The sequence below is a fragment of the Populus euphratica genome, unplaced genomic scaffold (assembly GCF_000495115.2).
Source record: "Populus euphratica unplaced genomic scaffold, PopEup_1.0 scaffold7.1, whole genome shotgun sequence".
Lineage (NCBI taxonomy): Eukaryota > Viridiplantae > Streptophyta > Magnoliopsida > Malpighiales > Salicaceae > Populus > Populus euphratica.
Genome location: NW_011499871.1, coordinates 351,299 through 420,689, shown reverse-complemented (window position 1 = coordinate 420,689; position 69,391 = coordinate 351,299). Strand labels below are relative to the sequence as shown.

Sequence of the window (69,391 nt, the reverse complement as noted above, 5' to 3'; positions counted from 1 at the left end):
AGTTTCCATACATGTGAATTAATAATAAGCCTTGCATACTACTTGTTCTAACATAACAATTTGACCATTTTTTAGAACTAAAAGAGAATTGATATGTTAGTTTAATTGGATTTTCAACAAGACAAAATATAATTGATCTCAAATTAAAACAGATAATCAAAAATAAATTTTAAATATATCACTGTATCTTTTTATCAATATCAACTACCATTATTAATTCCTCTCAATTTTATCAAAGATAACAACATAAATAAAACTTGTCTTCCTTAACCCATATTAAAAACATAAAATAATAAAGAAATAAAAATCATTACAAATATTAAATTAACAACAAAAGGTCTAAAAAATCAAGAGATATAAAAAAGAAATTAAAAAAAGTTTTTAAATAAACATACCTTTTAATTTCAGCTAATTAACATAATCGATGTTATCAATTAACTGAAGAATAATTGATTCTTTTTTTTTCTAAATTTGAGAGAAAGATGAGGCAAAATATAAAATTTTAAAATCTACAAGTTCGTTCCTCATGCATTTAAAAAAAATTCCTCTTGCATTTAAAGAAAAAGAAGAGTTATTAGCTAAAGGTTATAAAAATAGTTGTTAGCCAATATTTTTTTTTTTTTTACATAGAAATGTAGAAATGGCTAGCCAATGAACAAGTAGCCAAAATAATTATTTATTTGGGTGCTATGTCGGAGTGAAGAAATAAAAAAGTAAAAGCTAAAAATATATTTTTTAATATTTAGCTTTTCATTTGGCTCATGCGTTGATGATGCTTTTACAGGATATATATATTTTTTTTCCTTAACACCTTCGAGACAAAGGAGTTAAACCCAAATTTTAAATTAGAAAGAAAAAGGTGATAAAATTTTAAGGCTAAAGAAACTATGAGCGCTCAATTCCAGAACAAATCTTTGGTGTCTTTTCAACCTCTTAATTACTTGCAAGTTATGCTAGAAGAAATGCATCCTTGCTTTGGATTCTTTTCTTTTTCATTTAACTTCCACGTGGTCCTGTTTTGTCGGAGGATCTACAATAATGATATTTAACACATACTCGCTAAAAATAATTTTATCACCTTTACAAAATATTATTTATTAAAATAGTACATACATACATATATATATATATATATATATAATTCAATAAATCAATTTTTTATTAGCCTTTTTTTTCAATTTAATACTTCACTATTATGTTATTTTAAAAATTATATTTCATATTTTTTAAAAATATTTTTATTGAATTATATATTGGTCTCACGAATTTAATTTAATTTTTCTTTTGATTTTAATTTTTAATATTAAATTTATTAGAAGTGGAGATTTATAATTTTTTTTATAAATATATTTCTATCTCATAACTTATATAATAAGTTTAACAGGTTAACTTAAGTTGAATAAAGTTTTTTTTTTCTTATCATCTTTTTAATATTGATTTTTTCTTTAATTTCTTTTTTTTTATTTGCTTTCTAGATATTATCCAGATCTCATGATCTAGATTACAGATCTGATAGATTAACCCGGGTTGATTAAATTAATTTTTTTATCTCCTTTTCAATTAAATATTTTTTTGATTTCACCCTTCAACTACTCAATCTTCTTTTTCTTTTTATTTAGTTTTTTTTTAATTTAAAATATCATTATTTTAATATATATTTTATTTTATAAAAAATTAAATTAATGTTGTTTTTAAATTTTTAAAAAAAATCAAACTAAGCTTTTGTTGATCGATTCTTGATTACACCTGCCAGGTTGGCTGAGTAATACTAAATCAGCTCTTACATAATAAACAATTACTATATTAACATGTAAAGCTTGGCTAGATTTAGGTGGCTAGATTTAGGGGCATTTAAGAGTGATAATGATTGTTTTTTAAAGTGTTTTTTACTTTAAAATATATTAAAATATTTTTTTATTTTTTTAAAAATTATTTTTAACATCAACATATTAAAATGATTTGAAAACACTAAAAAAAAAATATTAATTTGAAACAAATAAAAAAATAATTTTTTTTAAATTTTTTTTCTAAAATACTTTTACAACACAAAAATTAACATGACATTTAAATCACTATTGAAATGTTTTTCATAGTGTTTTTAAATCCAGCCTGATGATCTATCCGACCCAAGACCTAGGTCACAGGTTTTGACCGAATTACTCGAGTTAACCTCAATTTTTTTATAAATCAAAACGATATTGTTTTGAAAAAAAATATAAAAAAGTTAATAAATTATAAATAAATTTTTTACCAAGTCTTGTTGGATTACCGAATCAACTCGTTAGGCCAATCACGTTTTTAACTGCTCTTATATTTTTACAAACTTAGGCTAGTTTTAGCCCTAAATTAATTAGATTCTAAGTTAACCAACAAGATGGAACTAGATTTTAAAACTATGGTATCGCTGTAACACGCAAGCAACTTGCTAGTTATATTATTAAAAGTTTTGTATACGGCAGCAATCTAGGTATAGCATGAATGCACAGGAAGACCATGTGTGATCACAAATTGGAATTACTGAGGGTTGGCAATACCCAAAATTGTGGTACAATGGTCAATGTGATCAAAATCTGAAACTTAGAGGACCATATGCATAGTTCGCCCAATTCAAGCAATTAGAATAAACGCATATACAAACGTAAATTTGTCATTGAGGTATCGAGAGGTGTGAACCTAGCTTACAAGGTAAATCTATGAATGAATTATAATTATTTTTTTAAAAGAAGAACAAAAAGAATACATTCTTCAGCCAACTTAAGAAAATAATGGACTGCTTGTCCATGATTTATAGAAAGGAGTGTTTGTCACAGACTTATAGATTGATATCCTCTTTAGGCTCAACCCTTCTTTGAATGACCGAATTCTTGCATCGACCCTTGCTGAAAATCCAACCTGAGTGCTACTCTGCGAGTTTCGTTGTTCTCTCAGCCACATCTGATTTTCTGTAACATCTTTCTTGCAGTGTTTCATTTCTTGGATTATGTGATCGTCCATCGGATAGAGCAGTCTTTGAAAGGCAATGTGTGTGAAGTATGGAAGCAATGCAACAACTATAACAAGAAATGTAGCAATCCAGTACATAGGTGTGGATCCCATCGATTCTGTGATGATGTTGAATCCTCGTCGAGAGTAGTCGGGAGGGAGTGCACCGTAGGCGACTGCAAAAATGTACCATAACAGGATGCTGCCCCAGATGAAAAGATGTTGGATCCAAGTGAAGTGAGTGATGATGAGAGCAATTTGGCAGTTGACAGTCCATATTATACATGTGTACAGAATGGCACCAAAATGTGTGATGTCTGCTACATTTCCTTCTTGTCTGAATGCAGCAGGAGAGAATATGAACATGTTTGCAAGGAATACGACTGAGGCAGCAGCTGTGCCATTCAGTATCCAACCAACAATACGGCTCCAAGAAAAAATTATGTTCCTCTGCCCTTGTCTGTAAAGGGATGGAAACTGTTTCATTTGATAGAAAATGTAAATGCATTAGAAGTCTTCCTTCTCTCTTGTTTATAGGGAAATGTAGGTTCTCTTGCTTGAGCATTACCTGGAGGCATACATCTGACGAAACGTCCTGCTCAAAGACTCCAAGTGATATAACTGGCAATGATGTCAAAAGGACATTGAACATTACCATATACCAATCATCATATAAGGAATCCCCAGAGAAATTTGTGAATATTTCGTAGTAGAATAGAGTGAGGCCGAAAGCAATGTTCTTGTATACAAAGTATAGAACCTAAAGCAGGAGGATGGATGTTTGAGTCCAAAGGAAGAGATGCAGCCTTAACATGTAGATAGTAAATTAACATATGGTAGAAATAGAAACTCACCATCTTAGAGATTCTCTTGTAACACCAATGCCCATGGACTATGAGTAATCTCTCCAGAAATCGGAACTGAGGCAATGAGAAGTCACTAGCCATGACTGCCTGCAAGCAATGACGGAGATATGAAACGTAATATTCGGCTTAAAATGACAAGAGGATGCGAGAAAAGTTTTCCTGCAATGAATTGCGAGGCTTACTTGCATCCCTTCCATTCCACTGATTCCAACTCCAATATCAGCTTCTTGAATCATACCAACATCATTTGCCCCATCCCCAATAGCCAAGGTTGTCTTACCAGCATACTCCTTCACCAATCGAGTAATCTGGATATGCCAATGTCTGTGAGCAACTAATATTTCGAGTAATCTGGATATGCCAATGTCTGTGAGCAACTAATATTTCGAGTAATCTGGATATGCCAATGTCTGTGAGCAACTAATATTTCGAGTAATCTGGATATGCCAATGTCTGTGAGCAACTAATATTTCGAAAATGCCAGTCATTGAAGTTAATCTAAAGATGTTTAAGAAATCCTAGGGATTTCTTACTCGAACCAGTTGGAGGAAAAATTAATAGAACTTGTCCAGTAAAAAGAAAAAAAACTAGAAACAAAGTGGACTTGAGTCAAATCTTGTTTGTAGTCCATCCAAATTGTGTCAATTCTACATATATCAGTGATCAGTGTATTCAAAAGATGCAAAACCTACCAAAGCTTTCTGTTTTGGAGATACTCGGCAGCATATAACAGAAGCACAATTAACAGCTAACTGTAAGAACTGGTCCCTCACATCAGATTTCAAAGCAATTTCAAGAGCTCTTCCATCCACTACCAAAGCAAAGGGTGAATAATTATTGCTATCTTGGCACATCGCTTGGTATGAGCTTTCAATCTGGTGCAAAATCTCCTCTTTCATAGCCTGAAAAAAATAGGAGAATGCAATCTATTACTAGCTAAGAAAATCTGTAATTACCAATCAAATTCACAGTAAGGAAACAACAGTCCATCATTAAGTGTATTTGGGGTTTGCGTAACCATTCTGTTATCTTTTCCACTAAATTATCAGTTTTCAAATGGTGCGCTAATGACGTCACTCTTTGAAATTGTCACCTTCAGTTGGTTTTTAGACTCGGTTTCTTTGCTCAAACATACATGGAACTGTTTCATGTCCTGCCGAAGCAAGCTGCAAGAAAATCTGCAGAACAGAAGAGAAGACATGAAGAAAAAAGAGCGCTTTAGTGAGGCAGTCCACATTTCTTGTCTTTTCCGACTGGACTTGTATCTTTCAAGTTCACAAATCACAAACCTTACCCAATGTTTATTGCAGTTTCCTTCTTGTCACCAGTGAGCAGCCATATTTTCATCCCTGCTTGAGCAAGTTTATCTATGCATTCTACAACCTGATACATAAGTCAAGAAAGATGCATCAGTTCCATAAAACAGACTCTCTACTTTCAATCCCACACATGCATGTACTCGCTCAGAAAGAGAAAATGCTAACCCCTTTCTGTAACTTGTCTTCAACAGCAGCAACTCCTAATAAAATTAGTTCTTTTTCTATCATTTCAGTTGCATGCTCCAGTAATTCTTCTCTTTCAGGACCTACTGTAGTCTTTGCCTGCATAAATATTGAGTTCCACCGTTCGTACGCAGCCAGCTCAAGTACTCGGTAAGCAAATGCTAGAGTCCGAAATCCATCTTCTGCATAATTTGAAAGGTGTGAGGTTGTTGCTTCTTGGTATGCCCCACCATTATCTGCAAGCCTATCGAAGATGATGCTGGAAAAAAAATGTTGAAAAATGAAAACAGAATGACTTAAGTGGAATTCATTCACTGTTGTACAGAACTGGATTCAAACAATGGAATGAGTGAGTGGGCGACTTACCTATCTGCCCCTTTGCAGAGAAGATAGATTTTACCATCTTCATCTCTTACTATTACAGACATTCTTTTACGAGAACTACTGAACTCCAACAAATTCAACAGCTTGTACTCCCTGAACATAAACCACGACATTAGCTTAACGCTTTTTGACATGGGGGGGTGTTCGGGGGCGGGCATACCTCTTCACCTGCTTCCCGGAGTAAGGATCAAGCTCTTTGAGGGTCATTAGGGATTGTGTCCGCTGGAAAAATTGGAATCCAAATTCTTGTGAAGCAATCAAAAAAGCAACTTCTTCTGGGGACTCTGCTTCATATTTAAGCTTATCAGTTTGGCCATCTTCAACGGGTATACCTGTGTGACATAGAGCCATGACTCTGAAGAACATTGTCATATCAAACAAGTCAGACCTGTAAATCCACTGGTTGTTCATTAACCTGTCATCCCTGAAGTTGAAACCCTTGATGACCTTGATAAATGATTCTTTCCTCACATCAGAGAGTCTTGAGTTTCTAGCATTCAAATTATCTGCATTTTCTTGACCCCTAAGAATAGCCTGTTGAGTGATAATATCAGCCACGGAAAACTCAGACATTTCAAGGCTCTGACTTGTTGTGTCAGATTGGTCGATACTAGATCGATATGCCTCAATGTCAGTATTCATTCGCTTTGAAGCTGCAATATCAACTTCATTTATGTTACCCCCATACGAAATTCCAGCAATCGAGCATTTCCTAAACTCCATCTGATTACAAGTCAAAGTTCCTGTTTTATCTGTCAGAATGATTTCTACTTGACCAAGTTCTTCATTCAAATTTGAAGTTCGAGCCTGGACAGACTTACAGGTTGCTTCATCATACATTTTTTTATCCTTGTTAATGAACTTAGCTTGTAGAACCTTGACAATTTCAATGGAGACATACAGAGAAATGGGAATCAAGTAACCATACAATATTAGAGCCCTTATGAACTGAAGAAAACCTGATCTTAAAGGATTTGATGGATCGAAGAGTGGATCAGAATCTTCCAAACTAAGGTACCACCATTGACTCATATCTGATTTTATGACCACAGCAGACCCGATGGAAGTCACTAGTGAGATCAGAAGAAGCATAGAGAAAAGAAGGTAGATGACTTTATCCATCTTTTTCTCAACCCTGCTTCTTTTAGATGGTGACATGGTGGAATTCCTTACTACTTTCGTATCATGCCCGCTAAAGATCACTGCTCCATAAACATAATCACTGTTTCGAAGCTTTGAATCTCTTAGAAGTAGCTGAGAAGGGCTCAAGGGGTATATTTTATTCTCAAACTCTAAATTCCCCACAAAGGTGTAAAGGCTTGGATTGGGATCCTCGCCACGGATGGTGGCTTTGAATTCACTGAATTTTGCATCCTCATTCAAATCAAGTGTGACCTCTAAACATCTCTTGATTTTCAGATTCGTTTCTCCATCAAGGTTCATAGTCTCCACATAACAAACACCATCTTCATAGCTGGACGATAGCAAGAGAAGATCGCTCGAAAAGTATTCATCCTTGTTAACCTTAACAACATCTCCTACAGAAATCTCTCTCCATAATTTATCCACAAATAAGCCATTTCCTGCATGAGCCTTTACTGTTCGAGCGTTCACATTCAAGTCCTGCACAGAATTAATGGTAACATAACCATAGCAAGAAAATCCATCTAAATTTCACTTTAAAGTAAAAATATAATCAAATTCTGAAATGTAAAGATGATGGAAAATAAAGTGAATAATTAATAATTAATGGGTGACAAAAGTTTTCAAATGATATGAGGAGAAAAATCAGAATTCATGCTATGTTTTGCAAGAAGTTACCTGCAAAAACCTATACCAATCCTCAACAGCCTCTTTGAGCATGCTGATCCCCACCACAAATACCAACGGAGCAATCAAACTTACAGGTTTAACAGGAGAGAAAGGAGTGACGGACAATGCTGCTGTCAAAAGAAAATACAAATTGGCAACTCTCCGGAACTGCTCGAAAAGTGCTTTGGGTAGAAAAGTGACAGCAGTGTACTTTTTTGTGGATACCGAGTTGTTTGTGTACTTGTAAGGTTTTCTCTTGTGCACTTGAGGTTCATTGCAGAAAACCACCCGAGAAAATCCTGGCTGACCGATGAGCTCCTGAACAGAATCAGGATCGGATGTGTGTGGTCGAAAGCACGAAAATGAATACAGTTTGCTCCATCTTACCTTCCCCTTTGTTCTCCTAGATGATCCTTGCATCGTTCTCACCACATAAATTTCTGTTAATTCAGTATGATATAGAAAAAGGAAGGAAAAAAAAAACCTTCAACGATAAGAAATCGTAACTTGCTCTATCATTTCACCAAAACCAGAATTTTCAAGACAAACCCTGATGATTTTAATAGCTGAGTGAGTGTAGTTTGTCTTCATCTACCTTGGATAGAACTCGACATGAAACAGTGGGTGCCAAAAACAGCCCACGTCATATTGGAAATGTCAACATTTTAAAATAATTCCTTTCTTTGTTTATTGAGATTCTTCATTTTCTCAATTCTCAACCTTTCACCATCACTAATCTTTTCTGAGAAAGACAATAACAATGCTATATTTTGTACTTTCTTGGAGCATGCAGACCTTTGACTGGGTGAAATTCGCACATGCTTCAGAACTCTCTCTCATCTGAACATAACAAATGTTTACTTCTTTATGCACACCTTAGAAATTTCCAAAATCGATCAACACAAGATGAAAAACCAAGAAAAACACATGGTTACTGCAAATTTAAGCTAGCCTCTTTATCAGAAATTATATGCAAGTTAATTTAATATCACCCTGCACTGCCTCTAGATCCGCGAGCCAAATCTTGTAAACTTTCCTTCAAATCTGAGATGCTGAATTAGCTGTACAAGCGTTCACATGTCTGTGTTCATCTTATCATCACCTACTAAAAAATTCATAAATCCCCACTTTTCTTGGTTGCTGCATTATTAAACAGAACTTAACATTGTAGTCAACGGTGCCGGAGGTAGAAGAATGGCAGTACATGCTATTTGTGTCCTTGAGTTAAAATATTGCTTTCTATCATTCCATTTCCATTCCTATAGAAATATCTACGAATTATTTTAATGCCACTATTGTTTGGGCTCTGATTACAATATGATACGTGAACATCAACCATAAGATGTAGAAGAATCTGATGCAGAATTAAGAAAATCAGTAGAACAGATGGGGTTTTTAATGCAATTAGAATATAATTTGATAGCCGGCTACACTTGCCGGCTACGAAATGGATTCCATTCGGACTAGGATTAGAGAATAGAAGACACTTGGTAACTTTGTGAAGGGAAATAAAAACAATTGAAAAAAGGACATTGAAACCAACGGCTACTTTTTTTTTTTTCCAGAAAAATATTGAACTACTAAGTACAAATCAAGCAATCCCTCGAATTCAAACACAAATCCAGAAGCAGCCAGCCAAAGTGCTTACTGCATTAAACACATCGCTTCTATGCTCCCTTTCCTGGATATACAATGTTCAACACGAGTATCTTGAACTGTCCCTTTTTTTGTCCTAATTTTTTTTTGTTTGACCTCAAGGAAACTCCATATGTTGCTTCAAGCATCATCCAACGTAATTACACAACAACCAGGTGCCTACCGCCAGAAACAATAGTTTTCTCTAGTGAACCGAGCATCATTCTATGTAGGAGCACAATGATCCAGCTACACACAAGAATTTCATCCCATCAAAAGTGCATGTTTTATTTTTTTCAGAAACGTCAGACCTACCAATACTGTGCTACTAACAGTATCTTTAATCTCAAATGATCTTCAACTGCTTTATGTCAGAAGTAGATACTAGTCGATAAGAACCAAAGTCTACGAACTTTATGCTTCTAATATGCTCATATGATCCTCAAGGGAAGCTCGTAACCAATTTCCTTCACAAAATGGCTGACCTCTAAATCAAAAGAATGGTTTTACTGCAGAGAACATTTCCATTCATAATGGATATTTATCAATTACATCAGAGCAAAGAAAAAATATAAGTAAATGTTCAAATTACCTAAACAAATATGCATTTTCATGTTTAATTTGACTTGCAATATCAAGTGCCTTATAATACATCACCAGCGAATTCATCCAATGCCCTGCATTGTTGTATAGGTACTATTTTAGCCGCCCAAGATTCGATCTGAGATTGAAGGAAGGTACTGAGTCCAGACATTGCCATCACTGTATTCCAAGGCAGTTCCACTGATGGATTCAATGCAACTAGTCTTGGGCCCATCGTAGTAGATAATCATGCTGTTGTTAACTTCAGATGATGTGATATCCTTGACAAACCAAGAAGAACCACTAGGCAAAATGATGAAATAATAACAAATCGATAAACATTCAATTTCCAACTGTTAAAACACACTGCTCCAAAAATCAAGCCCATAGAATTATATTCCGAGTCACTAGTCTTATAAACAGAAAATTGTCAACTGGTACCATGTCAGATTCCTAATAGAAGAAAAGAAAATCACAATTAGAGGAGAATATGAAACCTCTCTCTCAAATTCAGAGCTTTGCTCCACCATTAGACGGTCTCAACAATATCTTTGTCTAATTTCCTTGCATTAATCACGAGCACACTTAAGTCTGGCAAACAAGTATCCTTTGCATAACGTGTCTCAAACCCAAGGCTTTGAAACTGATCTCTGAATAGCATCCAACACATCAGAATTCACATTATTTTTTAACCTCTGAGAGCAGTCTTCGGCAGTTGCTATAGCATAATCATCCAAGTCAACTCCAATGAGTTCTTCAACTCTAGCCCGCAATACAAGTAAAGGAACTTGATGACACTGCTCTTTCAGGAGAAACATCGACTGGAGAAATGGTCTGTTGCCACATATAGATATCATGAATTACCCTATGACTGAGAAAAGTATATATTCTGATGCCACTTGCCTAAGATAGTATTACAATAAGTTCAGTGTTTTCTACAGCTTCATTTTTGCTCATTGCTAATTTCAAAAGAATTCCCCATTTCATCCAAAGATAACAAAACAGGAAAAAACTTCTATAAACACCAGCAATACAGAAAAAGAAAGGCAATTGTTAAACATACAGAATTAACCTTCATAATTACATTCACTGAAATGTATATGAATTTGCTCAAGAACTGGTGCACAGTTGATATGATAAACGGTACTATTTCCTCATAACTGGGTTTAGCATATTGTTCATCAGAAAAGGCAATCCTCACAATTTCTTCAACCTCTTCCTGCCTACCTTATTTCATAACAACATCAATACAAACAAACAGATTACGTGCTCCCCAAAAGTATTATTTAGCATGAAAACATAATAGTAATAGTGTTACCCGTGAAGTTCAAGGTTTGAATGTGGAAACAAGACCTTCAACTTATAGAAAGGCACTTTGTCTTCATCCCCTCCAGGGATAAAGAAATGAAATGAAACCAGTTCTGGATAGCTGATCATCAGCAACAAGAAATGAGAAATGAGAAAAAAGTTTAACAAAATAGAACAAGCCTTCTACAACAAATCCAAACTCCAACAACAAAGATTAACAAGCAATTGAATAAGCCAATGAAAAGACAAAACAATAACTCTAGTACACAATATCCAATTTAAATTACAGGTACAAACAATAAACATGCAGAAGGATCTATCATCTAATGCTGAAAATTTGAAACCAAGTAGCTAGCTTTGATCTCTTTTTCAACAAAATTATACAAGGATGAGTTCAAACAAACCTTGAGCTAGACAGAGTTGAATTTGCAAGTACTGCAAGAACTCCAAGGTCTAAACAATCCATCCATGATACAACATGCAACATTCCATCATCTCCAATTCCATCACCATTTCTTGTATCAAACTATCTTAACTATAACCATAAAAATAAATAAATAAATAAAAACAGAACTATTAGCCACGAGTGTATACAATGCAACATCAATCTTGACTACACAAACACCATAAAGTTTCGAGCTTGAACCAAAAAAGTGCATAGAATGAACTTAACTGGAGAAGAAAGATTAGAATGGAGAGGAACCCAATTTCTGGAAGGGTCAAATGGTTCTCGAAAATGAGTGGCAGGTAGTAACTGAAGCAAACCAAGGAGTATAGACAGTCCGAAAGCTAAAACTGAAATAAGGGTCTTGGATTTGGAGCCGGAGCTAGACCCGGATTAAGGGGTCCGGAAATTATTGGGTTGTCTGACGTTTGAGATGATCTTCTCTGAGTTGCAGGATATGCTGACGGCAAGTACGAGGAAGCCATTGACTCCTCTCTCTATCCTTTTTTTTTTTTTTTTTGTAGTTGTTCACTTGCAATATGCTGATGGCAAGTACGAGGAGGACATTGACTCTTTTCTTTCTTTCTTTTTTGTCGTTGTTTCCTTGTTCTTGTGTGATGCGAGCGAGTTGTCATGTAGTTATTTTCAAGGATGACGACTTGTCGTTTGAGGACTCTAGGAGCTGATCTTCCTTTTTACGGGAGTGATTCAGTGTTTGGCTATGCAATGTAGAGGGCTAACAATCATTTATCTGGTCCCTCTAGTTTTATATTTTCCAAATTAAGCCTCTACGTTAAATTGGATAAAATCAAGTCTTTCACTTCAAATTAGAGGTTATTCTATCCCCTTTGAATGGCCTGACGAATGCAATATGTTATTATATGTTTGGAAGAAGAATCTCCAATTACCGAATTTGTTGAAGATTTAGCTTGGGGACTCAATTGAAAGAAGTCATGCTAAATGGTTAAAAAAACCACAATTGAATCCTGTACTCTCCATCCACCTCTATTAAATTGTCCTTTGCATACAGTGCTTTTTAAAAAGCTATATATATAATGAAGTATAAAGCGTCTTTATTTCAGGAGGAAGGATCAAGCTCCGCAAGCTACAAGCTCTCCCTCATTTTTATTTTTTATTTTTAAAAGAAAACTAGGTCAGTGCTTGACTCGACCTTTCCAACTAGTTGGGTGTGGTCGTAAATTCTAGGTCCTTTACTTATCTGATCTTTAATGTGAATAGGGAGTATTTCATAGGCTCAAAGCCCATTTGCGAGACCTGAAAAAGATCCAGACACGGAGTTTAGACCCAGGCTCGAAGCCTGGGTTCAATGTTCAGTGCCGGCCACTTGACCTGGTACCTTTCGTTTATGTATATGGCGCCACACTAATGGCTTATAAGGTCGCCAGGCTCTGACGCTTTTATTAATTTATATGATTCCGGCATTTGGCCTTGAGTGATATTAGAATAAAAATATTAGGAGTATACTAATTTCATTAGCACTATTATTAAATCTAATTAAGCATATAAATTTTAAAATTTATTAATCTAGCTTCTTATCTAATTTGGATTTTCAATTAAATAACACAAGAGATGACCCAAAATGAATCAATCAAATTAATGAGTCTAAAGATAAATTGGATGAACTATAAAAATATAACATAAATTTTAAAAAATATTTAAATATAAATCTAAAAAAAAATATTAAGATGATACCAGATTAGATCGATCTTGGTTACCTTATGATCTCGGTCATGGACTTCAATAGGTTTGATATCTTTGTTGTTTTTGTAAATTTTTTTATTTAATTTTATAATAAAAATAAATGCTTCAAAAATCGACGATCAACTTTAAAAAATATGTTTATTTGAATCTTAATAACCCCATAAAAATATTATTAAATTTAATTAAGCAATTTAATCTTGAAATATATCATCTCAGCTTTTTGTCTAGCTTGAGTTATCAATTAGATCATACAAGAGTTGATGTAAAGTAAATCAATCAATTTAATGAGTTTAAAATCAACTTTGATGAATGGTAAAAACATGACATAACTTTAAAAATACCTTTAACATGATATGTTTTAAAAAAATTATTGAAATGATGCTAGATTAGATCGATCTTGGTTACTTCGCTACACCTGCAAGCTGAGACAATTAGGGTTACCTCATCAAACTTGCAAATAAGGTCATTAACACCATAAAGTTTAATAACTTAGTATTTTAAAAATTATTTTTTTATATAACTAAACTTTTTTAAAAATAGATTATACCATAAAGTTGAAATATTTTTCTGATATTGCAATAATCATATAAAAAATAAATTAAAATAAATTATCAATTCTAAACTCCAATAAACATATAATATAAGGACTAAATTAAAAGAAAATCAATAACTAGAGAAAAAATGGGTCAAAAAGAAATAAAAATAAAATTACAAAATACTACGGATTATTATTGTAATCCACATTGTTCATGAGTGTGGGGAATCAATATTTTCCTCACACCTTTTAGCTTTATACTTCATAGGTAATGTGATTGTGCTCCATCGCGAGTCATATATTTTTACTTTCTATTAAAAAAATATATATGCAAGTTTTTTTATGTATTTTTGTTGCTGGAATATTTTTTAAATGTAAATAAAAATATTTATGCATATATCTAATGAAATAAATTGAGAATTATGTATGCTAATAAATTAAAAAAATAATTAATGATAACAAAAAATAAAACTGAAAAAATCAAAACAAAAATATAAACCAAAATACTTAATTTCACCACACAAGATATTTACCATGTTATGTTTACTATATATATATATATTATTTGAATAAAATAAAAAGTAAAAAATATATTATGCAGAGCTAACATATTAAAAATATTATTTGAAAATAAACATACTTTAATTAACAAAATTTAGCAAACAGGGGTGTTCCATTATATTTGGAGTGGACTCCTGCCAATATTCTTATTCAAAGTTCAATCTCCAAGAGTGATGAAAAAAATGATTCAGCTGTGGGTGAACATGATGCCAAAGGGTGATACTGGAGCAAAGCTTGGAAGAAATATCCGAAATGGATATTGATCCTGATAGAATTGAGGTTAGACACATATCATTTCTCCTCTGCATTTGTTTCCTTATCTTCTTCTTCTTTCCTTTTTTTTGAAGTTATAGATATCTCCTTCAATTTTGGAACTATACTACTGCAAGGTTGTGAATTACATGATACCACAAAAGATTGTGAATTATAAGAGATTGATTTTATAGCTGTGGTTTCCCAATTTCATTCTTTATTTTTCATTTTTTGGTTTGTTGTCTGTTTTGCTACAGTCGCGATCTTTGTTTGTCAAGAACCCGAATTTCAAGATTGCTGATGAAATTTTGAAAAAGCACTTCGGTGAACACATGAAGGAAGGGAGAATCCAAAGTGTCAGGGTAATAATCTAGATCACTGTAACCTTAACTGTATTGTATATTCTGTATCACTCTTATGTTGGGTTTCATTTCATTCATTTCACATGCAGATAAAGAAGCACATGAAAAAACGGAAGAATGTTTCAATGGGTTTTGGCTTTATAGAGTTTGATTCTGTGGAAACAGCTACAAATGTATATCTGCAGAGATCTACAAGTAATTACAAATCCAGACATTGTGTATAGTTGTTGAAATCTGCTGCTGTTTTTGCTCACCTTCATTTTACCAGTCTTCTGTTCAGGGAACTGTTTTGGATGGCCATGCTCTTATTTTGCAACTTTGCCATGCCCAGAAGGATGAACATGCAGTGAAAAAGGCTGGGAAGGATAAGACTTCTACAAAACTGCTTGTGAGAAATGTAGCTTTTGAGGCAACAGAGAAAGATCTCAGACAGCTATTTAGCCCATTTGTCCAGGTGACTATTTTGTTCCAGAAAATTTCTAAACCATGCTTATTATCCAAACGTTTATAACCAATGCTCTATTTTTCAGGTTCTGGAGAGAGCAAAGGAAGGTGAGAGCTTGGAAGAATTACGGGCTCGCATGGCTGGCTGGACAATTTACCGAGGAGCAAAATGGTTTCCAGAATCCAGCCAAGTTATCCAAAAAGAGGAAGGCAGTCACTAACTTGGACGAAGAAAGCATGAAACTCTGGAGAATAACAGATTAGTGCTTTAAGCAAATATTTTCTTGTATTAAGGAGCAGAGAAGAACCGGGTTTGTCAACGGTTTTAGGTTATAGATTTTCCTTTATCCGAGCTGGCCCTAGTTTTGCTTTGTTTGGAGCTGATTTTTGTTTACTACTGTTCTGTCTAAGCAAATGAGTGACTGAATTTTCCTTCCTATCCCCTTATTTATTTTTATTTTGTAAAGTAACTTGATAGTGCCTGAGTCAGAAAGAAAATTTAATTTAATTTTCAAGCACGAGGACTCTCTTTATGCTTCTTCTTGCAGGCCAGCAGCCGCAGCCGCAGCCGCACATATATCAGGTCTCTTTGTAATTTGGCACATGGAAATTATAACATCCGTGTAATTTCCCCGAATCATCCTCCTTGCAAGTAGCGCTCGACTTCTAGGTTTTCGGCAAGTTTAACATTCCACTGCAATTGTGTTTTTTTTTTTTTAAAAAAAAAAATTTAGTTTTAAAATTATTTTTCATATATTTTTTTATTTTTTAGATATATTAATATTAAAATAGAATTAAAAAAATTATTTTAATATATTTTTAAACTAAAAACACTTTTAAAAATAATTTTTATCATACTATTAAACAAGTCTTTTATTAGTAGCAATTAATGATTTGCAAGTCTAAGGACGAGTGAAAGCAAGAAGATGAGGATCGTTGTTCTCCAACAATTTGGACATGATTTATCGGTTTGATTTCATTATAGATAATTAATCAATCATTGAATGATTTTTTCTAAATAAAAAAGTGTATATGTAACAAACTTATATGCATTGCTTTGCAAAAATAAAGATATTATCGATGTTATGAAGTTAGCCTTTGTATTAATTTCAATCAAATCATAATAAGGATCTACTTTGATTTCTTTATCGGTGGTATCATATCAATAACAAGCCTTTCGACCAAACCATTTAAATATAGCAAAAAAAAACTTTTAAAAATAATTTTTATCACGCTACTAAATAAGCCTTTCATTGGTAGCAATTAACGATTTACAACTAATGCTTCTTTAGTGAGGGACGAATGAAGGCAATAAGATAAGGATCATTGTTCCTGAACAATTTGGACAAGATCGCTAGGTTTGATTTCACTATGAATAACTAATCAACCAATGAATGATTCTTTCTAAATAAAAGAGTGTATATGTAATAAGCTTATGTGTATTGCTTAGCAAAAAAAAAAAGATATTATCGATGCTAAGAAGTTTAACCTTTGTATTAATTTCGACCAAACCATAATGAGAATTTACTTTGATTTCTCTATCGGTGGTATCATACCAATAAAATTTGAATAAAAAGACTTTATTAAGCTCGTTATAATATTGCAGTTTAATCATCTCTTCCAACTTTCCATAATAATCAACTTCAAACTCATTAGAAGTTGATCCCTCAACACAAACTCCATTATTGTCTGTATTCTACCTTGACTATATTTTTTAGTATGAAAGATATATTCATTGATAAAATATCTGTTATAGCACTTAACTTTTCTTTAAGAACCTAAACATAGTGCATTCAAACTATCACTAACAATCCCTTTCAATTGATAAACTTAGTACAAGATTACAATAATTAACAGTTAAAAAAAAGTTCAATGAAATTAAATATTATGAGAAATAAGAATTATTAAGTAATGCTTATATGTGTTCTAAACTACATAGAAAATTATTCATCTTATAATTGAAAAATTTAAGATTCAATTATATGTGAATTTTGAAAAAGCAAAAATTGATGATGTTGCGTATGAATTTTTTTTCAATTTATAAGTTTATAAAAGTACAAGAGAAAAAATATATAAAAATAACAACATGCTAACATTGTACTTCCTAAATAAAAGGTATTGATTCATCGTAGTTAAATAGCATATAATTATGTATATGTCTGGATTTGATTTTTATCAAGTATCTTTTCCTCACAGTATTTTTTAGTAAAGATCATATAGGATGAGAAAATATTAGCAAGTTCTCGCTCAAATGCACTTTTCCACTGTCATTGTGTCTTGGAATGTGATTGATTTTTGTTTTCAAGTGAAGTTCAAAATAATACAAGATAAATACTGAGATTTCCACAATAATATAAATCTCGAATATTGAAACCTCAACAAGCATCATGTTTTTAACCTTTATTTTTATTTTGAATAAGTATCTACATGAAATTAAATAAATATTTTAATTTTCAAAAAAGATAATATAATTGTAATTAGAATACATGTACAATCTATAACTTCTCGAATGGATACATCTATCTGCAGTAGACAAGGCCTTAAAATTTTATCTCAAATTATAAATGTATGGTTAAATGCTCCATTGAGTAAAAAAAATAGAGAGAATATCATCTTAAGTTTATAGATTGTTTAGATGATATTTATTTAAAAATTTTCCATGTATTAGATATATAATTTGTTAGAGTATATATTTCTAAAAAAATAATTGATCTCCACGAATGTATCTTATAACCCTTCAGCAATAAATATCGGTAAACAAATGGAATGAGTGTTTGCATAAATATATAGTAATCATGACTCTTCATTTTATATAATTTTTCATCCTTTAAATTCACCAATGTAGATATTTTCAAAGCATATTAATCAAGAAAATACAAACTTTTAAGTCATTGGTAGATAAGTAACTATGCATTATTATCTAAAGTGAAGTTGACTTTAGGCTTTGCGATCCGTGACCCATCTTAAACAAACTTTATATTTTTATAGTGACAAAACAAAAATATATCCATTTTAACTTTTATTTTGTCCTTTGTCTTTCTTTTTACATCCATCACCAATCTTATACCAATTATTTTAAACACCAAAACTTACCTAACTTTGAAGCTTAGTTTTTATGTTGCTATTTTTGTTGATTCCAATACCTCATATATTCCTAGCATGGAATTCTCTACTCTTGGGAAATTCGTGACTCTTGTCCCTCATGATTTCTTGAGTAGGATTGGATAAGTCTTCTATGAAGTGATTTATGTAGCTGTTGCTGGATATAACCAAATGCTTAGATGATCTAGTTGCATAATTATCCTAGCATAAGTTATTGTTGATGGAGCTTACTCCTTGTCCTGGTGCTCGATCATTTCGTTGTAATTCGTGCTTCAGACACTTAGATTATATAAAACTTTTGAAATCTTTTTAATTGTTAGGGTTCCTTCAAGTTGTAAATATTCCTTTCAACATTAATCACTTTCGAGTTTCACAGCTCATGAAAATTAATAATATATATAAATTTAATTTATAAATATTTATAATATGCACATAAAATTAGTCCAATTTATATATTTAACATGTTTGAATCGAAAATAATTTGAATGAATCAAAAATTAAATTTATAAAATATCAAAAATTAAATAAAATAAAATTATTAATGAAAATCCAATTCAACCGGGGTGCATGTCCTGGTTAAAAAAGTAGCAAAGAGGGGGTGGCGGGGAAAACGTCAGTGAAATTACACGTGTAGAATAGTTGCATAAAACAAGAAGCCTCATACATTGACAGCCTCTTGTGAGTAACTATTTGTTATTTGGATTCCAGGCTACCCCATTCCCATCACGTTTAGACGGTGTACTTTTCTTTACTAGAGAAAAAGATACCGGCAACATCATCTGCCCTCCATTTATCTAATACAATATATCTCTGAAGGATCAAGAGCAAACTCAACCATTGGTCTAAGCTCATCCCAGTTCTCATCTCCAAAAAGTTGGTCTCCATTAATTTGATTCAAAAAGCTTAGATATGATGTTGTAAATGGAACTTGACTCGTTAAGCTCATCTGGGCTGCAAACGACTGGTTATTATTTCCATAGAAATGATCATTGGTAGCTTGGCTTTCAATCACCTTATTATTGGCTGACACTTCGAAGCTTTCATCGTTATGCCTACGATTGTCTGATTCACAAGGGCTAGCACTTGAATCAGTACTAACACACTGTTGTTTTGAAGAGAGGTATTTTTTGTTAAAGGGAGCTTCTCTCTGGAATATTCGACAAAGTGTCCAAACTTCCTGTAACATTTAGAAACAGAAATAAAAACTATCAAAAACCGAATGGACTAAGCATCCCAGTTTTCAGTAAAAAAAATATATATATATACAAGAATGGACGAATCTTACAGCTTCGTGAATATCACAGTCTTCAGGATTGTTGAGGCTAGCAGTATTTTTACAAGCAGGAAGGCGAAATTCGTGCATCATCCAGTCTGTTTTCGTGCCTTTTCCAGCACTTCCTCGGTAATAAACTAAAGATTTTTTCAGGCCAATGCAGTAATGGATTTTCCCAACAGAATATATTGGCTTGTCAATGCCTGTAGCTTTCCAAAATCCAGATCTTGTGACCCTATTAGGTCTTATGCTGTTCTTATACTTTCTTCCTCTTCTACAGAAGAAGTACCACTCCCTTTCTCCAGCACTACAACTTGCTTCTTCTGTACAGAAAAATAAAAAGAGGCAATAAATAAAATTGATGAAGGAAATTTTCTTGCAGTTTAGTGACATGAATTTCTTGTCTTCTGCAACACTTGTACAGAATGGTATGGTAAACCTGATAGGATTAAGAACAACTTAATTAAAGAATTTTTTTTCCCTCATAATTCGTCCTAGTTTTATATAGTAGATTTTATATAAATCTCTGTGATAAAAAAAAGCAAATTATAGTTCTACTAATTACTTTGAAGGTGTTTAGAAAACATTTTTGTATTTCATGCACATAGTTATAATTAACTACATATATTAACATTATAACATATTTGAATCGATGAACAAAGGAGCAAAAGTGCAAGAGCATGCATACTTGGAAGATCCCATGGCTCATATTGGTAGACATCAACGTGTTTGATGAGGTCAATCCTGATAGGCTTCTTCTCTACTTTCTTTTTAAGATAAAATCCTACAAGTTCTTCGTCGGTTGGATGGAATCGAAACCCTGGGAGCAGGATGTCATCATCTTCTTCAACGTCTTTTGAACTCGCACTCAACCTATCCAACTCCATTTCCCTTCCTCTCAATGTTTACTTCATTATTTGATGATGCTTGCTATATAACCTTCTTATACACTTTGAGGAGAGGTTTTGGTCAAGGTCCTTGGCTTCGACAGCTAAAGAATGCAATTATTTATTTATGATTTTGAATTTTTCAACATAATTTAATTCTTTTGTCTCCATATGGAGATTTTTAAATTAGAGAAAGGACGGCGAACATATCTTGATGTGATCGTTTTGAAAAATCTGTGCAAACGAGAAGGGGTTGTTTGACAAAATGGGCTTCTATAAATGGTTTTCCACATCAGTCTGTTTGTAGATAACGGAATGGTAACGAGTGTAACAAGTAAAGTTCATCGCTTAAACATCAACTCTCTTGTATTAAATTAATCAAGTTTCTTTCCATTCGGTTTTTAGACACCAATACATTTAATTATGAGATTAACCCTACATGTTTAATGATATAGAAAATAAACAATGAGTCAATCCTTTTAATATAAGGATTTCGTTAACTAGTATTTAATTTTAAGATACCCATTAAGAGATTACTTATTGGCCCATTGTTAGTTTTTGATGGTTAATTAATATTTAAATGTGATAACGATCAGTTAATTTTGAGTTTTAAACTTTTTATTAAATCACAATATCACAAAACAATCGTGATTACATTAAAAAATTTAAATTCAAAATCCGTCAATTAATTATTACAGCATTTAAACAGTACTAATACCACTCGACTAGCCCTTAATTAATGTGATAATTAAGTGCATCTGTTAACTTTTCTCTGAAAATAACTTCTAAAAATATTACGTACATCGGAGATCATTTATGAGATTACAAGGTTTATCTCAAGAAATAATTATATAAACTTTGTTTGTTTGTGTGTATCTATTATATAATATGGAATGAAATATTTATAGCGATATATTGTTGAGTGTACCCACATGGCTAATAGGATTCCAAATTAATCTTTGATTCAAGAGAAGAAGACATCGTTGTCATTATGAATGTTATCGTAAAATTTTATAATTGAAGAATAAAAAAAATATATATCTGCATTTAATAAAATAATATTGAAATGCATATAAATTTTGATAAATCATAAAATAAGTAGTGAATGCTAATTAAAAATTACAATGAAAGATTGATCTTTTTTATAAAGAAGAAGAAGATAGATGCACATAAATATATTTTATCATGACTATCTTTTTTTTTGTTTTATACTCTTTCTTTTATTTATCTTTGAAGTTAATTTTAATTGTTGAGTGCATTATTCCATTTGGGATCTTTAAAAAACTCAAATATCAACTTATTCCCAAACTCAAATGTTAATGGAAGGTGAGGAGTGAACAATTTTAAATCCTATCAATTTATTGTATAATATTATAGAGTGCTCTCATTCCACAACTCAATGTAAATGATAGGATTTTCTACCAATTTCCTTCTATACTAAAACAACTGAAAATTTTTATACAAGAAGTCCCATCAAAATATTTCAAAACTTGTTACTTAGACTAAGTTTAATACAAATTCCCCGGAAAAAAATACTAGTTAAATCTATATATTAATCCACAAGCACGTGGTTCATTATAAAATTTTCAAGTCTAAGATTTCAAAAGTAACCTAATATATTTTTCTATCATATTCCATTCAAAAACATAGGGCTCGTCGGCAGCCAATAATCAGAACTTCTTACAAAGTAAACATTAAAATATGCTAGTAGCATATGTTTAGCTTGATTCTTTCACGTTGTTGGCGGCTTGAAGCACAACTTGATCAGGCATGTTTCCATTTTCATCCTTTTTAATTTGTTTGGTTACACATTTAATATTTTCCCTGTGATGTGCATTCACTAAAGGACAAGAAACTGGAAGCTGGGCATGGCAAATGATAGGTTGGGGATTTTTCTTTACTCACGGAATCTTGTGTGTGTGTGTGTGTTGATGCACAAAAAAAAAAACAACAACTTTAGCAATTCCTTGATGGCTTCTAAATTAAATGCTTTTATAGTTTTGTTTTAAAAAACAAAACTTAACCAGTTCGAAAAATAAACAAGAAGCCGTCTTCTACTAATATGCCTTTTGGCCCGACTAATTAAAATATGGTTTCTGCGTATGGCCAGAGAAAAAAAAATTATTTAATATGGTTGATGTAATTCAATAGGATTGCAATATTATTTGATTGAACTTTTTCAACAAATTTTTAGTGTTATACGTATGCATGCCTGTATTGTAACATTTATTTCAAAGTGCTGTGCAATATTTTTAATATTCATCGGCAACGATTTTCTACAAATATTCGTTGTATGTGTGTATCTGTGGTTATGCCCAGGACGAAGAAATGAAGGTAAGGAAAAAATGGATGGAATACTGAGCGACGGCCGGATAACTGGAGTTTCTCCTCCCAAGGAGGGAGGAAGAGGTTGTACAGTCTGACGAGTTAGGACGGCCAGAGTGGAAAAGAAAAAAGGAAGAGAGAAAACGAGTTAAACAGAGCCAGCACCATTCCTTTCAACAGTATGAAACTACGCATCACATGTCCACGATTCATATTGAATTTCATGACCTCCAAGGGGCTTGTTCGATTTTGTACGACAGTATTTTAATTGGCTGGGAAAGACAGTTAATTTTGACTTTTGAGTAAGAACATTGATGGGTCTTTCTTGTGGGACCAAACATATATATGCATGGTGAGAGATCTAATTAAGCAACCATTTAGTTCAGGTAAGACATTTAGCTTACGAGAAGAATCATGGAAAGGTGTGTGGAAAGAGATCTTGAAATTGAAGCAGGTCTCAGCACAAGAAGGGTTCGTGCAATTCTCCTGAAAATGAGAGAGATGTGTGAATTGAATGAGCATGAGTTCCTCCAATTGAGGGCCCAAGTAATTTGATTGATTAATTAACATATACTAAGAGAAACTAAAATTATATATATATTTGACTTAAAGCATCCAGCATCTACAGGCACGGATATTATTGCCTATCTTAAGAGAAGTACCTTGGAAAGATATACAATATTGTTCAAAGGGTACTGCAAGACTAATATTGGCCTTAATTTGGGGAAATCTGGGCAAAAATCCACTCATTACAGGTTCGCAAAATCCATGGATATCACCTGCGTTTCAACTGGAAAAGAATTCATTATTGCAGGCATGCATGTGAAACTTCCTAATTAACAAGAGCAATGAGGAAAAGGTCAAGAATTTTTTTTTATATATATAACAAAGTCAAAGCCATGGGATTTCAGAACTATAATTATAAAATCGCTTTCCATTAAATTCTTGGTCGTCCTATACCATCACTGATGATGTCTTCTTATAGGAAGTTTTGCAGAAGAATATCAGGATGAATAAAATAACAAGGAAAATATACAGAGGATAAACAAAGTTTCTTTGAAATATTTGGCAATAGGGTCGCAACAAGATTCCACAATGAACCGTGCTCACACTCTAGTTACAGAGAGATTGAAGAATGGAAAATATATTTTTTCCATTACAAAACAATCCATTTTAGTTAAAGCCAGTTAATGTAATCTTTGACCAGATAAAATAAAAAGATACACCCTCACTTAATTTAATTGAGATGGTTAACCTCGTGTTTACTTTGTCTATTCTTGGGTTATTAATCGGTTAGTTCAATCATTGATTTATTTAGGTTGCGTTTAAAACTTGATCAATTTGGTGCTAACATAATTTATAGGATAAAACATTTTTTTCCCCTTGTTAGATATCTGTTCCGTGTAAAATATTTTCTGGTACTTATTTCTATAAAATATTTTATAAAACAAATTTAGTTAATATAAAATGTTTTATGATTAATCTTAAAATTTAATTTATTTATTAAAATATATTATCAAATCATAAAATTTTATAAAATATTTTACAAACAATAACCTAATTATATTATTATCAAACTATTTTAATCACCATCTTCATTTCATAACCATAATTATTTTATTATAATTTTTTTTTTATCATTATCACCATCATCTCACCACCACAACTATAATAATCTCGCAACCACAACTATAATAATCATCTTACCACGTTTCATAACCATAATTATTTTATTATAACTTTTTTTTTTTATCACTATCACCATCATCTCACAACCACAACTATAATAATCTCACAACCACAACTATAATAATCATCTTACCATACTATGTCATTATTTTTTTTTTCTTCACCACCATAACAACCATCTTTTTAGAAACAAATATCACCTCACCATCACCATTTCCTTCTCCACCGCTGCCTCACAACCATCACCTTTTCACATTGTTATGAATATAATTACTACTATATCATCATCATCATCATACCATTATCCCATCACCTCCACCATTGAAAATTATTTACATATAAAATCAAATCAAACATTTGACATCATTTCCTATGAATTGCATTCCCATCTTAGTTTATTTATGGACGGACTACACTCACCGCCCCTTTAATTTATGGCTGGATTCTACGTACAGGGTCATTGACAAACACTACTGATGGAGGTAAATTTTCCATGGCAGCAATTATTTGGTTTGACATTCAACAATGGTGTCGAAGCCCTGTCAACATTACTGGAACAGCATTGTTCATTCTGCCAAACTCAAGGCCTCTAGATCCCGTCTTTGGACTGTAGTGGCCGTCGATCTCCATGACAGAAAAAGGGCAACATTTCCGGTTTCATGGTATTGTGACGGTTCAGTTTAGATCTCAAAGAAAAATGGACTGTTTAAGATTGTAAGGGAGGAGTCATTTATGTCGAAGATGGGTTGCTATTAGCCCTGTCGAAAACATGCCCATACCTCAAGTACATGTATATATTGACGATTGTCAACTACAGGCCTCCAGCTGTCTCTTCTTCTTTGAAGAGAGAATGTGTATCCTAGTCCAACTAGCCCCCCGATTAACCCATATCTGACAAATACAATTATTATTATTATTATTATAACATATACCATAGAACATTTACTTTGGTTTTTTTTTTTTGTCTTCAATTCTTTTTATTGCGTACTTCTATACCTAAATCGAGATATAATTTATTCTTGGACTAATTATCACTTTTTTTTATTCTTATCTTTTTTTTTTCATTCCCTGTTTTGTATTTGTTTTCTTTTCTTTTTCTTTTTGTTTTATATTTAGTTAATTTATTACTTTACACTTAATTTATTTAACATATTTTTGTAATTATTATCTTCATTCACACATTTTTTAAATGATAATATTGTAATTTATTTTATTTTTTATTTGACATATTTATTACTTTACACTTAATATATTTATCATCATTCCTTTTATTCTTATCTCCATTCATTCCTTCATTGTTTTGTATTTTTTTTTTAAATTTTTTTTCATGAAAATACAACCTTTATATGAATCAAATTCAAGTGACTTTAATCTAATTTTTTTAAAAAAAAATTTTCATGAAAATACAACCTTTTTATGAATCAAATTCAAGTGACTTTAATCTGAGTAGTTTTTCTTTTGAAAGGAAAAACTTTATTTATTTCTCACTCATATGATAGAGTCTGTAGCATCATAACTCAACTTGATTTTTAGTTTTAGAGCCTGTTTGACTACGCGGTAGCTTTTACGTTTCTTGAAAATGCACTAATATAGCATTTAGTCACCAATTGCTAAAAAAGTAAAAAATATAGGTCCCACCATTTATATGCACTAGAACCTTGATTATCAAAAAGTAGTAAAATACTGTTTTTTACAAGTTCAACCTATGGTTAAACTTTCTAGAGATAGAAATTTACCAAAGCATCCTATTCTTTTTGCTTTTATCATTTATGTTCTTCATTCGTATTCATTTCTTTTCCCATCAGCCCTAACTGCACATAACAACTCCACAATAAACCATTACTACTGCACAACCCACAACAACAAGTGATGGTTGCATCTCTTTCTGCACTTTCAGTTGTCATTTATTTTTCCTTAATAATACGAAATGAAGAACAACAACAACCCTTTCTACTCCAATCAGCAACCCCAAAACATATATGTAGATTGAGCTGAATTCAAGCATTAGAGCTGAAAATTTCAATAGGTTAGTTCACTAGTCTGGTCTTATAGTATTTGTAAGTTAATTGTTATGTATTGTAGTGAAGATCTGTTTATTCAATTTCACTTACAAGGGAGTTAAAGGACTGGATTGCAAATAAATATAGCCTTGTAAAAATTACAAGGAGAGCAAAATTGCATTAAACGTGGAGAAATGGAACAATATAGTATTTCGGTCTACATAATCCATTTGTGTTTTTTTTTAACAAGTCTTAAATTTTTTAATTATTCATAAAAAATTATATGTCATGATAAATATGGATTTGCACTGGTTTTTAACACTTTTTGATAGAGTTATGATAATGTAATGAATAATATTTTCGATTACATTAATTATATAATTTTTTTGTTAACGATGTAGATTCTAGTGGTAATTACAGTTCTAATAATGACAACATCGATGACGATGATTCAGATGAAGAAGGTGAGTTATTTTGGAAAAGAGAGTTTGATCATCAGAAATTGGTTCCATATATGGTAAGTGCCCTAACTTTATATTATAATACTTATATAATACTGGAATGCAATGGTTAACTTATGAAAATGGATCTCTGTCACTAATAATTGACTTTGGCATGCCTTGAAGTTTGATAATTCCTTCCAAAAAGTTTTCAGCAACCATTTTTGTATTATAAAGGTGTGACAAAGCCAAAAAATAAGCTGATTTACTTAAGCGGTTTACTACCATAAAAATAGTGCTTTTGTTGTTAGATGGTGGTAACCCATCAATAAATTTCATAGTGATGTCATCCCATGCTTGACAAGGAACGGTAATGGTTGAAGAAGACCGGCTGGAGATAAAGTGTCAACTTTATTCTTTTAGCAAATAGTGTAAGAGGCTACATATTATTGAATCATCTTATGCATTGATGGTCAATATAATTGTTGTATCAATCGCTTGTATGTTCTTAATACCCTAAAATGGCCTCCATATGGTAAATCATGGAATTCCTGTAACAGTTGTTGGATAAGAAAGGAATGACTATACTGTTGTTGTAACATACCAAACCATTCAGCCATTTATAGGGAGCTCCCGGATTTTCAATTGCAAGCTTGCCAATTCGAACCATTTATGGATTCACATTGGCTTCATTCTTGAGTGCCTACTATAGAGATATTTAAGGAACAACAATAGTATTAAGGCTAGGGATGCCTATTACCCTTGATAAAGCATTAGCAGTAAAATTCCCCCTCTTGATTTATAGGTTATCTCATAGTCATACCCCAATAATTTGGACACCCACTTCTATTGTTCTAGTGTCACTATACACTGCTCTATCTAATACTTAAGGCTATATTGGTTAGTATGGTTATAAAATTTTCTATCTAACAAATAAGGACGCTAAGTGCGAATAACTTGAATAATGGCAAACATTTTTTTAGTATAGATAGACTATGATTGCTTAGTGACACTCAATGCTCGACTCATAAATGCTATAGGTCTCCCTTACTAAGTTAACACTACCTCAATGCCAGCATCTAAAGCATTAGATTCAATGACAAATGGTTTGTTAAAATTAGGGATATCAAGTGTAAGAGTAGAAGTCATTGCTTATTTTAAAGCATTGAATGCAGCATCTGCTTCATCTATCCATCTAAAGAGCCCTTTTTTTAAAAGGTTGGTGAGTGGTCGAGCTATGACTTTATAATTATGGACAAACTTTCTATAATAACCTATAAAGCCTAAGAATTCGTGCAAGTCAAAAACATTAGTGGGTCTAGGCCAATTAAGCATAGTCTGAATTTTTTTATAGTTAGCCTTGACACCTTGTTGAGTTACAATGTGACCCAAATATTCAACTTCTTATTGGCCAAATACACAATTGCTAAGCTTGATGAAGAATTTATGATGCCGTAATATTTCAAAAGCTTTTGTAACATGTTCAAGATGCATAATCCAATTAGGGTTATAGATTATAATATCATAAAAAAAACTAACAGGAATTTTTAAAATATAGAATTCATAACAACCTAAAACATTGAAGGGACATTACATAAGCCAAAGAGCATAATCAAATATTTATAATGACTATTATATGTACAAAAGGCAGTTTTATGAATGTTTAATAGATTTACCTGTACCTAGTGATAACGAATCTTAAATCAAGCTTAGTAAGGAAAGCTGCTCCATATAGTTCATTAAGCATATCATCCACGGTAGGAATAAGAAATCTAATCATTGATGGTTACAACATTAAGGGCTCTATAGTTAGTATAGAATCGTCAAGTTTCATCTTTTTTTTTTTAACTAACAAAATAAGAGAAGAGAATGGACTTGTGTTAGACCTTATTAGCCCCAATTTTAACATGTCATGAACTTGTTTTTTTATTTCAGCTTTTTAAAAATAGACATATATATATGGCCGAACATTAATTAGCTCAGTCCCCTCTTTAAGATTGATGTGGTGATCTATCTCTCTTTGTAGTGGAAGCTATTTTGGTTCCTGATAGATATCTTTAAATTCTTGTATCAATTGTTGCATGTCTGGTTGAGTTCTTTAAGACATATTTTCTTTGGCTGCTTGTAGACAGATAATAAATATTGAATTGCCATGTTTCATATTTTTTTAAATTGCTTTAAATTTTCTCAGCTGAATTGGTTGGTTGTCAATTCCTTTCAATTGATGATGTTGGTTCTTCCGCAAAAACTCCATTGTCATTCTTTTCCAATCACAAACCACCATACCTAATTGTTCAAGCTAATGAACACCTAACACTATATCTAACTCAATCAGTGGTAATAAGTAAAGAGTTAAGGTAAATGAGATACCTTGCAACAATACTTGAACATTTTCAAATCTCTTTTGGAGCTTTAGAGAACCACCATTAGCCACTTTCATATTAAAGGGTTCAGTTGGCACCCCTGACAATTGTATTACTTCAGTTATCTTATCATTGATGAAATTATAGGTTGACCCACTATCAATAAGAATAATCAGTTCATGAAGTTCTACTTTGGTTGAGATATACATGGTTCTGGATGTTGACAACCCTGTGAGAGCATAGAGTGAAATTTTAAGTTCTCCTCAAAGGATGTTGTGAGCTCCCTCGTTAAATGTATCTTCTTTTTCATAACTTCCTTCTAGCAACAATAACTACAGTTTTTTGTATTTATGCCCTAATACAAACCTCTCATCATAATTTAAGCAAAGGCCTTGTACATGTCTACTTTGCATCTCAAACCAAGTTAGTCTTTTCATTGGTGATGTAGACTTTATTTTTTATGACGAAGAGATGTTAGTAGTTTTATTGAGTGGACGATTAGTCTTCTTTTTACAGTTCAAGTGCTCATCTCTCATCCTCGCTAAACTGATGGCTTCCTTGAAGGATTTTAGCTTAAACATCCGAATTCCATCTGCAATTTCAGGTTTAAGACCTCTCATGAAGTTGCCCACTAATGCCTTTAGAGTCCACCCTTGCATTCTATTTTCTAACCTTTAAAATTCCTTTTGGTACTTATGTAAAGATCCTGTTTATCTTATTTTTTATAAAGACTCATCAAAATCTTCGCAACCTATTGGACCAAAACAAGACCATAATTCTTCTACAAAAATATCCCACGACACCTCCTTTCTTTCTCATGACAAGCCTTGCATAACCACTGCCACCATTGATTTGCTTCTCCTTCCAAATGAAAGGAAGCCAAAAACACTTTTTGTGTTTCCAAAGTGCCCTAATATTAAAATAATTAGTCAACACGTGTGAACCATTTAGTTGGGTTATTACCAAAATACTTGGGAAATTCAAGCTTAGTCAATTTAGAAGAAAACATTACACTGAAGGATTGTCCACTGTGTTCGTTGACATTGCTAGAGGATGGTTCTTGCCTTGTAAGCAAAACTTCGGATATCTTGTTAATAGCGGTCTCTAGCTGTTGTCGTTTATTGGTAACACCTATCTCTATTCTACTGAAATTAGCTTGAAGTCCCCCAAGAGTCGGTCTCTAGCTGTTGTAGTTTATTGGTAACACCTATCTCTATTCTGCTGAAATTAGCTTGAAGTCCCCCAAGAGTCGCTTCTAGATTCTCGATTCTTTCTTTATTGGTAATCATAAAGTAATGGCCCTAATACTAATGATAGATCCCAATAAAAGCTATTTAAAGTAAAGTGTAAAATATACTCTACTTGAGGTGAGAATAAACCCTGTAATTTTTTTATTGCTTGCTCGTTGGAAACTAGAGTTTAAGTACAAATATAGGACTCAACTTCTTCTCTAATTAAAAAGGAGTAGAACGACTAATTAACTGTAAAATAACCATTATTAATGAAATTATTTTTTCAAACTTATTGACCATTTCATAAGCAAAATAACAAAAATAACAACTACTATAAATCTTAAGTTATAATCTTCAGGTCACACGCTGATATCCCATACAAACTAATACTTGATTAACCTCTGTATCTTGAATTTTTGATAGTCACTCTATTTAATTTTCTTAGTTTATCAGAATATCCATCACACAACACATGAATAACTTTAACACCATTATAATTGAATTGTCCTCTATTAAAATTGAGTTTAATGATGATACATGAGCATTTAAGTTTCTATCAAATCTTCTGCCTTTTGTCTCAAGGTTTAAGGCATCACCAAAAGTTGAGATTTTACATGCATCCTTATTTGTAACTTCTTCAGCCACGATCAATTCTTAGATGCCGTCATATTTCAACTTGAATTTTCCAATGAAGTGCTTACAACCATTCTCATAACTTTTCAACTATTTTTATGTCTTATTTTTTTAACTTTTGTTGTCTTCATCTCTTCTGTTTCTGAACAGCAACCAAAAGCTACCTTCGTAATAGAATCTAGGCAGAGTGACTCCAGTACACTTCCATAAGTAACAAGAACATCTTGGTTCAAAAGGATAATTGAAAATTATTAATAACTGAAACCACAAAAGGATAATGAAGATGTCCCAACTTGGGACATGCCAATCCTCCACGCTGACTTTTTCACTAATTAATGCCTGTGCTCCTTGGCATAGTGACTGCAAGGCAACCCCAGGAAGTCTGTGTAGTTCATCTTCAGTCGGTCCTTGGAGCAATGGTTTCTGTGTTTCTCGCCAAGGTTTCCTTGTTTCTCGTCCTTCACAACAAAATGGTTATAATGGAATTGAAAGAAACAATTATTATCTCTTGTAAATTTATTGACAGATAGTGATTGTATTTGCATAGGAGGGACGTGAATATGATTAAGTTTGAACTTCTGAGAATTGGAATATAAGCTACCTTGTCCAACATGTTTAATTGATGAGCCATTTCCATTACCAACTAGAATTTTGTCTTTGCCTTTGTACTCTTCAGAAATTTTCAGGGTAGCCAAGTCTGGAGCCATGCGGTTTGATGTAGCAGTGTCTGGGAACCAGTCTGAAAGGCTTGCTGGACTGTTTGACAGTCATATTTGTAGTTGGTGTGCCAGTGTTCTTCTCATAAAGATTTCGACACTACTTTGCAGAGTGGTTTCGCAAACGACATTTTTGACATGGTGTTTTAAAGAACCTCCTGTTTCCTCTGTCCTTGCTGCTGATTAGAGGAGTTGTTGTTCCTCTTATTGTTACCATTATTGATATAATGAAAGGTTTAGCGACTTGTCATGTTGACAGTAGCAGTGATCAAGCGTCTGGAACTCTGAAGTAATATTTCATGCGCAATTAATTTCCCTGACAGCTCATGGAAAGAGAGGTGATCGTTTCTTGCAGAGACATCAGCGATAATGGGATGATATTCAGTGGGAAGTAATCTGAATATATTTGCATTAAATTCAGCCATACCAAGAGGAGTTCCATCTGCTGCTAATTCATTAGAGATCAATTTAGCTTCCTTGAGAAACTGAGCCATAGTTTTGTCTGCAAAGGTGAGCTTTTGCAGAGCTAGGTGGATTAGCACTGGAACCCGAACAAAAAGCATGAAGAAGAGCTTGCCATACATCATAAGAATTATCCAAGCCTACTACGTAAGGAATGAATTCCTCTGAGAGTGAGGAGAGGATCCAGCCAAGGAGCAGTTGATCTCTCTGAAACCATTTGTTGTATTCTGGATTTTCATCAAAGGGAATTGATTTCAGAATTGAAAATATGCTTTGGTGGTACTGGAATGGTGCCGTTAGTGTGCCCATTCAATCTATAGCAATTACGAACGGGAGTGAATTGAGTCTTCCAGATCAGAAAATTTCCAAGGGTCATTTTGATAGGGAGAATCTTGAGCATGAGTTAGGGTAGAAGGAAGGGCATTTGGAAATACTGGAATTGGAGTAAGGCTAGAGGCTTGAGGGCGAGGCCATTTCAGATGCTCCAATACCAAATTAGAAAAGAAAAAAAAGGTTGGAGAGAATTGCTTATCCATTCTGTAATGCATGTGTTAAAACATATACAAGGAGTTCTAAAACTAGTCTCCTAAAACCTTGCTCGTATATGATACAGATATTGTATTGAAATTGCTAGCTAATTAATCTCCCAAAACTTGGCTAACATGGTCTCCTTAAACTCCGATAAATAAGTTGAATTCTTGTGATATACAGCTGGTGTCATACAACTGGTATACAAAAAATAAGCTTGAGGTTTTTTTTTCATCGTATCAAAAAATTATAAGAACAAGAATCGTGAAATTAAAAAATAAGATCAACCTCACCATACATGAAAAATAAATAAATAAACAAGATTACAAACATTTACCAATCAAACTTGCACCGCCCAGAACATAGTAGCCACAAAACCAAGAAACACCATCACAATACAATCCCTTCCCCCATAGACAGACCCCGCTGAAGTTGGAATAACAGAGGCAGGATTGTTGCTCTTAGAAGAAGGTTGTGTAAGAGTACCCCCTGCTGGCTGTGCTTGTGGCGCCCCAATCGGTGGATTTGCTTGGTTGTCTTCTACATTTACATGAAGCTTCATTCCTCCTAGACAATGTAACTGGTTACCACAAACGAAGTATCTCGTCCCAGGTTCTGTCAAAGGCACGGTTGTGTTCCCATTCGTAAATGTTCTTGCAACATTAGTAGTGTTGCAGCTGTCGAAATCTTCCTTCTTCACCTCCTCAAGACTGTGGGATGATGAGTATTGAAACACTACAACGATTGACAGAAAGAAAGAGAGAGAGAGAGAGTCCAGTTGCCATTCAATTTTATTTTATTTTTCTAGTGATTGAAACATTAAATTATGACCATAACGTAAAAGTACTTACATAGAAGATCCCCAACGACAAATTTCTTGCTCTGTGCCCATGTATCAAGGTCAGTACTTATGTCCCAACCAGAGTTATCACCTACCATGTAAGTTGCTGCATTGCATGTTAATGCTATGCCAACAACAACCAGAGAAGAGACCAAAACCAGCTTAGCCATTGATATGTGAATGATGATGGCAAACACGAGAAGAAGATGATTAGGCACAGCTTGTATATATATATATATATATATATATGTATGTATGTATGTATATATATATGTATGTATGTATGTATGTATGTATGTATGTGAAGGTTGATTAAGATTAGATGACCTAACTTCAAATTTGCGATGCCTGTGTTTGTTTCGTGTTTTTTTTTTTTTTTTGTTATTGAGTTTATTTTATAGAGCATGGTTTGTTTGAACAATCGAGAAGGAATAAAACTTCACTACCCACCCTTAAATCAATATTATGTTTTCAATATATATATCTACTACAAATTTAAGGGATTCAAGACTAAAAAAAATTGTCAGAAGACATTCTTGTTTCGAACGTCAATTCATCATGAAAGGAGCCTTTTCCTTCATCTAAATCATAGTAAAGCATCGGTCCAAAGTGAATATTGGGATTGCGGTGCTCAAGCTTGATTGAAATTGTGGTGCGGTCTCCACCTATCAAAAACAGGGTAAATATCGGTCCAATGTTTTTTTATTTTGGCCATCTTAATCCCCTCAATAAAGTTTTAGGCACACTAACCCTTATACTTTCAATTCATTGTTGTTTCAGTCCTTCATACAAATTATGGTCATTATATGGATGTCATTTGTTTCCACAGATATACTTGTAAGTGAAAATGAGGACATGAAAAAACAAAAATGGGAAGTATATATAAGGGTTGCTGAGCTGAAAGTCGTAGTGGAGGGGTTAGAATGACTGAAATGTAAGAATTGAGGGACTACATGGTGTAGTTTAACCTCCATAACATCCAGTAATTTAACATTTTTGTCACGTGGTGGATGGACTGGAGCAAGATGTGGTCAGTAAGTATAGTTTATCAGTCGACGTGGGTGGTCGAACCATCTTCCTTTAGTGTGTCGGAAGTTCTATCCATTTTCTTTGTAGTTGGTGAGGTGGGTGAGAAGAAAAGGTTTGCCTGCATTGAGGAAGTTGAACCCCCTTCCAACTCCAAATTAATTCTTAGTTTTTGACTTGAGCAATTTCACTTATTTCCATGTCCACTAGCAAATCAAATAACACAATGGAATGATTGCTTGAAGAACAGGAGATGGGAGCTACTATGCAACAAACCATTCCCACATGATAATATATTAGCGTATTGACATGCGATTTGCAATGAGTGAATGTTAATTTTTTTAAAAATATATAAAAAATTATATTTTAAAAAATATATATTTTTAAAAAAGCTTAGATTTAGCACTTATATCAAATCCAAAATAATTAAGTTTCACTTTCATTTTCAAACCCAAATTTTTTAAATCTAGAGGCACCACAGATCTAAGTTATTTAAGTTTTACCTTCTTATAATAATAATAATAATAATAATAATAATAATGATATTTTTAAATATGTTTTACTCAAGTTTTTATAATTTATAATTTTATTTTTAAAATTAAATTTATGGTTCCCTTTAATATATAATAATAATAATAATAATAATAAGTGATGTCAAATCAAAATATGCTATGCTGATCCAACACCAATTACATTATTATACTACTTTAATCCACAATATAAATATGTCCCGATAAACATTGATAAACAGTAAAAACCCAATGCCATTAGGCTTGTTTTATAATCTAAAAATCGCTGGACCGACGATACAAAGCCGAAGGAAATTACATGAAAGTTCAAGGCGGCAGCTTTTCAACACATCCGAATGGTTTATTTGCATGCGAATATGAACAGTACTGCACGTCTGCACGCATACCGGTCTAACCCTTATTTTCAAGAATATGGAGGAAATAATCAAAAAAAAAAAAAAGAATATGGAGGAAATAATCAAAACGAAATATATAAATCCGTCTGAAGCCAGCATGCACTGGGTCAATTCTGGACATCAGTCATACACACACATGCTGATAGAATTTTCCAGTCTCTAGGAATAGTGCACGAATTGTTCACGGAATGCGATTAATGCTTTTTAAGTACTATAGTCTTTTTCATGATCATGATGTGGGCAAAAATGGATGGTGTCTTTCAAAATTTGTTGGCTCAAAACAAACTTTTCCTGGGTATCCAGATAAATAATAAAATCTCATGGCTATACTCAATTTCTGGTTATAATATTCATGACGCAGCCATAGAGCTGGGGCCCGGCTGCTTGCAAGAAAGATATATTAAACAGGCCTTTGCATGTGTGTGCTTGAATCAAGCTGGTCATAATTAGGATGCTCTATCCTCATCTGGAAAACAACGGGCCTCAATACCAGCAGTTTTGGGAGGCGACAATGCAAGTGGGCTTGTGGCTTAACACATGTTCAACAGAAGAGACCCACTTCAGCCTACTTGGTTTTAAAGGTGCGTTAATTGCATGCCAACTTCCATTCAATCAACTGGCTGCATAAATCCACAATAAATCCACAACTTCCCAAGTTCAATTCAATCAACTGGCTACATAAATCCACAACTTCCCACGACTTTCCTGCGAAAAGTTCATTTTTGTTTTCTAGCTTTTATCAATTGCTGGATGGGATAGAGAACAGATGATTTTGCCCAGTTTTGACATGTCTACATCAGAATAGCAGGAAAATGTTGCAGCTTTTACTCTTGAAACTGGTCTGCGTGTCCAAAGCACTAGCAAACTTACTTTTGACACTCAAAACTCTCCTATATAAACCCCACTCTTGGATACTCTACCAAACCGTCAAATTTTTATTTTACCTGCTTATCCTTCTACTCATATTTTGGTACTATTTTGAGCCTTTTTTGAGGCATTTTTTGGTTGAGGTTTTGGGATGGAAAAAAAGGATAGCTCAAGTTCATTTACGATTGGCAATAGAACGCAAGACAGAAGCTGGTCATGCGTGCCAGATTGTTATGTAATTCCATCTTCAAATCGTCCGAGTTTGGCTCCAGAGACTGCCAATGTGCCTGTTATTGATTTTTCTAGGTTGAGGCAGGATGCTACACAAAGGGCTAATGCCATTAAAGAAATTGGAAATGCTTGTCACCAAGTGGGATTCTTTCAAGTAAGTATCGCAATATTTTACACAAGCTTTTTCATGTTATATATAATGGCTGTTCAACATGTACAAGTAATGGGATATCGATCTCTATTGCTTGGACTAGCGTAACAAGCGGACAGAATAGATTTATGGAACTCGACAGCATTCATTTTTTATTTTATTTTCTGCTTATATATTGATCACACAGATTGTCAATCATGGAATTTGCCAATCAATATTGGATGGAGCACTTTCTGTGGCGTCGGATTTTTTCAAATTACCTACCGAAGAGAAGGTGAAGTTCGTGTCCAATGATGTAAGGAAGCCAGTAAGGTATGGGACGAGCCTCAAAGATGGAGATGACAAATTCCAGTTTTGGAGGGTTTTCCTCAAGCATTATGCACATCCTTTATCTGACTGCATTCATCTATGGCCAAAAAATCCACCTCATTACAGGTAATTATTTTTATCTTAAGTTGTTTTTTTCTTCTCATTCTTAAGGCCATAAAGGCAAAAGTTGATATTTAATATGCAAGCAACAAACACTTTTTTACTTGAGTACGTAGATCAAATTAATCACGCACGGTCACTAATAATATTGGGATTTAGCATACCAGATCATATGCCTTGTATGAATCCAATCAATCCGTATAATAATAATAACAATACTTTTCTATTTACAATTTGCATTACCCTGCGTTTAAATGATCATAAACCTACTTGTTTTTGTGTTTTAAAAATATTAATTTTTTTTTATTTTCAGATTGTTTTAATATATTAACATTAATGATAATTTAAAAAAAATATTATTTTAATATAGTTTTAAATAAAAAATATTTTAGAAAAATAGCTATTACTGCACTTCTATCCCCTCGACATATTTCAATCCCAAGTTGCCATTTTAATTTACTATATGCCTATTATATTAATTGTCTCAGCAAAACAATGCAAATGGAAAGCAGCTTATAATTTATGAATCTCATTACTTCGGGGTACAATTGCATGAATCTCTGTTTGTCTTTTCTTAACAAATTCCTAGATTTTCTCATATCTAGGAATTTTTGCACTTTAGGGAAAACATGGGAAAATATTGCAAAGAAGTTAGGAAACTAGCCTTGGAGGTAATGGGAGCCATCAATGAGAGCCTTGGGCTGGGTCCAAGTTACTTGAGCAACCAGATGGAGGATGGAATGCAAGTCATGGCAGTTAATTGCTACCCTCCATGCCCAAACCCTGAACTCGCGCTAGGATTGCCGCCGCATTCGGACTACACTTGCTTAAGCATTGTCCTCCAGAACTCGGCCGGCCTTGAAGTCATCGATAAAAGAGATGGCAAGTGGAAGCTAATCCCGGACGTTCATGGTGCTCTTCAGGTCCACATAGGGGACCATCTTGAGGTACTAAGCAATGGCTTGTACGAAAGTGTTGTGCATAGGGCCATACTGAATTCTGAAAGGATTAGAATCTCAATCGCTAGCCTACATAGTATGGGTATGGATGAGAAAATGGGGACTGCAGAGGAGCTTGTGGATGATCAACATCCTAAGAAATATAAAGACAGCAGCTTCAGAGATTTCCTGGATTTTCTATGCAAGAATGACATCGCAGAAGGAAAGAACTTCATCGATACACTAAAGATCAAGGCCTAGATGCAACTTCTCTCTCTACAATGTGTTCTTTTTTTTTCACCTATACAGGGTTGAAACAAGGTAGCAGATGAAATAGCTATACTTGACTTGTTGTCAGGATTATGTATTAGGTCTTGGTGATCATAGTTTATTTTAGCAGTTTGGTTCTTTTGGTTTAGAGCCAACCGTGCTGGTTTGGTCTTCTGCCCTTTCTCCATGTTTCTCTGCTATTACCCACCCAGGTCTAGTGGGTTTATAGAGTTGGGGCTTTGGCCATCTCTACTCTTAATTTTCATTAGATGCTAGATTAAGATGAGATGTGAAGACAAGTTTGGATAGTTTTCTTAAAAATAAATGATGACATAATTTGATGATTTTCTCAAAAAAGAAGTACGTCGGTGAACACATTTCCTTGTATTTAATGACTAGGTTGTAATAATAACTAACAAAGACTAATTCACCTAACAAACCCTCTTACATAGAAAAAGAGGACAGCCAAAAAAACAGATTCTCCCTAATCCAAGCCATTTTCCTTGAATTCATTAACGAACCATCATAAAAAAATACACTTCCATTTTTGTCCGTATATATATATAGAGAGAGAGAGAGAGAATCCTTTCTCCTTCTTCTTCATTCCGTTCTTTTCTTTTTTTTTTCCTTGTCATTGTTCTTGCCAAACAACACAAAAAATGCATAGATCAGCAAGCTGGAACCGGGTTGCCGACGACGATTACTTCAAGCACAGGATGGCTGATCAGTACTATATGCACTCATCGCCCAATGAGGGAACTCAAGGGATGAGAATGTCATCGTCCATGGAATTGAATCAGCTGCCAGCCTATGATCCAATGGTGGAATTGGCGATGAAGGAGAAGTCACGTGCGAAGTTTGCAGAAAATGCTGTCCATATTATTCCATTCGTGCTGCTTCTTTGTGGCCTTGTTTTATGGTTCTTTTCCAATCCAGGTAGTAAAATGGTTTAGAGCATGACAGACATGATCCAAATGATTGAATATTAAATTGTATGGCCAATGAGTTTATAGTTTGATTGACATCAGTTCCTTCGTATTGATATCATTGGATGAATCCTGCTAGCTCGTAGAATTCGTCTCTCGTGAATTTTTAATTCCTTTTTACATTTTTGGCAGACGTAAATGTGGGAGTTAGAAATATGGATTCCATAGCTGCAAGGATTGAAGGATTGACAATAGAAGGAGACATTGATACTGATAGTGACGGTACGCAAACAGGGTTTCTACCACTCGATCAGGGAGATTCGGACATGCCAAAACAAACGAAACATCACAAAAGTCCCAGAAAAATGATCAAAACTGATCTTCATTTTCTTTAGCAGTGCAATTCTTAGAATATATAGGATGTTGTTTTATTTCTTGAAGTTCCTTCCATCTTGAGTTTCTATTTATTTTTCAATGTTTGTTATGACACTAAATTGATGAACTCGGTACGCATGCATAATAATGTTCTAATGAAAAATTATTTTCGATGCATGCATACATTTTTATATTGAGATTACCTGGCTACTTGTTTTGAAGATTTTGATATTCCAGACATGGAAATAATTCCTGCCGGTTTTTTCTTTCCTTTTTAATTTGCATGTGGGAACATGATCGAGGGCCTTTGCAAGTATGCAAATCTCTTGTGATGTTGATTAAAGTTTCGTGCTTTCTTTATTGAGATTGAAAGAAGATGCCCGGTTCTCAATGCTATTGCAGTTTATCCGCATGTTCCTCCTATTTTGTGCAGTTGAATAGATTCCAAATTTGGAGTTTCACCAAATTTGTTAAATCTAAAAATTGTGATCAGCCTACCAAAATTGGGATCTCCGAATTCCCTCCACCGTTTGATCGGTGCCCAATGGTAGAAGGAATTCGGAATCCCAATTAATTTCAATGGATGCATCATTGTCTTAAACCTCATATTAATAGCTCTATCTTCATTATTATTTGGTTTTACTGTTAAAAATATCCTCAGATCAAACTTTCTATGCCAAGAGTACAGCCCATACATTTAGTGAATAAACTGGATCAAAAACTATTTCTAAGTAAATCTATATAAGTGTTTTAAACCTTTAAAAAAAAAACTAAGAAAATTTTCATTTTATGAATTGAAAAATTAACATCTGTGTTTTATTAAATTAATTGATAACTAAAAATAAATATTGTCAATACACCATTGTTTCACTCTTTTTTGTAAAATACATATTTAGACAATTATGTTTTATGTTTTGAGTTAAGTAAACTAAAATTAACTTATAAAACTCGTAATTCAGGTAAAGGTTTAATTTGGTTAGGTTGAATTTTTTATTTGATTATATATTACTAAAAATAAATATCCGCAAGAAAGTGATTTAATAAAAATTAAAAAAAAAACCACTATAGTTTAAATTAAAAGAAACAACTTCTAATATTATAAAAGAATGTTATAATTTTATTTGAAGAAAAAACAATTTAATGGTATTCAACAAAAAATATCCCAAACATAATATTAATTAATTTACTTTAATGACTTTTAATTTAAATTGGAGAAAAAGAATTAACAACAAGAAAAAAAGAGGTCAAGAGTGCGGGCTTATACAAGATTAAGCTGCGTTGCTAACTCTTTTTTTTTTTCTTGGTTTAAGGGGTAAATAACATATCATGTATCTTTTTTTATTAAAAAATAAATAAATAACATATCATTTCCTTAACTAGATTACAACCATGTAGATTGAAAATAGAGTTAGGGTTGTTTTAAATTAAAAAAAAAATCAATATGTGTTCATCAAATAACATATAATAAATACTTTTAGGATTTCAATAAACTAATTCTTCAATATAAAACATTTTAAATTGATCTAAAAATTAAAAAATAATCATAAAAAAATCTTTCTTAACCTTTCTTTTTTTGTCAAATTTGAGTGAATAAACTGGATCAAAAATTATTTCTAAGTAAATATAAGTAAATATATATAAGTGTTTTAAACCTTTTAAAAAAAACTAAGAAAATTTTCATTTTATGAATTGAAAAATTAAAATCTGTGTTTTATTAAATTAATTGATAACTAAAAATAAATATTGTCAATACACCATTGTTTCACCCTTTTTTTTTAACATATATTTAAACAATCATGTTTTATGTTTTGAGTTGAGTAAACTAAAATTAATTTATAAAATTCGCAATTCAGGTTAAGGTTTAATTTGGTTAGGTTGAATTTTTTATTTGATTATATATTACTAAAAATAAATATCCGCAAGAAAGTGATTTAATAAAAATTAAAAAAAAAACCACTATAGTTTAAATTAAAAGAAACAACTTCTAATATTATAAAAGAATGTTATAATTTTATTTGAAGAAAAAACAATTTAATGGTATTCAACAAAAAATATCCCAAACATAATATTAATTAATTTACTTTAATGACTTTTAATTTAAATTGGAGAAAAAGAATTAACAACAAGAAAAAAAGAGGTCAAGAGTGCGGGCTTATACAAGATTAAGCTGCGTTGCTAACTCTTTTTTTTTTTCTTGGTTTAAGGGGTAAATAACATATTATGTATTTTTTTTTATTAAAAAAGATAAATAACGTATCATTTCCTTAACTGGATTACAACCATGGATTACAACCATGTAGATTGAAAATAGAGTTAGGGTTGTTTTAAATTAAAAAAAAAATCAATATGTGTTCATCAAATAACATATAATAAATACTTTTAGGATTTCAATAAACTAATTCTTCAATATAAAACATTTTAAATTGATCTAAAAATTAAAAAATAATCATAAAAAAATCTTTCTTAACCTTTCTTTTTTTGTCAAATTGAAGGGTAAAAACAACTTAATGAAAATCTTGTTATCAAATAAAACTCATCAACATCAATAATTAAGGTTGAACATTTTCAATTTAGTCAATTTTAGATAAAAACAACCAAACTAATAATAATTTTTTTGAAGTTTTTAAACCAAACTAATCAAAAATTAGTTTAAACCAATAATTTTAATTTGATTGGTCCGTTAATTTTTCCTTCAAACCAGTCTAAACCAAAATAATTCTAATTTTTGGCTTTTTATTGCTTCTCGATCTCAACTGTAGGTTCCGCTGCTGGATGAGAAAAATCTCTTAACTTTCCAATCAAATGAAAGGGGATGAGATCCATGCAAGAAAAGGTTTAACTTAAAAGCGCAAAAACTGAAATTTTGCATTTCAGCTGTCTAATTGATTATAGATTATAGAGTAAGGAGAGCGAGAGGAACTGGTCCCCATAGCCCATAAAAAGATGTTCGATTACTTTGACTCGAATGCCACACCAGGTATGTCCCCTCCATGGGAAAAACTAACACTGTGTTGAACATTTAGGGTTGGACTGGAATGGGAGCACATGTCCAGCTCAAGCCCAAATCCTGGTTTTGAGTTTTGACACTATAGTTTATTTTAATAGAGCTTGGACACAATATTATGAACATTTAGGGTTGGACTAGAATGGGAGCACATGTCCAGCTCAAGCCCAAATCCTGGTTTTGAGTTTTGACACTATAGTTTATTTTAATAGAGTTTGGACACAATATTATGAACATTTAGGGTTGGACTAGAATGGGAGCACATGTCCAGCTCAAGCCCAAATCCTGGTTTTGAGTTTTGACACTGTAGTTTATTTTAATAGAGCTTGGACACAATATTATGAGCTGAAAATTATTACTTTATATTTAATTTATTTAACAAAATCATTTAGTGAGTTAAATGATAACAAATCAAATTAATCATTCGTGGTTGATTTTAAAAAGAAATGATTGCTACCAATAAATAAAAAGTAGAATCTTATGGAATATAATCAAAATAGGAAAAAAATGAAGAGCATGCAGCTATCTAGCCAGTCGAATTCAATTTTGTTCGGACATACTTTTGTTTCAAAAAAAAAAAATATTCAAGGCAAAAAAAATTGTGACCGGAGACATTCCAGGTTTTGCACTCTGCCAACATGAAACTGAGCCAAAAACCATAGCAAGCCATGACTTGGAGACTCTGTATATATTTCAAAATTTGTCTATAGTTTCTTCCTTTTAACATCCCCTCAAGCAGCTGCATTCAAGATGTTGAAAGCAATGTCACTCTGCCAACATGAAGCTGAGCCAAAAATCATAGGAAGCCATGACTCGGAGACTCATGTAAAGTTCAAAATTTGTCTGAGGTTTCTTCCTTTCGGCATCCCCTCAAGCTGCATTCAAGATGTTTAAAGCAATGCTACTCTGCCAACAAGCCATGACTTGGAGACTCATGTAAAGCTCAAAATTTTTCTGAAGTTTCTTTCTTTTGACATCCCCTCAACTAGCATTCAATATGTTTGCAGCCTTCAATATGTTTAAAGCAATGTCACTCTGCCAACATGAAGCTGAGCTAAAAATCATAGGAAGCCATGACTCGGAGACTCATATAAAACTTAAAATTTGTTTAAGGTTTCTTTCTTTTGACGTTCCCTCAAGCAGCTGCATTCCAGATGTTGAAAGCAATGCCACACTATGTGACCAAGGTCATCACACAAGTGTGCTTATTGTCTCTTGGGCTTTGTAAGTTTCGGGTTGTTCCTTTCTAGTATTGAAGTTGAACGGTCCATAAATTACTAATCAGTCTGCCACCTCGGGCTGGTCCTATGTTTTATCAACTATTTAAAGCCCACAAGCTGCCGGTCCCATATATATTTATATACATATAAAATAAACTTCTTGGTTTTCCATTTTTATCGTCGCTCATAAGTCTCTTTCTCTTAGTTTTTACTTTGCCTGCCAGATTTCAGATTCGTTACTCTCCAGACCGGTTCAATTCCCGGTCGAATTTACTAACAGCCATGACACCTGAATAGTAAGTTACAAAGATCTCGACTTTGTTTTTTGAAACTTTTCGTATAAAGCTTTGGATTTTGTCGGGATATGCGAAAATGTTGTAGGGGGTTAATTGGATCTGTAGTAATAAGGGTGATTCATTGGTTTTGGTTTCTGGGATTTGTGTGTGCTTCAGTTTTATGGTATGGGTTGTAATTAAATTGAATAATTTTGTTTTGGTGGCAGTGATTATTTGTTTAAGCTTTTGCTAATCGGGGATTCTGGTGTTGGCAAATCATGTCTGCTTTTGAGATTTGCTGTAAGATTAAATTTTTTTGGAATCCTGTCTTCTCTTTTTGCTGATTGCAGTCATTGCAAGCTCATTAGATTGTGAAGGTTTGATGCGTTGAACTTGCTTCTTTTTTTTTTAATCTTTTCAATGCAGGATGATTCCTATCTGGAAAGTTACATCAGCACAATTGGAGTTGACTTCGTAAGCATCTAGAGAGTTGTTGACTTGCGCAAATGTTGGTTTGATTTGAGAATGCGACTGATAAATTTGATTTTCTGTTCTGCAGAAAATTCGCACCGTGGAGCAAGATGGAAAAACCATTAAACTTCAAATTGTAAGATGCTCTTTTCATATTCTGAGATATTGTTTGTTTAGTATTCAGGGGAAACTTATTACGGTGAACACCTCAAGTTTTAATAGGGTAGCTCCAATAACATCATTTTGAGAATTGTTCGAGACTTATTTTTATGTTTGTCTCCTGTTTCGATTATACTAACTTTTTTGTGTCTTCCACTCGTCGTGCGTCTGGTATAATGATTAGTTTTGCGATCCTCTGATTTTCAAATTTTAGTTGTATTTGTGACTTGATTGCTTTGATCTTACTACCCGATATCATGTGGGTATTAAAACCCTTTTAAAAAAATTATGGCAAACCAAACACCCTTTGACCCATTTTTTTTTTTAATACGACATGATTGTGTTGATTTGAATTTTTTTATCAAATCATTAGAACGAACAAAAAATTCTGGTTTGATCCGAAAACAACCTAAAAACAAAACTAAAGCCAAAAAACAGATTAAACACCCAAAAAATACAGAAACTAAAATTTTTTTGAACAAAACAAATCACATACAAAAAAAAGATGAACACCAAGAACATCGAACATGAACCCTATAACATAGGTTCTAAAAAGACCAAAATTGGTCAAAATAAAGGTTGGAAATGGAATTTTTGGCCTCTAAAGCATACTTTTTTATCCCAACAAGTCACAATATCATTCAAAAATATGTTTGAACCAAGAAATTAACAATATATATATCAAAGCATCAAAATCAAACATGAGATACCAAATTAAAAAAAACTATCAACTTAAAACAACATATATGTTCATGCAACATGGATTCAAAATTAGTTTTATGAACCCATTTTGTGCATAAACAAGCCTAACAAACCCAAGGTAAACACTCTTACTTTAAATGCTTAGCTTAAGTTCAACAAAAACTAAAACAATATTGTATATCAAAAACAAACTTGAACATAAACTTTAATGTATCAAAAATATCGAAATAACTTCATTAAATAAATATCACAGCAACAAAGAGGTGAATGTAACATCATTTGTTAAACATTCCAAACATTAATATAAAACAAAACAAATAAAAAAACACCTTAAGTAGGCTAAAAAAGCGTGCTTTTGGATCAGATGATATACCTAGAATAGCTACTCTCACTCCTTTTTTTTATTTGGAAAGTTTTGTCTTTCACAAACTTGCTAAGATTAAGAAACTTCAAAAAATTGTGTTAGCCTCTCAAACCTTCACACTTAGCTTCCTTGTCAATATTTATTTTTCTTTTTCCTCTACTTTTTTTCTGCCCTTTTTCTTGATCTTGAAGGGGGTATTTATAGGGTTTTGCTAGAGTTTTAGGAGGTTTTGAATCCATTTCTAACCTCTTGGTCTTGAGAGAATTGTTGTAAACCCTTGATAAGAGTCCATTGAGGAGCCTTTATGTGTGAATACAAGAAAACCAAATCGGTTTTTACATGATAGTTGCATTGTTAGTGCTAACTGAGTTGTCCACTTTCGAGACCTTGTCGGGGCAATTATGACATTATCATCACTTGAGACCACCTAGAATTAATAGAAGGGGTGCACACCTTTAATTTAGATCCAACCTCACTCATTTTAGATGTCTGTAACTCCACATTCATGCATTTAAAGTTTCCAACTCGATCGGCCAAAATTAGCAAGACAAAGGTTCAAGCTGTCAAACAACGTGTTATTCATCTTCTCTTCATTAAGCCTAAACGATATGTCATTTAGGGTTTTTAATTTGAGATTTGATAAGTTTCAATTGAGTCTCTGTTCTTTCAATTGCTTTTAATTGTACTCGTAATTGCCTTTAGATTTTTAATTTTATGCAATTTCACCCTTGCGAAAATCAATTGTAAACCCTAAAGCTGATTGCTATTTTCATTTTAGTTCTTGGTTTTGAATTTGTGTATTCTGATTCTTAATTGACCTACAAACTTTTAATTTATTCAATTTGGCCCCAAATTTAATCAATTTCAACCCTTACATTTGCGTGCCTTTTTCAATTTGATCCTTAGTTTTGGATCTCTTCAATCTTGTCCCTATTTGCCCATCAAACTTAAATATTTATGCAATTAAGGCTCTAATTTGACTAAATTAACTCTTGAAAATTGCAATTCAACCCCATACTCTAATTTCTTCAAATTAATGCTTAAATTGACTTCAAAAAATTAATTTTTCTTGCAATTATTTTTTCAATAAATTCAATTAGACCTTAAAATATTCCAATTAAGTCCTTGAATATCCAATTTTAAATTTCCTTCCTTAAATTGAATTTTTATTTGCTAATAGAGCCTTAATCCCATAAAAATATACTGTCTAATTTTCTAATCTTGTATAAGTCTTAATCAGTTTTTAGCAATTTCCTGGGTGTTTTGGTATATTCTTTTCATTGATATATTTTTATTTTCTTCCAACATTTTTTCAATCGTTTTTGTATTTTGTATTTTTTTCTGATTTTTTTTTGTTTATGTGGGTGGCCGAAAATGGAAAAAAACAATGTTCTTGTCAAATTTTATAATGTTTGCCGGTGATGTCTGCCTTCTGTCCTTTTCCAGTGGGACACTGCAGGGCAAGAGCGGTTCAGGACAATCACTAGCAGCTACTACCGTGGGGCACATGGCATTATAGTGAGTTTGGCATGCATTTATATTTTTGGCATTTTACCTCTTGTATCCCTAAATTTGTTTTTGTTAACGCTGCATCATGTCGCAGATAGTTTATGACGTGACAGACCAAGAGAGTTTCAACAATGTTAAGCAATGGTTAAATGAAATTGATCGATATGCAAGTGAAAATGTTAACAAGCTTCTGGTTGGGAACAAGTCCGACCTCACTGCCAACAAAGTTGTTTCATATGAAACAGCCAAGGTAAAACTGATCTCCCATCCTATCATCTATCACCATTTTTGCTTCTAAACTACTGATTACTAAAGCATGCTTGTTTTCCTACTGTTTATCTGGCTTTCAAAAGGCATTTGCAGATGAAATTGGTATTCCCTTCATGGAAACGAGTGCAAAAAATGCCATCAATGTGGAGCAAGCCTTTATGGCCATGGCTGCTGACATCAAGAACAGGTACCTTTTTAAATGAATTGGTGATATATATATATATATATATACACTAGAACATAGATTTAAAGTGAGAAGATGCACAGACAAAAAGTTGTTTGTTGAGCGGTAAAGAAACAAGTACGTTTCTTTGCAGTTTCCTTCCTCATAATTTCCTCTACTTCCACAGGATGGCCAGTCAACCCGCAGCAAACAATGCAAGGCCACCCACTGTGCAGATACGTGGACAGCCTGTTAACCAGAACACTGGCTGCTGCTCTTCCTAGTTTGCATGGTTTCTCAGTTGTCCTTCAACAGCAGGCTACCCCCGTTTTAAACTATTAAAAAATGTGCTTTCTCAGTCGTTCCATAAGAAATTCAACAAAGTTCCTTATTGTTACTAGTCTTGATTCTATTTGTTTAATGGCTTGTACAAAAGATGTGTGGGATGCAGGTACTCAATGTTACTGTTATATTCTTTCTTCCACGGAATTCCCCAAGTTTTTGAAGCACAATTATTTTCAATTAGCTGAACAATTTCCGTTGTTAATTTGAAATCTCTTGAGGCAAATTTCATGCTTCCTAGAGTACACATGCAATCTTTGCTTGTGTGTTTGGTATTATATTATAAGTTGTTTCTTAAAAGTATTTTGTGTAATTTTTTTTCAGATTTTGTTTTTTTATTTTCAATATCAATATATCAAAATAAATAAAATAAAATATTGATGTCCTAATCCTTCACATGAAGACTCTTGCAAGTTTGTCCAGCATATTACAATTTAGGCAAACCTTGGATTTATGTAGGAGTCTTCTTGCGCTCTTTTCATTGATACAGCCCTCGCATTGAGCTTAACTATGCAATATTTGTTAATTGATAGTGTGACGCCACCCTCCAAGTTTCAGATTTTACTTTTATTTGCCTTTTATTTTGGTTTGGTTTAAGGGTTACTATTATTATTTTCCAGGTGACAGCTATCACGTGGTTTACAAAATTACCCCAAGTGGAACATTATTATTGATTTTTGTTTTTTTGGTAAAATGCCATAAAAGAAAGGAAATAAATCATTTTATTTTATCATTCCGTTTCTTTTAGAAACGTGTTGCTGACACGACCTATTTATCCATTTACACCCCTTTTTTTCAAAAAAATTCAAATGATAAAATCTACCTTTTTTCATTACTATTTAATAAATTCATTAGGGCCTTATTTTTTTCTCTATGTTTTTTTTTTTTAATGGGAAGAGACGTGTTGAACCAACTCTATAACCAACAATATATATTATTTCTAATCTATCTCCTTGCCAATAACAAATAAAATACATAAACATTGAGTAATTAAATTCCACTAATCTTTTTTATAAAGTTTCTTGATCTTTATCAAATAAACAAACAAAAATTCAAAATGTCAAATCTCTTGATATTTTAAAATTAATTAATTTAAAATACTAAATTCACACCATATGTTCCAAAACTAAAAAACATGAATAAATCTCATAACTCAAAACCCATATGAATTCAACATTAGAGATTATGTGTGTATATTGTAGAAAGAATTTATGCTTTAAAAGTGTATGATGGATTAATATTTATTGTTTTTTGTTTACGTGGGATTGTTTTTTAGAAGTATAGCCAAAGAGAGACTTATGACCCACCATCTACAGGCACAGTGAAGTGTTAAACCTAGATGTGTAAAGGTTTAGTAAATTGTCAAACTTATTATTTCCGGGCTCAGTTAATCATTGAGTTCAAGCGTGTATGGGTTTGGTGAGCTATCAAATTCACTATCTCTAAGCTCAGCCAAGCGTAGAGCCTAGACACACGTGATTCTGGTAAGATGTAAATCCATTTTCTTCCAATGTCTATGAGTGTGACAATCTACTAGATTCATCAATGCTAGTCCTATACTTTCTTTAACTCAAAAAGAATCTCAAGCTCTCCAATGAGATCGTAAGTCAAAGATATTTTATCACGATGAGCTAGATATATTTTTGTATGTCCTAACAAGATAAAAACATCTTATTCTGCTACGTAAGAGATTCTTTATCTTGACAAAATAGAGACATTTTACTAATACACCAACTCTTTTTCTTTTACCCTAGAACAAGGGAAAATACCTCAAAAGTTATATATATAAAAAAGATAATCTTTGTACAAGTTCAATTTTCTTCTTTCTATTTTACAAAAAAATCATTTTCTTAAAAGTATAATTGATCTCCCTTTAAATTCACATTAATTTAATTATTGAAGAGTCTTTAAATATATGATAAACATGATCTATTAGCCATTTTGTCAAGGAATGATGAATAGATTGCTAAAACCGGGATATTAACAATATTATCTCAGGCTTTAGTGAAAATTTCTAAAAAGTCATCGATAATAGATTGTCACTTTGCCAAGGAGGGATGAATAGATTTCTAGAACCAGGACATTAACAATATTATTAATGGTGTTATTTAAAAGCCAAACCATTATCATTCTTAAGTATAATTGGATTTAAAGCCTCGGGATTTTGAAAAATTTTAAATAGGTACGAGCAAAATCTTGGTTCAAACCATGTAACTTTGAGAGTTATTACAAACCAAGGGCTATATTGCCATTATCATCCCTAATGAATATCAGAGTTGGTAGAGTGAAACTTGACAAAAAATGACTATTGAAAACTTAAAAAAAACTTTACATAAAATTAATTTTTTTATGGTTAGAATATGACTATTGAAAACTCTTTGTCCTCTTTATTTACTAATAACTTTCTTCCCCTTCTCTCAACATAAATAAAAGTTTTAGAATCGCAATATTAACACTTAAAATTATATAGGGATCAATAAATATGTAAAAATTAAAAACTTTAGAAACCAAATTAAACTTTTCCACACTATATATAGGAACACTTAAAATCACATTGTTCTCTGTAATACAAAATACTATTGAAAAAACCAAAATTTTTAGTTTCCTCCTCTTATTTGCTCTAAGTAACAAATTAACCACTTGCATATGATGCCTAAATATGGAAATAAGATGACAAATATTGAAAGATCAAACATGACTTTTAGTATTGGATAAGATAATTTCTAATGTTAAATGTTACATACAGCAACGAGACCAAGATTTTTTTACATATAAAAACATAATGTTTATACCAGGTGAAATTTTTTGATAGTCATTAATCCCAACTCAGTGGATTGAAACTAAAATCTATTACCATACTCTTTATCTACCTTGAGCTTTAAATTAAGCTATATAAGATTACCCCAATGTGATTCGATTGACTTGACGAGTTAAAAGAAACTCAAATGATTGTTAAAACATGGTTTAATTTTAAAAATATTTTCAACGCTATAACTTTTCTTAAAACAATATTGAGTTGGCGACACATTAGATCAACCCGGGTAAATCTAGATCAACCCGGGTAAATCTAGATTAACCCACCAAACACATGACCCAAGTCATAAACTCCTTTGAGTTTAATAAAAAAAATTTCTTGAAATGATTTTCATTTAATTAAATGATAAAAATATAGACGCTTGTAAGATCGAGTAAATCTAGATTAACCCACCAAACCCATGACCCAGGTCATAAACTCCTTTGTGTTTAATAATTTTATTTTCTTTTCTTAAAATGATTTTCATTCAATTAAATGATAAAAATATAGACGCTTGCAAAATTGAGTACTAACACAATACCGAGATATTTTTATGAGACCACAATAACCCTACAAAAAATAAATTGAAATAAATCATAAAGTTTAATTCTCAATAATTATGTTTTTTTTCTAGATAATCTCTTATTTAATAATATAATAAAAAATGCTTAAAAAATCAAACACCAGCCTAATGATGACATATTTTTCAAAGATCATGATAACTTTATACAAAATAAATTAAAATAAATCATGAAGACCAATTCATAATAATTACATCTGTTTTAGAATAATTTTTTATTTAATAATATGATACATCATTTTTATTTAATAATACAATAGTAAAAATTAAACGACCGTAAAACTAAGCACCAATCCAGATATTTTTTTTTGAGATTATGATAATCTTGTTTAAAAAACATTAAAATAAATAATAAAGTTCAATTTCTAATAAATCCAATATGAAAATGATAAAAAAAATTGAAAAGAAAAGGAAAAAAAACACTTTACTATTCTATTGAACAATAAAATGTGAGGACAGGAAAAGTGATTTTTCCTCAATTAATTCTTGTTAATAATAATAATAATAATAAAGAAAAAAAGGGAAAATAATCGGTAAAAAAATCTATAATTCAAAACTGTATTTAATGCACAGTTACTGAAGTATATAAAATCTAGTTCTAGACTTCCACGTACTGCTGCTTAATGCAGGGAACTTTGAAGCTAAATTTCTTCATATAACACTAATGGCACCAGATGCTGGGGATGATAAATTTGCTCCTTGAGGGGATTTAGGGGGTTGCCCAATTTTAAGCTCAAGAGGGTCTTCCATTTTTGCTAATGAAGTTGAAGCACCTTGCGGAGAAAAGCTCCGAGGAAATGAACTTGGTGAAGTGATACCGGATGGTTGATGGGCAATACAAGGTGCGCAACCAGCCAGGCTTGCAGGGCTGTTAAGCATGTAAGGATGGTAGGCCCTTGGATAGTTCATCATGGAGACAAAGGGTGCTGCTTTACTTGCCGGAAAGCTCCGTCGTCCATTGGCAAGGACTCGTTGCTGTAAGAAGATAGGTGATAATCAGAATTATTTATTGGAGAAAATTTAAAAAAAGATAAAGAAAAAGAAAATGGTACTTTGTAATTACAGAATTGAAGTAATGTTGATGTACTAATTCCAGGAAATAATTGCTTTTATCTAGATGCAAAAAACATATAACATGTGAAGAACATATCTGGCTCGTAAACTAGAAAGTTTAGGGTTTCAGACTAGGTAAATTCTGAATGATGCAAAGGAGCAGGCCAGGGGATAATACGATGAATGTTTGTGTACCTTAAATAAAAGAGGCAGCTCGATTCTGAAGAGAAATTTTTTGAATTAATGCCGTCAAAGTTCACAAAAATATGTATCAAGTGCCAAACTTTTTCTTACCATGCAAGGATTGTAGTTTGAAACGCCAGGACCGGCTGCGACAGTAGGACTCATGACCTGGGGATTATGCAAGCAAAGCAAAGGAAATTGGTTGATGAGGTGTAATGAGCTGATAGCCTGTAAAGATGAAGAAAAACACATGATTAGTAAGTTCTATACAGTTAATGACATATAAAGTTGCTTGCTGAAGGTGGAACTTACTTGTGATGGGATATCCTCGCTAGCATTCCCCAATGGTGAAGCTGAAGAGGTGCTAGCCTGTTTGATTGCAACAAGCCATTACACCTAATTTCACTTCTTCAAACAAATAACTTTTGAGCAAATAAACTTGAAAAGCAAGCTAGAATTACCTGTGATGTACTCCCACAAGTCTTAATTAAAGGCAGTTTCTGAGCATCCTGATGAGAAGCCAGATCCTGACGTAATAAGGTCATCAAAGTCCAGAAAATTATCACGGGGAAAGAGAAATTGCTATATATTGTGGTGAATGCTATAATGGACATACAGTTCCTTTGAAGGTCATGTCAAAGAGGCTTGATCTACGTTTCTTCTTCTCATTTGAAGCCTGCTGTCTCAGAAAATACTTCTGTGCATGACTAGCAACCTGACTTGGGGTCCTAGTAATCACAAATTTCTTCGAAATGCCTCTCCAATCGCCCTTGCCAAGATTGCTCAGACCGGATAAAAATGTTCTATGCTCCTCCTCGGTCCATGGCTTGCCTGGAAATGACACAAGAGGTTAATCAAACACACAAATAAATCCATGATCCATTGTCCAGACCTCGCTTTCAATGGTCCTTGAAAATGATATGCGTTAAACCAAACACACACCATATCTATCTTTCAGATATTTCGTGTCACCCATGCCCAGATCTGGTTGATATATATATCAACATGAAATAAAAATCAATAAAACAAACTAACAACTTAGCATCCATTTGTCTATGGATATTCTTTTATAAATAGAATATATGTGTTATCTGCATGACAAGATCGGTGACGGAAAGAATAAAAAAAAAAAAAACCGGTGGCGATGGAAACAGACAACATAAACGAGTTGAATCAAGACAATACATTAAGCCTAGAAGATACACAATAAAACAATAACAAGTGCGATTATCCCATGGCATAACCATAAACCACTGCGAGAATTGAAATCTTTTATGAAAACAAAACCTCAAGCGATTGTCATCGCATGCCATAGCTATTATCGATGATGATCGACTGGAACGCATTCGGTACGTATTCCCATATGCTATTGCCATCCAGGGTACGGGAATTGTCGGCGCGGTGAACATCGAGATTGTTATTAGCATGTAGTAACAAATAGATGAATGATGAGATGTAATGAACGGATCACACGTACCTTTCTTCCTTGTATACGCTGTTCTGCCTCTCTTAAAACCGATAACGCCGTCGGAACTATAGCCATGATCGACATGATGTGCACCGTTAATGTCATCTAAGGACGCTATGTTATCTAAGCTAGCACTTCCTTTAATTGTTTGTTCACGTTTTTCAATGCTAACTCCAAACAATTTGATACAATCCTTAGTACATGTTCTTGAGTTATGGCCATTTTGGCCACAATGGGAGCACTTTCTTGCTGCCTCTTTTACCATTTTCGGCTAAAGAGAGATGCGCGATTATAACCTAGAAGCAAATTACTCATCGTCTGTCGAATGAGGCTGAGCCTATATTTATAGGTCCAGGTTCCCTTACTATGGCAACACGTATCCTATTTATATTTTTGCCAATTTTACTAGGAAAATCTGGTCATTTTCTGTGAATAGGTCACATCACATCAGGAAAAACCAACCAAGTCAAACACTTAAATAATCCATTCTATATGTTACTTTAACAGGGCTGAGATTTTATGAGATTTTTTCGGATGAAATATCGACCATTAGATCTTAATTAATTATATCCTAATTATGCTTAACGCAATAAGAAAGTCACTTTTCTGATTAAATAGCTGTTTTATTTGGATTATAAACCAGACTCTATAAACCCGGCTACGTATCTAATATTTTTGTTATCCATAGATTGCGTGTTTCACTGAGAAAAAGGGAACTAAGAGAGAGATAAAAGACAAGTTTCGGTGGGCAATTAACTCTCTTTCGTTGTTAGTATGACAGACAGTATCTAATCAAACACAACCCGGCTTCATTTATGTCCACTGTTTATATGGAGGAATAACCTTGGGTGTTTCTCAAACCTTAAAGTTGCAATGGCATCCCTGAATTTGTTGATGTGTTACAATGTGATCCTTTGGAGATTTTGACACCGAAATTGCCCTGGCATTGCAAAACGGTGTCGACTTTTTTGTTAATATTGAAAAACAGAAATGGAACATTTAAGAAATTACGTAAAAAAGCCAAAACGCAACCATATGCTTAGTTAGAACCCCATAAATTGTTAGCTAATTATATCCCTCATATATCATGCATGCTTTTATAATGCTAGTTGGAGAATTTAATGGTGACATCTATAATTAGCAAAAACTCTCTTTTGAATGTCAGATATCACAGAAATGACAGATAATGCTGATCTCTCAAGTAAAGGGATACTGCCAAAAAAATGCCACTGTTTTACTTGTTGAGATATATTTTTGTGGCTGTTTTAGCCAAAAAAAAAAAAGGTGTATCTTATTTGGACGTGTTTAACTAAAATTAATTTAAATTTGGATAATAAACTGTGTTGCTTGCAAAGAAAAAGTCACAAGAGAATATATTTGGTAAGTATATATGTGAGATTAGAGTGCATTCAATGGGATATGACTATTCCATACTTGTCCAATAATCACAAAATAATTACATTATTAAACAAGTAGCTACTTGTTTAGTTCATAACTATGGAAATATATAAAAGCATGGTAATATATATTGGAAAAGATATAGAAAAAATCATCTTAGGTGCAAACTAATACAAATATTGAAATTATACTTAAACAAAACTAGTTTAGAGTTCTTACTTGTTGAAATCCTTAAAATATATACAATCTAAAACTTTGTTATTATCAAATATTAATCATTATTGCTTCTTACTTGGTGTAAAATGAATAACTTTAACAAATTATCTTTAAAGTTTTATTGCTTCTTGCTTGGTGTAAAATGAATAACTTTAACAAACCTCACTTGATTCCAACAAGTCCTATTAATTTATTTAGGCGCACATATAAATAAGGTCTAATAAACTCAAAAGAATTATACTCAATATCTCTCTATAAGGACCAAACCTAAGCTCTAGAATAAAAAAAAAGAATAGAAGAACAAATCTAAGAAAAACCAACAACAAACAAAGAGAAAAACTTAGTAAATTTTATGTAACTTTTCACATATCCAAGACACCTATTTATATATAAGACTTGGAACCAAAATATTAATTTCTTATAATTCATTTATTAATTATAATGAATGTTCATTTTATAAAACACATTCATGAATGTTTGTAGTTCATGAAAAATATTCATAAATACCTATAGCTTATGAATTACTCTTAATCACACCCATTATTATCATATAATTAATATATTGGTTCATGTACTAAAACATTTTAGGAACTAAAAGAAATTATTGATCAAACAAGGACTTAATAGAAAAATATTTTTCGTTAATCAAACTCAAGCTCAAACTCATTAGTCAACGAGTCCACAACCTAATCCATAAAAATATTTTGGTTTGAAAAATTTTGTTATCCAAAGGTTCTCAGAGAATAATTTCTCATTCATCTTTAATTGGTTTTTAAAAACATGTTAATATTTCATGTTAAAGTATTCATATTGGATTACAAAATCCAAGTGATTTTAACCCTAAAATTAAACAGATCTCACATTTAATTTGACCTTAAAAATGACCCATTACATGTTTCATAAAGCCAATTATGAATGAAAAAAGTCTAAACAGTATAAAGTATCAAAGAATTCATAAAAAGATACTGATTTAGGAGATCATCACATCAAAAAAGATATTATTTAGCTTTGTAACCTTTCTTGGATTGCTAAATAATAAACATGATGTTTTGAACTATTCAGCTTTTTATATAAATCAAGACAATAATACTCATATATCTCTTTCCTAAAGTTTCCTTTGGTTCTCATGGTTGTGTTAATTTTAGACTTAAATAACTCCTAGTTTTATGGGTGCTTTAGTGAATTTAATCTTTTTAAAATTCTTAAAGAAATTATCAAATTTCTCACTTATATAGATGATCTTTCATTAAGAATATTCTATTATACTCCACTTGGTATAATAAAATATAAAAATCATTAAGAGTATAATTCACTTTTTTTAAAGTTACAGTTAGCGCACGCTACTTTCAAGTGCTATTAAGAATGTTATATGACTTAATTTTTTTTATATGAATCTAGATATTAGGATCTTCAGTCAATTAGGTATACTTACTATCATTACACTTAATGAATTATACAAACTCTCTTCATAAACCTTTGGTTAGCAGATTTATAATATATTTTTTTTACTTTACATAGCAAATGAAAATAATTCCATTGAAAAGAAAGTTTTTAATGGTATTATGTATATAAAGTACATATATATCTAGACTTACTAATATACATTTTTTTTCATTCCAATTGTAAACTACTTGTTGCAATTGATACAAATTATTGGTGTTAATTGTGGCTAACATGGAATATTTTTTAAGAAATTCTAAAGCAATTCTCTTTACTCTAAAGTTTTATCAAGAACAATAAACTCTGATTCCCTTATAGATCTTGCAATACATATGTGCTTAGAGAGTTTATGTGATACAGTTTCTCCACCAAGTATAAAGACATATTTACTAGTGAATTTTGAATCCTTAGTATTTGATATCTTATTGACATCATTATACCCTTTTAGTATCATTAAGTAACCATCCTATAATTCAAAGTGTACCTAAAATATTTAAATACCCTTTTAATTGCTACCCAATGATTTGTACTAGGATTATTAATAATTCTACTTAGTTTACTAATCCAGTAAGCAATGTTAAACCTTGTGCAATTTATAACATACATCAAACTCCCAATTATCTGAGAATGTTTTGATTTGTTAATCCTCATGCCTTTATTTTTGGACATGTAGACACTTATGTTTATTGATGTTTTCGCAATATTATTGTTACCTTAAGAAAATCTATCAATAACTTTCTCAGCATAGTGAGATTACAGAAATATCAATCCATCATATTTTTAAAAAATTGTAATTCCTAGTATGATGTTTACAAAATCCAAATCTTTCATGTCTAACTTATTTGTTAATAATTTTTTGGTAGACTAGATCATATATTCATTACTGTAGAAAAATAAACATATCATCCACATCAAAATATACAATAGCATAATTTTTATTTTTATTTTTGACATAAACATAATTATAAACTTCAATGATTTTAAACTTATTTGACAATATGACTTTGTCAAACTTATTATGTTATTGTCTAAGTATTGTTTCAAATCATATAATGATTTGATAAGCATACAGAATTTTTTTGTCCAACTAATCGACAAAATATTTTCTTAACATTATCAGATCCCTATACATTAGCATAAAAAGCTAATAACCAAGACTAATTCTAAATAAAGCTAATACAAACCATACTTTATTGTTGTCTCCTGGAGAATTTAAACCTAAATGGTAAAAAAAAATATTATTTAATTTGTAAACAAAAAAACTACTAAAAAGTTGGGTTAAGATTGATATCAAAATGAACTAATATGAATATATATCCATAAAAGTAAAGTTGTGTCATATATGATTGCGATTTGAATACAAAATACTTAAATGATTTTAAAATATATGTAAGTAGTAGCATTTTAAAATTATTGATTTAGCAATTAAAAATAATTTTAAAGGAAATATTGAGACTTAAATTAAGAAAACTTTGAATCAGAGTCTTAAATTCAACTATTATAACATTAAGAAAGTAAGTAAGTAACTGTGTATGTGTGTATAACTATCTGGAGTCAAAATGTAGTAAGTAACTGTGTACGTGTGTATAACTATCTGGAGTCAAAATGTTTTTCAATGTGAAGAAGATGTTTCAAGTTATAAGAAATTATTTTACATTATTATTTCAATTTTAAATTTTTTTATTTGGTTTAACTTATTATTTAGCCCATGTTTAGCATTAAAGGTTATTTAAACATCAATCAATTAACTTATAAGATCAAAAGATAATATGGACAACCGGTAAAAAAGTAAAATTTAACTTAAAAAAATTTTAAGATAATTTTTTAAAAATATTAAAATAATAACATATTAAACAACTCTAGATTTCACAACTTAACTCATTAAATCTTTAATATGAGTGGTGGACTTTACTAGGTTTAAGAACTTTTTTTAAAACTAATTTTTACTTATTTGTATGATATAAAAAATAGTAAAAATATATGCACAAAACCAAATAACAAAATATTTATTTAAAACTGCAATAACCTTATAAAAAATAAATTTAAACAATTTATAAAGACAAATTCAAAATCAAACAAATATTAAAGGGTGAAATTAAAAAAAAAAAGGTGAAAATTCAAAATTCAAAAAGAAAAAATAAAATAAAAGCCACTTTCTTAACTATTTATAAGAACAATGAAGGAGGTGCATGCACATTGTTATCAAACTCGCGAGTTGACTTGTAAAATCATATGATTTTAGGAGTCAACACAATATACGGAGTGAAATAAATTAGAAAACTCAAAAATTAGAAAACTTGGTTAAAATCGGTGAACTTGATAAACTTGGACCGAGTATACCGAGTTTGACAAAATTAACAAAAAGTATTGATTGACTCTTCTCAGTCCTCTCTTTTTATCCATTCATCTCACTCGCCTTCCACTCTTTTTCTTTCTTTTAAAAAAATCATCCTTTTAGCAAGAGCATAACCTAGTATCTTGCCCTTCTCTCTACCATTTTAGTTCACAGAAATCCCAATACAGAAAGTTGTGCTTAGCTACTAGAAAGAGTTAATCATTCACAAATAATTTGCTTTGATAATGGGTGGTCATTCATTCTATAAATGAGTGATGAGAGGCTTTGAACTTGATAATTACAAGCATGCTTCTTTAACTTTACAGCTACAATTTGTTTGATTGGTAAGATTAGATGAAAATCCTTTCAATATGTACTATGATAGCTACCAAGTTTGTTTGATCGATACTGAGATTAGGTTTCTTTTCTTTTCTTTTTCAATGCTTGATGTTGTTTTGGCTTTAGCTACTCTTATCAACCTAGATGATGCATGAGTGTTTTACATCATTGTAGTAGTACTATTTAAGGATGAAAGTGGATGTAATCATTATAGTAGTAGCAATAGAAATTAGGGTAAGAAGGAAGGTGAAATTAAAAGTAAAGATAGCAATGGCATTGACCGACGACATCATTAAAAGAAATAATAAAAATGGTGATTATTAAAATAATTAAATGATATTGCAAAAATATTATTATCTATAAAATATTTTACAAATCAAGATGCTTGAATCATGTATTTAGAAATGCTTAAACTATATATGAATTTTTATTTAAATCATATATTTTGAGGTATTTGAATTATGCATGAAAAAAGAATTTCTTACAATTTTATAATTTTACTATCTAAGTTTATTTTCTATTTTTTGTACTGTTTCAAAAATACACTTGTGATAATCTCATCCATGCACCCTAATGTTTTAGAGTTGTAATAACTTGTATGCTCGTTTTACAAGGTTAGGGGACCTAAATTTTTTCAATATAAAAAAAAATTATAGGATCGAGAAAATTCCTTGACAGTTATCCCAAAATATATAGTTGTTTTGATTTTTTTTTCATGAAGATAAATTTTCCTATTAATATATATCTTGTTTATTTTAGTCAACAAAATATTTTAACTAGAATCATTGTTTATATTTTTTAAAAATATTTTATGATTCTCAAAGCAAATTAATAAAAAATATCAAAATAATATATTTATATTTTATATGATTAAAAAAACACTGATCTCAATCAAATTTCATGAAAAATTTATTATTAATATTATTATTTTTATATATGAAACATAATAATTGATTTTTTCTTTTTAAAATTCAACTAAAAATTTATAGTAATATTTAAAAATCACGTTAAAATTAAAAAACAAGTAAGTTTAATAAAAAAAGAAAAAGAAAAAAAAAAAGAGCAAAGATCCGAGCAAGCTACTAGCCCACCACTAGCAAGGCAGGCTCACGCTGGCCTGGAGGCTAGACTTGTGTGCCTATCCTTGATTTTTTATTTTTTTATTATTTATCTGTTATTTAAAAGAGAAAAAAAATAAGAAACGACATGTCAAAATTCGAAAAATAAGTGTGCCCCCCACACTCAAACCCACGATCGGCATCACTGCCACAGGCACATCAATCAAATGAGCCACACATATGATTGTCCTAAACCAATACATCACTGCTTGCATAAACAGTAAAACACCTTTTAAAACTCTAGAAAAAAAAAGAGCTTCCATCACAATTTGAAAAATAAATGCACCCTAACCACATAAATCATAATATAGAATTGTTATAAATTAATTAAAAAAACACTAATTTTTTTTAGTGTTTTAGGTTAAAATTTATTTTTATCATCTTGTATTAGATTTTCAACACAATAATATACAAAATAAATCATAATATAATTTAATATATATTAAGACATTATTAAAAGTTATTTGTTTAAAACTAATAAAAAATTTCATTAAATTTCACCAAATATTTTATACATGCACATAATATATGAGATACAAATCTAATTCTAATATAGATAGAAATATAAATAATATATTTATAATTTTAAAATAACTATTTTTAAAAAATATTTGGTAACACCGTTAAAATTATATATTTTTAAAAAATTTAAATTATTTTTTTTATATTTTTAGATTATTTTAATATGTTAATATTAAAAATATTTTTTTAAAAAAATATTATTCTAATATATTAAAAAAACCGTACAAGAATCATTACGGGACTTTGCAAACGAAAAAAACGCTTACAAATAAAAATCTTGTTTTTCTCTTCTTCGCTAGATTGACCTGTCTTCTTCACATAAACTCACTCTCACTGCACCGTCCATTTCTAAGTTAAACAAAAAAAATCCTGTCCGGTCCATTCAATCGTACGAGAAAACTCTGTTCAGGTTTGGATTGGATTTGTTTTTTCAATAGTTAGATTCCACCATTTTAAATTAGTAACTTCTATTCAGCTCAATTTGCAGGTTTCTTTTGTGTCTCCTGCAAAACCTAGCTCGAATGTTAAATTTGGTAGTAGCTGCTATGAAACTACGAAATGCTGAATTAGCGTAGCTGAAGAATGCCGGGGATTCCTTTAGTCACTCGTGAAACTTCCTCGTATGTTGTTTGTTATGATTAATTCGTCATTTTTCTTTTTAAAATATTTTTTTATTCGGTGAAGTTTTTAAATTTTTATTGTTATTGGAAGGTATAGTCGAAGCACGATAGATCAGATGTGCCGTGAAGATGCACGTGGTGGTGGTGTTTTGCATTTAACTGAAGAAGAAGAAATTGCTGCCGAAGAAAGTCTCTCGATTTATTGCAAGCCTGTTGAGCTTTATAATATTCTTCAGCGTCGCTCGATTGGAAATGTAATTTAATTTACATTTTAGCGTCGTTGTTTTTTTTTTAAACAATCGTTTTGTGTTTGATTGAATATTCTTTCCTTTTGTTTATGAGGTAGCCGTCATTTTTGCAAAGATGCTTGCTGTATAGAATACAGGCCAAGAATAAAAGAAGGTAATGATGTTCCATTCTAATGTTCTTAAGTTTTGGAGTGATTAGCAACAGTGAATTAGTCTTGTTGAAACTTTTGTATTTGGAGTATCGGTATGTGGATTTATTTATATGTACTGTAGTTGGTTGTTTGGGACTTCAAGGATACGGACCAGGTTATAGTTGTTTAAGGATGCTGGCTTATTTTTTTGTTAATTAAATTTTGAGGATTTAAACAAGTTTTGAGGGATGCTAACTATGTCTCTTTTGATTGAACATGCAGAATACAAATGACGATTTCCATGCTTGTGACACTAAATGGAGTTGTACAATCGCATAATATATTTCCCTTGTATGTTTTGTTGGCAAGGCTTGTGTCCAACATTGGGGTTTTAGAGGTAAGAATGCATCTTTTTCTTTTTCCTAGCCAGATTGACATATACTAAAGCTTTTGAAGGTAGTATTATGTTGTCATTACCTATTCTTAATGATCTAGCTTTGCTTTTTGTATCCCACAATGAAGTATTCTGCAGTATATCGCTTTAGTCAACCATGTGTTTTGACCGGCTTTGCTGGAGTTGAGGGTAGTACTCAAGTACAAGTGCATTTCGTTCTCCCTGAGATGAATAAGCTAGCATCAGAGGTCAAATCTGGCTCACTGCATGTCTTGCTTGTCAGCTTTGGTATGCCTTCATACGTTTTGATTAATACCTGAGATTATCTGCCACATAATTTTTTTATCTCATTATCTCTATGATTTTTGGCAGCTGGGGCCCAAAGTTCTATGCATGGAATTGATTTAACCAAGGGTCATTTGGGTATGGAATTTTTCCATGTGAGATATGCTTTGGTTCCTTAACTACTTCATAAATGATGTCATGTGGAAAGTGTTGCTAATGCATGCTATGGTACTTGCTGGTAATTGGTCTATTTGTAATTTTTCATTGCCAAGAAATTACTAAAGATGTCGTTTTCAAGGTTCAATTTTTTGTTTTTTATTTTGCATGGAGAAAAGAAGCAATAAACCAAACAATGTGATGACAGCATGTTATGTCAAACAACTCATTGTTGCAAGTGAATTTGGCCTTATTAAAGGGGTTCTAATTGCCTTTTCCTTTTGTTTAATGGTTTTTTATTTGCATTTTCAAATCCAGCTTTATATTTAAATATTGCTTGTACATGGCAGAAAATGTTGGAGGATGCTGTCTATTGGGGAAGATACCATTAGACTCGCTTTGTAATTTCTGGGAGAAGTCACCAAATTTGGGTTTGGGACAAAGAGCGGAGGTGACATCTCCTGTTGACATGAATGCTTGTTTCTTGAAGGTGAAGCACTGATAGCTTCTGGATAACTATTTATTTTTCATCTTTTACTTGAACCCATGATGTTATAATAAGGACACTAAATGCTAACTGACTCTACATTAATACCCATCATAGAGGCTGGAACCTGATTCATTGTGGTAAACAAATGCCTTCACAATGTAGGCTAATCATTGCATTAAGTGCAATGTCATTGGTTAAGCGAGATTATTTTGACTTGATGGCATTATTCAAAGAACTGAATTAGTCATGGGTCTAATGATCGCTACATCACTCTGACAAGCCACGTGGTGTTACTTCTTTGTCCTCTGCCTAATTGTCTGTGTAAAGAAGCTTCTGCTCACTCCTGGTGTTCCTGCATGCTTTCATGAAGTTTGACATAGACATGCAGACTTGCCATTTGTCATGGCCCATGCTGTTCTGTAGAAATGCTGTATACATTCTGTTGTATTATTTAATAGCGATGGTTGGAAGCTGACATTTGCACCTTCATAAGCAGCCTCATGACTGGGAACATGAATAATTTAACTGTGAGAATTATTTGTTTTTTGCAGTCTGATCATCAGGGTTTCATAAGAGTACATTTGTATTTGGAGATTTAAGAGTGCTCTTTTGTGTTTCTTCTTGCAGTTGAATTGTTTGACCGAGGACAACTGTGTTTTAATTCAAATTCCATTTAATTCTGAAACTGTGGTTTGTTCTGCTCTCAAAGGTCTTCTAGTTGGACAAAATCAAATTCATTTATCACATCTTCTGCTAGATGTTTCTTTGCTGACAGAAGTAAGCCATTTTTTGTTGTTTGTGTTTTCCAAAGAGTACATCACAGCTGCAAGTCAACATTTCTGCAGAAGAGGTTGGAGCTAAGGAAAAATCTTCATACACATGTAGTGGCATGTCTTCAACCTTGTCTCATGTTATTCGGTAATCTCTTATACATCCAAGCATCAAACACTTGTCAATTATTATTTTTGTTCTTTATTGCTTTGCACCTGATCTGGGAATTCTTTTGTTTTCCTAAATGAGTATGATAAAGCATTTTCACTCCTTGTATTATGTAGGTTGAGGGCGGGAAATGTCATTTTCAACTATAGATATTATAATAATAAGTTGCAAAAAACTGAAGGTAATATTAATCTTCTTCTTCTTCTTCTTCTTTTGTTATAATGCATTTAAATGTGACATGGGTTCACAATTTGATTTAGATGGAAGAACGTATAACTTCTTCAATCTTGAACAAGACAGATTATGTTGCTTGAACTTTCAATCCCTTGATAGTGAATATTTTCATCAATTGTTATTTATGGATGTCTGCAAGTTTTAAGTCTTTTCCTTGGCTTCTGGTTCTTTCTATCAGCATGATCTACAAGGTCCTTTTCCTCATCTTTTATGATGTGTTGGATGTCTAACTTGCAGTAACTGAAGACTTTTCCTGCCCATTCTGCTTGGTAAAATGTGCAAGCTTCAAGGTTGGAAGTTTTCCTGATATCCTTTTGTTCCTTGTGATGAAAACAAAATGATAATTGTCTTTTCTTCAAGCTAAATGTTGAGTTTCATATATATATATATATATATATATATATATTATTTATTTATTTTGCTCCTCAGGGTCTGAGATATCACTTGCCCTCGTCACATGACCTCTTCAACTTTGAATTTTGGGTTGGTAAACTACAGGAATCTAAGGTGAATGTTTTTCTTTATGTATTTTGTACTACAATGACTTCTGATTTATGTCTTGCAGATAACTCAAGAATTCCAAGCTGTTAATATATCTGTGAACACTGATATTTGGAGATCCAAGGTTAGGGTGTTTCCTCCATTTATAAATTCTTCATGACACTTTATTTGTTTTGATTTTTAAATATTACTTCCACTCTGCCATCACAACAGTTCATATTTGATTTTTTGCTTGTCCTATATATGTTATTTATTCAAGTTACAAAGTCAACAAATATTTACTATATGCAGTTGTTCTTTTCGCTCTTATGATGTGTTTTCCATGTTAAATAAAACAAAACAACAAAGTAAGGGTAATATCACTTTTTTAACAGCAAAATTAAAAGTACAAGACAGACTGTGTTGCTTTGTTTACAGTTATTGTGTGCCTAGGAATATTGTTTAGTTTAGTGTCTTGTAAACATATAAATATCAGGAATTTTATGATTTGCTAAATATACAATTTGGGGAAAAATTTTGGCATCCATGCAAAGTATGAAGTATAAGATATATCCTATTTATTGTTCTTGGAATTCATATGCCAATTTGTTTATTCAGATTGTTGCAGACGGTATTGATCCAAAACAACAGACCTTCTTTTGGTAAGTCTTGGATTTGTCTTTTGCTTGAACTAATAAATTTATTCATCTTCTTTCACTTTTGTTGATATTTTACAATACCATGGACTGAAATGGGTTTGGCCATGTTTACCCATAGTTCAAAGAAACCAAAGCGCAAAAGACCCAGGAAACTTATTCCAAATGCAAAGAATGCACATGACAAGACTCTGAGCAGGCAACGGGGAGCCTGTGAGCTTCTTGACAAGATTGGTGGTATGTGCTTTCTACTTGTTCCCATGATCCACGTATGATGAATGGCGTCCTTGTAACAAAATCCATGGGAATTTTTAGAGAATGGTTTGATGCATAATCTACCAGATTTTCAATTCTTTTTTCTTGTGATTAGGAATGATGATGAACAAGAAATGCATTAAAATGACAGCTCCCAACACCTGGCCCAGGCAAAAAAAAATTGTTTTCTGTTCTTTACTTAAAAAATTGTCACATCCCTTTCTTACATAAAAGACAACATTTTAAAGCATTATTCTTTGGGCCAAAACCACAATTTTTGAAAGCATAAGTTGGCATAATAAAACAGAGCCATTTGATTCATTGAAGGACTTCATTATCAAATTTTTTTTCCTGCTGCAGGACTTTGGTTTCAGAAGTAAATGAAAGAATAAGTGGCATTTTTTGCATGCTTGTCAGAGTGATGTAGCTAATGGAGCACCTACTAATTGTTTGGTCTCTTGTAATGAAACTATGAGATATTTCCAACAGATTTATCAAATGCGTTGCAATGTAATTATGGTGCCTAATTTTACAAATCAATTTTCTTTGTAGTGGGTTCATATGCTTGCTTGCTTCTCTTCTTATTTTATGTTTGTTAGTTGAGAATCATTATTCTGATGTCTCAGGTGGGAAGGATTTGCCTACACTCAGCATGTGTGGCGCAGAGTATGGAGAACACAATCTTTCCAGATTTTATGTTTCAGGGGTATCAGGGTCTGCAGCACAAGCATATCCTGATGCTGAATGTGTTCAAATGGTACCTGGAAATAATCTTGCACCCCCTGCCATGCTACAGTTCGCAAAGACTAGAAAATTATCAATTGAAAGGTCTGACACGAGAAAGTAGGTCTTGATCCATCTCTATATTTTTAGCTGATCTTTTTTAAAAACAAAAATTCTATAGGCAATTAAAAAATGCATGACTTGTAATTTGTCAGGCCTGGTCAGCAAGGATGAAGTGTTGCATGTTCTATTTATTTACTATACGTGTTAGGTTGTGAGGCTCAAGTTCAAATGTTTTTAAGTTAATGTATCCATGAAGTAGCCTACTAACTTGTCGAAAATGTGATAATTATCAGATTTTTAAGGCCTGGAATTCCAATTACGTGGAGTATTGTTGCTGGTTGTAATAATTCTATATGTTGCAGCTCTAATGTTGCTTATTGTTTATTAATATGCAGTGTGAAATACTTTCTTTTTTTTAATCTGAGTTAGTCACTTTATTCATTGTTGCTTCAAGCTTATAATTTCAGATTGGTAAATATTATTCAAAGCTTGAATAGGGGTTTAATCTTAATATTTTCTTTTTTGCAGCCGTACACTCCTTCACAAACGACAATTTTTTCACTCACATAGAGCTCAGGTGAGTAATGACTGTCTTTTAATAAATGATTCCAGTTTATCATTTCCTTTCCTCGTAATTTGTGGAAATTGTTGATTCAATTCACTGTTAGTCTTCTTTTTGAAGTATGTTTCTGGCATTTATTATTTGAAGGTTGCATGTCATGGAAAACCATACTTTAGTGAGAGTGAGCATACAGCATATACATGTATTTGTGTGTTAATGCATATGACACCTATGAAGATTCCAGGCCTGCACTTGTATTAGAAGGAGAATTTATTTAAATTTCTAGTTCTAAATCAGTTAAGATGTATATTGTCATGGTGGTATAAAATCATTAAAATGAAGTGGTTTATCTTGATGCAGATGATTAAAAATAGAGGTGGATTCTTAGGGAATGATAAAAATCTGACAGCTTCTTTTAATTTGTTTTTTTTAAAATGTGAAGCTTGCTGCTGTATGCTTTTGATGAATATAAATATCATGCATGTTTGAGTTTGTCACAAGTGTGTGTATGATGTTCTGTTTGCAACTCCCAGATTAGTTTTCTTTTGAAGCCCTCACCAACTCCAACAGGACTAGTTTTTATAATGTCACGAGTGTGTGTATGATGCTCTGTTTGCAACTCACAGATTAGTTTTTTTGTCGAAGCCCTCACCGACTCTAATGGGACTAGTTTTTATAATTTAATTTCAAATCTTCATTCAAAAAAAAAATCTATGAATTAATTGGATTCTGTGGACATAAATTTTTGAAATTGATGTTCTTTTTGTTTTTTAAGTCAATGGAAATTGAGCAAGTTATGTCAGATCGGGATAGTGAGGATGAAGTTGACGATGATGTTGCGGATTTTGAAGACCGAAGGGTATGTTTAAGGATCACATTGCCTAATTCTTCTAGTTTCCTACTCTATGATGCCATTTTGAATCATGTTTGTGCTTACTTTATACATGTTACCTTTCTCCATTGGATTGATTTTCTGAGCTAAAGTTAGTCCCTTTTAAGTAGTCACATTGTGGAGCTTTAGTCAGCATGCTAGGAAAATAATTTGGTTAGCCATCAATAAGATGGTCCCTAATAGGGGTGCTTGATATGGTTATAGTGCCTTCAAAACAACGTAATAAGATAAGATTGCAACTACATAAATATAAATACTTATTTGCTCATATTCATTTAAAAAGTTTATATTTATGCACTCGTAATCATTTAAAAATA

The 69,391-nt window shown here is 32.1% G+C and overlaps 9 protein-coding genes across 16 annotated transcripts in view; 4 read left to right on the top strand and 5 right to left on the bottom strand.

Annotated features, from left to right (window-relative positions):
• Positions 1-2,634: 2,634 nt before the first annotated feature.
• Positions 2,635-8,342, bottom strand: LOC105127232 (putative phospholipid-transporting ATPase 4). Of its 2 annotated transcripts, XM_011028447.1 has the most exons (11): positions 7,556-8,342; positions 5,895-7,357; positions 5,717-5,827; positions 5,333-5,609; positions 5,143-5,231; positions 4,942-5,026; positions 4,541-4,750; positions 4,031-4,156; positions 3,837-3,935; positions 3,551-3,742; positions 2,635-3,459 (listed from the first exon to the last, which is right to left on the bottom strand). In XM_011028447.1, the coding sequence occupies exons 1-11, from the start codon at positions 7,964-7,966 to the stop codon at positions 2,755-2,757; spliced, it is 3,768 nt and encodes a 1,255-aa protein (XP_011026749.1). In that variant the 5' UTR covers positions 7,967-8,342; the 3' UTR covers positions 2,635-2,754. The 2 variants fall into 2 exon arrangements, with proteins under 2 accessions (XP_011026749.1, XP_011026750.1); XM_011028448.1 differs by lacking the exons at positions 2,635-3,459; positions 3,551-3,742; positions 3,837-3,935; positions 4,031-4,156 and having other exon boundaries at positions 4,720-4,750; positions 4,867-5,026.
• Positions 8,343-9,669: 1,327 nt separating this feature from the next.
• Positions 9,670-12,001, bottom strand: LOC105127407 (uncharacterized). The gene is made up of 6 exons (XM_011028681.1): positions 11,943-12,001; positions 11,729-11,825; positions 11,476-11,597; positions 11,082-11,192; positions 10,836-10,986; positions 9,670-10,530 (listed from the first exon to the last, which is right to left on the bottom strand). Exons 1-6 carry the CDS (start codon positions 11,999-12,001, stop codon positions 10,387-10,389), a joined length of 684 nt encoding a protein of 227 aa, XP_011026983.1. The 3' UTR covers positions 9,670-10,386.
• A 7,110-nt stretch (positions 12,002-19,111) lies between these two features.
• Positions 19,112-20,694, bottom strand: LOC105127231 (transcription factor JUNGBRUNNEN 1-like). Of its 2 annotated transcripts, none has more exons than XM_011028445.1 (3): positions 20,456-20,694; positions 19,780-20,090; positions 19,112-19,671 (listed from the first exon to the last, which is right to left on the bottom strand). In XM_011028445.1, exons 1-3 carry the CDS (start codon positions 20,652-20,654, stop codon positions 19,285-19,287), a joined length of 897 nt encoding a protein of 298 aa, XP_011026747.1. In that variant the 5' UTR covers positions 20,655-20,694; the 3' UTR covers positions 19,112-19,284. The 2 variants fall into 2 exon arrangements, with proteins under 2 accessions (XP_011026747.1, XP_011026748.1); XM_011028446.1 differs by having other exon boundaries at positions 19,780-20,087.
• Positions 20,695-33,320: 12,626 nt separating this feature from the next.
• On the bottom strand, positions 33,321-34,243 carry LOC105127230 (Cupredoxin superfamily protein). Its single transcript, XM_011028444.1, has 3 exons — positions 34,185-34,243; positions 33,894-34,118; positions 33,321-33,777 (listed from the first exon to the last, which is right to left on the bottom strand). The coding sequence occupies exons 2-3, from the start codon at positions 34,051-34,053 to the stop codon at positions 33,383-33,385; spliced, it is 555 nt and encodes a 184-aa protein (XP_011026746.1). The 5' UTR covers positions 34,054-34,118; positions 34,185-34,243; the 3' UTR covers positions 33,321-33,382.
• A 2,260-nt stretch (positions 34,244-36,503) lies between these two features.
• Positions 36,504-39,064, top strand: KUOX1 (KAR-UP oxidoreductase 1). The gene is made up of 3 exons (XM_011028442.1): positions 36,504-37,086; positions 37,271-37,518; positions 38,135-39,064. The coding sequence occupies exons 1-3, from the start codon at positions 36,853-36,855 to the stop codon at positions 38,709-38,711; spliced, it is 1,059 nt and encodes a 352-aa protein (XP_011026744.1). The 5' UTR covers positions 36,504-36,852; the 3' UTR covers positions 38,712-39,064.
• Positions 39,065-39,379: 315 nt separating this feature from the next.
• Positions 39,380-40,142, top strand: LOC105127406 (uncharacterized). The gene is made up of 2 exons (XM_011028680.1): positions 39,380-39,656; positions 39,839-40,142. The coding sequence occupies exons 1-2, from the start codon at positions 39,380-39,382 to the stop codon at positions 40,039-40,041; spliced, it is 480 nt and encodes a 159-aa protein (XP_011026982.1). The 3' UTR covers positions 40,042-40,142.
• Positions 40,143-44,392: 4,250 nt separating this feature from the next.
• LOC105127228 (GTP-binding protein YPTM2) lies at positions 44,393-48,776 on the top strand. The gene is made up of 8 exons (XM_011028441.1): positions 44,393-44,541; positions 44,748-44,820; positions 44,947-44,994; positions 45,080-45,127; positions 47,663-47,734; positions 47,820-47,975; positions 48,079-48,182; positions 48,346-48,776. The coding sequence occupies exons 1-8, from the start codon at positions 44,528-44,530 to the stop codon at positions 48,440-48,442; spliced, it is 612 nt and encodes a 203-aa protein (XP_011026743.1). The 5' UTR covers positions 44,393-44,527; the 3' UTR covers positions 48,443-48,776.
• A 3,733-nt stretch (positions 48,777-52,509) lies between these two features.
• Positions 52,510-54,860, bottom strand: LOC105127227 (transcription factor MYB1R1-like). The gene is made up of 6 exons (XM_011028440.1): positions 54,588-54,860; positions 53,727-53,941; positions 53,572-53,637; positions 53,423-53,479; positions 53,222-53,338; positions 52,510-52,849 (listed from the first exon to the last, which is right to left on the bottom strand). The coding sequence occupies exons 1-6, from the start codon at positions 54,841-54,843 to the stop codon at positions 52,526-52,528; spliced, it is 1,035 nt and encodes a 344-aa protein (XP_011026742.1). The 5' UTR covers positions 54,844-54,860; the 3' UTR covers positions 52,510-52,525.
• Positions 54,861-62,189: 7,329 nt separating this feature from the next.
• Positions 62,190-69,391, top strand: part of LOC105127226 (polycomb group protein EMBRYONIC FLOWER 2-like) — an 8,395-nt gene continuing 1,193 nt past the window's right edge. Inside the window, exons 1-19 of one of the 6 annotated variants that reach the window (XM_011028436.1) lie at positions 62,190-62,355; positions 62,434-62,566; positions 62,664-62,820; positions 62,913-62,968; positions 63,228-63,342; positions 63,468-63,627; positions 63,712-63,762; positions 64,131-64,270; positions 64,898-64,960; positions 65,082-65,188; positions 65,326-65,390; positions 65,681-65,733; positions 65,873-65,926; positions 66,009-66,068; positions 66,542-66,585; positions 66,701-66,816; positions 67,461-67,677; positions 68,149-68,197; positions 68,958-69,041. In XM_011028436.1, the coding sequence (XP_011026738.1) occupies positions 62,529-62,566; positions 62,664-62,820; positions 62,913-62,968; positions 63,228-63,342; positions 63,468-63,627; positions 63,712-63,762; positions 64,131-64,270; positions 64,898-64,960; positions 65,082-65,188; positions 65,326-65,390; positions 65,681-65,733; positions 65,873-65,926; positions 66,009-66,068; positions 66,542-66,585; positions 66,701-66,816; positions 67,461-67,677; positions 68,149-68,197; positions 68,958-69,041 (1,629 nt within the window). In that variant the 5' untranslated portion in view covers positions 62,190-62,355; positions 62,434-62,528. Of the gene's footprint in view, positions 62,356-62,421; positions 62,567-62,657; positions 62,821-62,912; positions 62,969-63,227; positions 63,343-63,467; positions 63,628-63,711; positions 63,763-64,130; positions 64,271-64,897; positions 64,961-65,081; positions 65,189-65,325; positions 65,391-65,680; positions 65,734-65,872; positions 65,927-66,008; positions 66,069-66,541; positions 66,586-66,700; positions 66,817-67,460; positions 67,678-68,148; positions 68,198-68,957; positions 69,042-69,391 lie in introns of all 6 variants that reach the window. The other 5 variants (XM_011028437.1, XM_011028433.1, XM_011028435.1 and 2 more) reach the window with 5 other exon arrangements.

Excerpts from the sequence above, each read along its gene's own strand:
- LOC105127232 (XM_011028447.1), bottom strand. The coding sequence starts at position 7,966 with ATGCAAGGATCATCTAGGAGAACAAAGGGGAAGGTAAGATGGAGCAAA. Across the intron at positions 5,027-5,142 it reads GAAACTGCAATAAACATTGG|ATTTTCTTGCAGCTTGCTTC; the intron begins GTAAGGTTTGTG and ends TCTGTTCTGCAG. Across the intron at positions 3,936-4,030 it reads GTGGAATGGAAGGGATGCAA|GCAGTCATGGCTAGTGACTT; the intron begins GTAAGCCTCGCA and ends CATTGCTTGCAG.
- LOC105127407 (XM_011028681.1), bottom strand. The coding sequence starts at position 12,001 with ATGGCTTCCTCGTACTTGCCGTCAGCATATCCTGCAACTCAGAGAAGA. Across the intron at positions 11,826-11,942 it reads CAGAGAAGATCATCTCAAAC|TTACTACCTGCCACTCATTT; the intron begins GTCAGACAACCC and ends GGTTTGCTTCAG. Across the intron at positions 10,987-11,081 it reads TCAAACCTTGAACTTCACGG|GCAGGAAGAGGTTGAAGAAA; the intron begins GTAACACTATTA and ends GAAATAAGGTAG.
- LOC105127231 (XM_011028445.1), bottom strand. The coding sequence starts at position 20,654 with ATGGAGTTGGATAGGTTGAGTGCGAGTTCAAAAGACGTTGAAGAAGAT. Across the intron at positions 20,091-20,455 it reads TGAGCCATGGGATCTTCCAA|AAGAAGCAAGTTGTAGTGCT; the intron begins GTATGCATGCTC and ends TTTTCTGTACAG. Across the intron at positions 19,672-19,779 it reads ACTGTGATATTCACGAAGCT|GAAGTTTGGACACTTTGTCG; the intron begins GTAAGATTCGTC and ends TAAATGTTACAG.
- LOC105127230 (XM_011028444.1), bottom strand. The coding sequence starts at position 34,053 with ATGGCTAAGCTGGTTTTGGTCTCTTCTCTGGTTGTTGTTGGCATAGCA. Across the intron at positions 33,778-33,893 it reads TGTCGTTGGGGATCTTCTAT|TGTTTCAATACTCATCATCC; the intron begins GTAAGTACTTTT and ends CAATCGTTGTAG.
- KUOX1 (XM_011028442.1), top strand. The coding sequence starts at position 36,853 with ATGGAAAAAAAGGATAGCTCAAGTTCATTTACGATTGGCAATAGAACG. Across the intron at positions 37,087-37,270 it reads ACCAAGTGGGATTCTTTCAA|ATTGTCAATCATGGAATTTG; the intron begins GTAAGTATCGCA and ends TTGATCACACAG. Across the intron at positions 37,519-38,134 it reads AAAAATCCACCTCATTACAG|GGAAAACATGGGAAAATATT; the intron begins GTAATTATTTTT and ends TTTGCACTTTAG.
- LOC105127406 (XM_011028680.1), top strand. The coding sequence starts at position 39,380 with ATGCATAGATCAGCAAGCTGGAACCGGGTTGCCGACGACGATTACTTC. Across the intron at positions 39,657-39,838 it reads ATGGTTCTTTTCCAATCCAG|ACGTAAATGTGGGAGTTAGA; the intron begins GTAGTAAAATGG and ends CATTTTTGGCAG.
- LOC105127228 (XM_011028441.1), top strand. Across the intron at positions 47,735-47,819 it reads GTGGGGCACATGGCATTATA|ATAGTTTATGACGTGACAGA; the intron begins GTGAGTTTGGCA and ends ATCATGTCGCAG. Across the intron at positions 48,183-48,345 it reads GCTGCTGACATCAAGAACAG|GATGGCCAGTCAACCCGCAG; the intron begins GTACCTTTTTAA and ends CTACTTCCACAG.
- LOC105127227 (XM_011028440.1), bottom strand. The coding sequence starts at position 54,843 with ATGGTAAAAGAGGCAGCAAGAAAGTGCTCCCATTGTGGCCAAAATGGC. Across the intron at positions 53,480-53,571 it reads CTTGTGGGAGTACATCACAG|GCTAGCACCTCTTCAGCTTC; the intron begins GTAATTCTAGCT and ends GCAATCAAACAG. Across the intron at positions 52,850-53,221 it reads CAAACTACAATCCTTGCATG|CAACGAGTCCTTGCCAATGG; the intron begins GTAAGAAAAAGT and ends ATCTTCTTACAG.